The sequence below is a fragment of the Mastomys coucha genome, unplaced genomic scaffold, assembly GCF_008632895.1.
Source record: "Mastomys coucha isolate ucsf_1 unplaced genomic scaffold, UCSF_Mcou_1 pScaffold15, whole genome shotgun sequence".
Classification (NCBI taxonomy): Eukaryota; Metazoa; Chordata; class Mammalia; order Rodentia; family Muridae; genus Mastomys; species Mastomys coucha.
Genome location: NW_022196897.1, coordinates 139,814,333 through 139,869,630, shown reverse-complemented (window position 1 = coordinate 139,869,630; position 55,298 = coordinate 139,814,333). Strand labels below are relative to the sequence as shown.

The 55,298-nt window shown below is 45.5% G+C and overlaps 2 protein-coding genes across 2 annotated transcripts; both read right to left on the bottom strand.

Moving 5' to 3' along the window:
- Positions 1-6,069: 6,069 nt before the first annotated feature.
- Positions 6,070-12,044, bottom strand: Bpifa2 (BPI fold containing family A member 2). The gene is made up of 7 exons (XM_031373723.1): positions 11,924-12,044; positions 11,257-11,398; positions 10,584-10,691; positions 9,400-9,552; positions 7,249-7,330; positions 6,548-6,611; positions 6,070-6,107 (listed from the first exon to the last, which is right to left on the bottom strand). Exons 1-7 carry the CDS (start codon positions 12,042-12,044, stop codon positions 6,070-6,072), a joined length of 708 nt encoding a protein of 235 aa, XP_031229583.1.
- An 8,641-nt stretch (positions 12,045-20,685) lies between these two features.
- Positions 20,686-45,971, bottom strand: LOC116092468. Its single transcript, XM_031373722.1, has 11 exons — positions 45,933-45,971; positions 37,868-37,967; positions 35,916-36,139; positions 34,372-34,658; positions 33,697-33,801; positions 31,552-31,692; positions 30,370-30,433; positions 29,920-29,980; positions 28,487-28,578; positions 27,509-27,551; positions 20,686-21,110 (listed from the first exon to the last, which is right to left on the bottom strand). The coding sequence occupies exons 2-11, from the start codon at positions 37,950-37,952 to the stop codon at positions 21,097-21,099; spliced, it is 1,116 nt and encodes a 371-aa protein (XP_031229582.1). The 5' UTR covers positions 37,953-37,967; positions 45,933-45,971; the 3' UTR covers positions 20,686-21,096.
- Positions 45,972-55,298: the final 9,327 nt, after the last annotated feature.

Here is a 55,298-nt window from a genome sequence, read left to right as displayed (position 1 = left end):
TCCTCTCTACCCCATGGGATAAACAAGGGTACCCTCTGTTGAAAACAGTTTTACTCCTGGCTGTTCTCGGGGGTGCTATGTTTTTTGTTTTTGCTTTTGTTTTTTGTTTTTTGTTTTTTGTTTTTTATGTGTATGAGTACACTGTAGCTGTACAGATGGCCATGAGCCATCATGTGTGGCTGCTGTTGAACTGAGGACTTCTGCTGGCCCTGCTCACTCTGCCCGCTTGCTTTGGAATAATTCACTGTAGCTGTCTTCAGACACACCAGAAGAGGGCGTCCGATCTCGTTACGGGTGGGTGTGAGCCACCATGTGGTTGCTGGGATCTGAACTTAGGACCTTCTGAAGAGCAGTCAGTGCTCTTACCCGCTGAGCCATCTCACCAGCCCTGTTTTTTGTTTTTTCGAGACAGGGTTTCTCTGTTTAGCCCTGGCTGTCCTGGAACTCACTCTGTAGACCAGGCTGGCCTCGAACTCAGAAATCCGCCTGCCTCTGCCTCCCAAGTGCTGGGATTAAAGGTGTGCGCCACCACTGCCCAGCTAGATTTGGTTTTATCATAGAATATCTTGGTTTCCTCATTTGTGGTGGTTGAAAGTTTTGCTAGGTATACCAGTCTAGGCCGACATCTGTAGTCTCTTGGGGTCTGCAAGACCTCTGTCCAGGCCCTTACTGCTCTTAGAGTCTCTGTTGAGAAGTAATTCTGTTGACGTGTAATTCTGATAGGTCTACCTTTATACCCCTGACAGTATTAATGATATTCTGTTATGCTTGTAGTCTAGCACATCTTCTGAGAGGCTCCACCTAGCAGTTTACGGAAACAGATGCTAATACTCAAACCCTAGCATTGGAGAAAGCTTGGAGACTCTTACAGGAGAATTGGGGGGAAGGATTGAAGGCCCTGAAGGGCATAGAAACCCCTCAGGAAGACCAACAGAGTCAACTAACCTGGATCATTGCTGGATCTCAGATACTGAGCCACCAACTGAAGAGCATCCATGGGCCGTACATATGAAACAGATATGCTGGTCAGTCAGTGCTCCTGTGGGTCCCCCAACAATTGCAGTGCAGACTGTCTCTAAAGCTATTGCCTGTCTGTGGACTCTGTTCCTCAACAGGGCTGCCTCATCTAGCCTCAGTGGGAGAGGATGCGCTTAACCCTACAGAGACCTGATGCACCAGGGTAAAGGTGGATACCAGGGGCCCCCTACCCCTCAGAGGAAAAAGGGAGGGAGGATTATAGGGAGGGATTCTGTGAGAGGATACTGGGAGTGGGGACAGTCATTGGGGATATAAAATGAATGAATGAATGAATGAATGAGAAAAAGACAGGAGACAGGACAGTTGTTCTCTGCTGTAATTTTATTCCCACAAGGTTCAAAGCCACAAGTCTGAGTAGCAAATGAAGGGCTGCTGAGACCTCCATCAAATCTCTACTAATTGAAGAGAGTTTCCAAAAGGGCTGAGGACTGATCTAGGCAATGAACTCAGAGGGATCCTAAGACTTTGGCAGGGACACTGCTCCCTGTACTGTGCAGGATGAGGAGATCCAGCTACAGATCTCTGGCCTGTGACCCTAGAGACTTCACTGCCAGACAGATCTGCTCATCCCTTGCTGTATGATGCTGGACTGCTCCCAAGATTTGTCTCAGTCTCCCACCTGTCTGCAGTGAGAATTTTGGTTTCTTTAAAAACTCAGTTATGTTATGTGAATACATTTTTGCTTTAATCCCAGGTGTGGGATATGGGGCTGCTTCAGATTGTCCATAGTCACTAACTATGATTTGTCTTGTGCTCTAGGAAGGGTATGATTTTTGCCAGCTACAAATTATGGGGATTCTTGAGAAGGTATAAATGCCAAAGCCCTGAGAAGACCAGTAGTGGCTGGTCCCATGGAACTGACCCCAATGATGCTGGTTACTGCTGCTGTGTGGGCTGCTTTTGCTATTTGCTGTGTGATAAGAGAAAAGAGATGGGATAATATAGAGATGAAGATCGGGATGACTAAAAAGGACTCCATCTTATGCTAGGTATCCATCTTGGTATACACTAGTCTTGTGTCTCTGACTTCAGTCCTTTGGGAAATAAGTTTTCAGCAACCCTGACTCAGTGACCCCCCCCACCCAAAAATGTATACCTGTGACCATCTACTTATTAGGATAAGACTATCTGGGTTTTGGTTTCTGTAACCTGCTTGTGCAGACGTTCATGGACTATTTCGAGGTCTCCTTGACTAACTAATCTTGGCAGACAGAACAGCTCTGGCTTGCTTGTACAGATCCTCAAGGTCTTCTTATAGTTTCCACCTTCAAATATCATTCCCTCACACACACACACACCTTTCACAGGACAATCTCCTTAGCCTCAGAGATTGTTGTCCTACTAACAATAATCAATAAATCCTTTAATTGCAATTGAAGTGAGTCTATGGTCTTTTCCCAGGGAGTCACAACTCCATGATAATAAACCCTAATGGCAAATGGCAGGTCTGGACTGCTGGTTGCTGGTTAGAGATATCCTGACAATGATGATTGTACTTGGCCCTAGGAACTTGATACCCCTAATCAGCAGGAATTAACCTAAAGAGATCTATACCCCCTTTCTCTTCTAACCTTCCTTCCCTCCTGCCTAGTGTTGGGATAGGGGTTAGTGTGGAATAGGGGTTGGAGAGGTGGAAGATAGGAGAATGCAATAAAGAAGCACAAAATGGCATACTTACAGCTGCCAAATTGGTACCCTCTGTTTACTGGGAATTTTCACAAATGCTTGTTGAGTCTTATAGGATCCTTCAGGTAGAGGAGCCCTCATTAGCCTGAGCATTCCTGACAGTGGCCACACTCTCTACCACAGGCAGGGCTCCACCTAGGTGCTGCTGTGTTTTAAGTGTGAAATGCCCCCATAAGGGTTCATTTGTTTCAACTTTTGTTCGCAGGCTATTGGTACTGGTTTTGAAGGCTAGACTCTTAAGAAGATAAAGCCTTATAGGAGAAAATGGGTCACTGAGAGTGGGCAGTGAGGTTTTATAACCTGACCCTGCTTCTACTCACACTTGGATTCTCGACTCTTGATGCTATGCTACCAGCTGGCCTCTGGCTCCTACCTGCAATGCTTTCCTTGCTGTCGTCGCTGAACGTTTACCCTGGAACTGTAATCCGGACTAATCTCTTTAGGAAATGGTTTCTAGCCAGTTATTTATTACAGCCCTGAGCAAAGTTCTAAAATGTGTGTCTGCAGGTCTTCTTGGAAGATATCCCACATTGCTAGCATCTTGGATTATCAAGTGTCACTTGGATGTTGCCTACGTAGATTTATACACCATCCACACAGGGACCCACCCCCTTACTTCATGAAACTGCATGTATCTTCCTGCTCGGATAATTGCTCAGGAATTTCACAATGCAGCTGGCTAAAAGTAGCAGGCCACAAACATGACATAGCCTAAGTGGTATTCTGACTTGATATTTTCTCTGACAATGACTGACTTCTTGCTCATTTCCCCATAGGTTCCTTCTCATGCCCTCTCAAACTCCACATGTTCAGGTTTTCCTGTCTGCCTCTGTGTGAACATTTGGATTTTCACAATTCCCATCGTGTATTAAACTATTCTTCAAAAGCGGTGACACTTCTCTAGCCCACAGCTTCAGACTCTTCTATGCGTCTCTTATAAATCAGTTCCAAAGCCCTAAAGACAGGTCAAACTTGCTAGGGCAATAAACCTCAACTCTGATACTAATTATCTGTATTGAGTGTTTTCTTGTCACTGTGACCAAACACTTAACAGAAAAAAAAATTAATGCAGGAAAAGTTTGCTTTGGTTCTGTTTTTAGGAGATATAGGTCTATTGGTGGGGAGAGCATGAATGCTCGAGAGGCATAGTCTGTGGTAGCCGATAGCATGCCTGGGTCATGTTGTGACAGATGGCAAAAATTGGAACCAAAGAGCATCCTGTCTCAAAACCTCCAACTCAGTGTTACCAGACGGAGGCTCCACATTCAAACCTTTGAGCCCATGGAAGGCTTTGCAGATTCAAACCATAAAACCCTTCTAGGACAACAAGGACTGGGCCAACAGTTACTGTCCCTGAGTTGTAAGCTTCTCCAGATAGAGGCTTCCTGAGAGAGGTGAACTGTCCCAAAGAAATTTCCTAACACCCTTCATAGCCAATATGGAAAGTGAAACAGTCACATGTCTGGGAAACATAGAGACCTTCATGCTAATCAATCAATGCAGAGCATCATAGTTCCTTAATTTTGGCTTGTGTCTAAGACTGAGCTCATGCTTGGGAGTCTCCTGGCGCTGAAGCTCAGGGATAACATTGTTAATGGTATAAACCACAATTACATAAATGTTAGATGAGGGCCAGTTTAGTCCTGGCTCTGATCCCTGCTCACCACATGACCTGAGTGAATCTCTTTACCTCTGTGAACCTCAGTGTCTTCCCCTTGGCATCAGGATGTGAAGTACTAAGAAGACCTCTGCAGTTGCAGCCTCCATGACAAGGGTGAAATCAGGGACCCCCGGGTATCACCGGGATCACTGGTGTTCCCGGGGAGACGAATCTGGAGGCAATATCCAGAAACTAAGTAGCAATGGAAGGGCTAAGAGAAAGTGGAGAGCATAAGGTCTTGAGATGCCCCTTAGGGAGAGGCAGGCAAGAAAAGCCATAGCCACCTAACCCCTTCTGTCTTCCTGGGTCTCGTCAGTCAGGATGGCGCCAATATACACTTGTGTGTGTATAGCTGGCTGGATCGTGTTCTGCCACATTCACGCAGTGGCTATGTGCCCACTCTCTCAATGTTTCTGTAACTCTTTACATTTCTTTTTAAGCTGTGAGGTATCCCCTAAGTTCCTTCCAGCTATGACTTCAGCCACTCATTTGAAATCTCACCAGGTACATACCCCACACCCCACCAACAACTCTTATTGCAAGGACTGAGGCAAGCGATATGCCAGGGTGCAGTTAGGATTTTAATCTTGGAATGGTGGTAACAGGTGTGGAGACTACTCAGGGAGGAAGGGGATTTGGGAGGGTCCAATGGGTGGCCTCAGGTAGACTCTGTGTGAATGATAGAAGCATTTTCTAGAAAGAAATGCCACCAGAAGTAAGATGAAACCACTGGAGAGTAACCTAGAATGTAAACAAAGAGAGTATCAGGATATTGGCTGTCTAGGCAGCAGAGAGAGTAAGCTTTCACTGGGCATTAATTCGATCCATGGTAGCCTAGCCTCACTGTGTTCACTCAGTCCTACTGTGCCCAGCATGACTGGGGACATCTAGAGAGGAGATGCAGACTTGCGGTCTTGTTCTTGCCTCTTGTCCTGGCCACTTCTCATCCCTTGCTCTGGCGCAAAGACACATGGAAAAAGATTAAGTAGAGACCATGCCCAAGCCAGGGTGAGGATTCAACCCATGGTCAATGGTCTATGCACAAGTTAGGACTCAGTCAAAAACTCCTGATTCATTCAGTCACACAGATCCTAGCTCACGCTGGATCCATGTTGCTGGCTCTACATTCAGGGTGTCCTCAAACTCAGACTTCAGCCTGGAGTCAAGATCAGGTCTCTACTTCTTTAGTCTTGTGACAGAAACAAAATAAGGCTTGCCCTGGCTTCCTGACAGGCTGCTGTGCACAGAGCCACAGAGCATGGAGCCTACTTGTGTTTGATGAGAACCACTGCCGGAGACTCATTTAATTGAGCTATATTTTGTAATAACAGTTACAAAACTATTGGGGAAGGATTGAGAGGTTTCGACTTATTGGAGAAGGTGTCACTGGGGATGAGCTTTAAGATTTCAAAAGGCCACACCATTGCTAGTTAGCTCACTCTGCCTGGTGACTGTGCATCAGTATGAAAGCTCTTAACTGCTACTCCAGTGCCATGCCTGCCTGCCTAATGCCATGCTTCTCACCATGTTGGTCATTGGCCCTAACCCTCTGGAATTGTGAGTCTTAAATGTTTTCTTTCACAATTTCTCTTGGCCATATTGTTTTCTAATGAAAATAGAAGAAAGGTAGCTAAGACACTGCCCATACCAGCAGGGGTGCCACGCCATCTTCCTGTCCTTCCTCTTCAGACGGAAAGTGGTAATGGTCCTGACAGTAGATTAGCTGAAGGAACCAAGTCAAGATTAGCCTCAGTCTTTGTCATGGCAAATTGAACAGAAACCCACTGAACTCGTTTCTTCCCTCCAGCCCATCACTCTGTCACCTGTGTGACCTCAATCAAGTACATCACTATTCATTTGTGCCCCACTGTGCAAACTCTTGTGAGGACCTAACGAGGTAGTGGAAGACCCAGAAGGTCTGTGTAAAGGAACATATCCATAGAAGGACCACTTCCAGAGCCTGACACCATTGGTGTCTGATTCCTGTTGTCCCAAAACTCTGAGCATGAGAAGATAAGGCTCAAATGAAGCATCTAGTGAAAAGAGGAGGAGCCAAAGGCCCGCCTTGGTCAGGATCCAAAGTCCCTGTATCCCTGCATGGGGCACTCCTACAGCTCCTGCCTTGGCCCATAGAAAACATTCCATCCCCAGGCTATGACTTACAGAGGAGACCCTGAATAACATTTGCATTCAGGACGCTGAGGATGTACTGGAGCGCTGGACATAGCTGAGAGACAAAAAGAAGGTGGGAGGAGGAAAGAGGGGAAGAAGGAAAACAGATGAGACTTTGCTGGGAACACATTGCCCAAAAAAATGGAGGGACTCATTTCCAGGATCCAAGAACAGTTAACTTTGCAATCTGGGACTAGGGAATTGCAGCAATCTGAATCAGAACTGTCCCAGGCTACTAAGAACCCACCATCTCAGGATATCAGAAGTTCAAGATCCAACAATCTACTATCCAGAACCCCAACACCCCCAGACTCCTAAACACCTTGAACTCTTGAGTCCTGGAACTTTAAGATCCTCAGAAGGCTGAAGCTTTTGGGGAGGCACGAATCCTAGTTTCCTGCAGGTTCTCATTCACAGGTGCTTAAATATCGATGTCTAAATAAGAACGTATTGATCGCAAGAAAACCTTAGCTTAAAGGAAGATATGCTGTGTGTATGTGGTAAACAGCTCAAGGCAAGACCTGTGACTTCTACCTCTGCAGCCCAGCTACTGAGGAGGAGGAGTGCAGAGACCCTTCAAAGAAAAATCTGCTCCTCCCAGAAAAATGTGTCCCAAGAACCCAGCCACACCTACAGATACCTCTGCTTCCCATACCAGGCCTAGTTCTAGATGCCAAGAGCTGGGGACTTACGATGTTTTGCAGGAGAAGTGACACTGCATTTGTAAGGAGGGCAGACACACGATCCAGAAGACTGTTGATGAGGCCAAATCGTCTGGAAAAGAAGGAACTTATAAAGCTTGGCCAAGAGTTACCTACAACTTTGCTCTGTGGTCTCATTTCAGTTTGTCAGGCTGACCATCCCTGGGCATCCGAGCATCTCATGCCTAAGTAGTTGCCTCCTTGGTGTCTGAGTGCTCATCAGAGCCCTGACAGGGCACTATTCACTCAGACTCTATTTACAGAGCACCAGGCTGAGCCTTGGGACACTAGGCAGCTTTTAACCTCCTTCATAAACAGATTTCACTGAAGTCGCCTCCTCCCACCTTCAACTTTCATCCAGTTGTTATCTCCTGGGGAGCCCACTCTGAGTATGCACTGAAGGGAGGGGTTTTTTTCCTTATGCTCCACAAAGTATGATGGTCTGTGTAGAGCTCCTCATTGTTCTTGAACTTATGGACAGACCAAATACTTTTCTGCATGCCTTTTCCTCATGATATGCTCCAGAGAGCCTATATGTTTTCATCAAATGACTCTCCAGAGCTTAGAACAATGTCTGCCTAGCACAGAGCAGATTTTTGGTTACAAGAATGGATGACGGGGCCAAGTAGATAACTCAGTCCACAAAATATTCACCTTGCGAGCATAAGGAGCTGAGTTCCCTTTCTAGTGTCCATATTTTTAAAAAGAAAGAAACGACAGCTGATAGCAAATACATGTAATCTAGCCCTGGAGAGACAGAAATGTGTAGATTCCTGGGACTAACTGGTCAACCAGCTTAACCGACTTGGTGAGCTCCAGGCCACTGACACACATGTGTGTGAATTCACACACAAATACACTCCACCCACCCAAAATAAGTAAGGAAAGGTCCCATTAAATGTATGGTGATAACTTGTATGGTGTCACCGCCGTTGAACCTAGTCCTCAGGAGACAGAGCAGGTAGATTTCTGAGGTCAAAGCCAGCCAGAGCTGTACAATGAGACAATGCCTTAAAATATGTATGTACACAAAAGACAACAGAGACTAGTACTTGAAGGTTAAGGGTATGTCCTTATAAGAAAAAAGAGACGTAATCTAACCAAGACCCTGAAAGATGAAAATATGAAAAGAGTTGGAGTACATATTTTGCATAGTCAGAACATCTGTGCAAAGGTACTGTAGTAGGAAAAACCTTATATGAAGCACAAAACAAAACCCAATGAATCTAAATGCAAAGGCACATTATGAGAGCCTTCTTGGACATGTGTATTCAGAAGCAGTGGAGCAGCATGAGTTTCCTGGGGCTCCTGGGCAAACTGAAGTCCTGTCACTGATTTAAGATCAGATCTTTGGTAGAGGAGGGTGAGTGGTCCTGGGGCACAGCTATCAAGGCTGAAAACAGAGGCCAAATCTCCATGTCTGACCAAGGATCTTCAACCCCAGCCCTTGACTCGCAGGTCACATTTTCTCTCCCAGACACTGGGGAGTATCATCTCTTCTCACTCCTGCCTGAGCCAAAACTGCTTTATTAAGCATGCAAATAAAGGCACAGATTTTGAGGGTCAATGGGGATCCATGATGGAAAAAGACAGGGGCAGGATGTCAGGATCTCACTGCAGAACTTTTTTAGAGGGTAATTACTTCAGGACAATCAGAGCCTATGCTAGCATCTAATTTTCCAACCATGTCCCACCTTTAGGTGGATGTAATGTGAACATCTCCAGAGGAATGAGGCACATTGACCCAGCGGAAAGACACCATAGCTAAAGACATGATTGTGACTAGAGAGGTCCATCCTCCTGCTTCAGCAATGGAAAGGAACCATCCTCAGAGGATCGTGAATTATAGTTCTTGAGCCCTCAAGATGTTCTGGGCTCTTTGCTAAACATACATGTTTTGTCGTATCTTTATCCCAGTACAGTAAGGATCTCCGCTGTTCGAGTGCACAGATGGGGAAGCCGGAGTCTCAAAAGGATGGGACTGCACAGTAACAGAGTCGAAAATGTCGACGCAGTCGATTCTTGAGGCTCGTCTGATTGTGCGTTCTACCATACTGCTTCCCAGGTTTAAGAATAGGATTAAATTCAGAGGTCCTAAAGCCTACCTGAGAACCCAGCTCTGCTGGGATGAATAGGCCTTACCTGCCCAACAAGGAAATGGAGATTTTATCTGTGTTACTGGAGCATTTTCCTATGGCCACCTCGGGAAGGCCAGACATGGCATTGTTTTTAACAGTGACTGAATTTATGAGGTCCAAGGAAACAGCAAAGTCGACCGTATTGCCAAAGCCAGGCCTGCAGAAAACAAGGGTCACGCTGGACACAGGTCTAGAAGCCTTTGCAGGTTGCCCTGGTTTTCAGCTATCTGTGTGGACCTAATCCAGTGTGTCTATGGGTGCAATGTTATAAATGGGTGACGTGTTCAATGCCAACATTGTAACAGTAGTGTTAACATGTTACATTTTCTCTACAAAATTTACACATTTATATTAGACTTCCTTGGGCTATGCATTATTTAGTACATGCAAGATTTTTGCTTGACACAGAGACTAATTACAACAATTGCTAACATTTTGCAACATAATTGTAACATAATATAAACTACCTATGGGCGTTCACTTATAATTATTGTACCTGGTTTAATCCATTTAATCATGAAAACAGTACTAGGAACAAATCATACTCCAGATCCTGGCCATACAGAGGTTAAGTGACTACCCCATGATCTTACAGTTCATACCTTTATAATAAGTGCATCAAATAAAAACATTCCCGGCCCCTCAATGGTGACTATTTGAGGCCAGGTTCACACATATACTAGGAAAATGTTCTCTCTGAAGTATCCCCGCTATCTCTAGAAACTCTTTTGCATGGATTCTTGAACATTTTTCTAGGTCTCTCATTTGAAATTTTAAAAACTTCAAATTTCTGTTTTACTTATCCAAAAAGTCTAGCCCAAATCAATGATTTCCAGGTTCTGTGAGAGATCTTATCTCAAAAATTAATGTGGCACACCACCACATTGAGTCAGCTTGCTGATGTTGACCTCTGAACTCCTCAAAGACATGGGAGTACATACATGAAGCTGTGTACACACGAGTGCACACATGTAACACACACACAAAGGTAGATTACATAGTTCTTTCAAAATAGAATTAACATGGTCAACCTTCATTAGAATAGTTTAAAAGTTGGAATTTTTAGAGTCTCCTCTTTAATAGATTAGGAAACTAGAGCCAGAAGTCACATAGTAGCTGGGAATTAAATGCTTACTCAAATTGGCCATGTTGCACTGCACCCTCAAAATCCAAGTGACATATACTCACAGAACCACGGTGATGTCCAGAGCCAGAGGCAGCTTCAGGTCGACATCTTTGCCATTGGAAGATAGACCAGCTTGAATATCCAGGACTCTGAATTTGTTGACTCTCAACCTGCCCAAAACACACACACGTACCCTCTTGTCCTGCCTCTTTGCTGCATTTGCACCTCTCCTCATGACCCTCTTGTCCCCCTGCATCCTGTGCAGAAATGTGAGCCTCCACACTCTCAGGCACAGTGCACTCAGGGAGGGAAACAATAGGCAGCCAAGATAGAAGCTGAATCCAGGACTGTGTGACTCAGAACTCCATGAAGCCAGTGCTTGGGACTGGAGGCTGTGAATTCTAGCTTTCTGTTCCTCAAGAAACTTAGATTTTTACTATATTTGAAGAAGAAATGTGTTTTTCGTGAGAAAGCCTTTAGGTACCAAGATGCAGATGGAGATGAGAGCAACAGAGTGTTCAACTTGAGCCTTAAATCACTGACTGTGAAAACCTGGAGGTGTGAACTGTCCACACTGGACAGGGCCCTATAGCCCTGCCTCAAACTTACTCAAGCTCTAATGAGCCTTGCCTCAGAACTCCTCAGCTCTGTGGGGAAATAAGAGGTTTATCCATCTTTTGTCACTATTGAATAGTCAGGTAGTCCCTTTTCTGGAAGCAAAGAGCATCAACTCACAATAAACCACCCCAAGATGTAAAGCTTTTTGAATTGCCAAGGTCCGCTCTGTTCAACGTTTCTAGAATGTTGTCCTTGGCTGATGGCCAATTTGTGGCTTGCTGAAGTGACCCCACATCCAGATTCAAGTTCTGCGTGACATCTGTCAAAAAGAGTCATCAGTCAGTGCCCCGAACCACTAGGGAGTGAGCTCCCATGGTCCTGGTTTCTGAGACGTCAGTTTCCCTGTGCTGTGTCATTCAGACCCTGCAGTAATTCAATCAGGGCAGGATTGCCAGTCTTCTTTGTATAGATGAGGAAGCTGAGCCTCCTAAGATTAGGAAAAGTGTCTACACAGCTGGGTCCATGCATACACTGGGATAGGGGGAATGCTTGTCAACGGCTACCATAATTTAAAATGTAAACCTCCTAAATTTTTGGAATCTCACTTTTAAGAATTTATTCTGTGCCAAATACATATTGGCAAGTCTCTATTAGGATAATATCCCAGCACTGTCTTTTTTCTAAATGAATGAGAGCAATGCAGGAATTGAATAGCAGCACATTTCTCAGTGAACCACCCATAAAAGACAGTCCCACCCTCTCCCAGCATCCTCTGCAAGTGCAGGCATGTTGCTTCTCAGATTCTCCTGGGACCAGCTAGCTGAAGGGACCTATATTAACTCACCTCCAGAGGCAAGAGGCAGAACATTCAAATCATTCACAGCTTTGCCAAGTTCACCAAGAAGTGACTCTGAGGTCCCAATGAGCAGGCCACACAAGACAACAAGGCTCCCAAGTTGGAACATCTTTGGTTCTGACAAATGGAGAGTCATAGCAGGAAGAAGAAACAAAAACCTACAGTTAGTGCCTGCCGCTCTCACGTTTACCTTCCAGCAAGACAGATACTCTTCTCTTCGCAATAGGAAAGAAATGGAGCCAGTGGATATGCCCACCCTCAGGAGTGGATAAAGTAAGGCCAAATCTGCAGTGGAATTTTATTCAGCCACATGGAAAACTGAAACCATGGCATTTCAGGAAATGGATGAAACTGGAAGTCATTGTGCTTAGCAATTCAGAGAGGCAAAGTACCCTATTTTCTGTCACCTGCAAATGAGATTCAAATCTGTGTGTATCCATAACATAATATATACATGTACATATACATATGCAACACATTCCCCATCTTACCTGCTCACTTTCCTAAGTTATAATTCTGTTTAGGTATGTTTCAGTGAAACGTCACATCCTCTATGAAGCCAGGTTCAGACCCCTCCCCAGAGACCAGTTCTAGGTTCCCCACTGTCTCCACCAAGTTAGGCAACACAGTCCTTAGGGAAGTAGCTATGTCCTCTGTCACTGTTGAGCCTAGACTCCAGTAGGAAGCCTTCCTCTACACACTAAGACAAGTCATTGATGAATAAAATCTGAATCACAAACTGAGTCCACGTGAGTCTAGGTTGTTGTTAGTCTGACTCATCTATGTCTTCAACTTTGTTAGAGTCAAAACTTTCCCAACACAAACAGCGCCTTCCCTCTGCCTCTTGCCCCAAGCCTTCTGAGGACTCTTGGATGGGAACTCACTACTCACGCTTTGGAGAAGGATGCACACAAGATCCTTGCTTCTCTGCACAATCTGCTCGGGTTCTGGGGTAACCGTGGCCTTATATTGTGGTCCCAGGATGAGAATCAAGCCCCATTTCCGGGATGTTCTAAAGAGACTCCAAAGAAAATACCTAAGGTTAGCCAAGATATTCCAACTCAAAGGTCACCTAGGATGCTTGGGTGACAGTAGTGGACCTTGTGCCAAGTCCCAGGCCCTATGTTGTCAAACCTGAGGATGCCAACAAGGGATCAGTTCGGTATTGTCTGGAAAGAAGACGAAGAATAAATCGATGGAAGAATGTTCCATTTGGGATGGCTCATAGTATTTGCCTAGGCAAGCCCAGTCATCTTTTGAGAATGCATAGAAAAGCCAACAGCTTCTGGTTGTCCAATTGTGGCTCTCGGGTCTCTTGGACCACCCTTGCTATGCACCTGACCTGTGTCCAAGAGCTGTAACCACCTCTGCTGGGCAGAGCCAGTCTCCGTGAGGGGCCAATAATGACACCCTCACTCTTTCAGTGACTCCAAGCATCTGCATTTTAAACCAGCCTTCTAGATGATTTTGTTGAATTCCACCCCAGGGCTATTATTTCTCAGAATAGAAAATTCCAGCAACCCAAAAAATAAAAGGAGGGGGAAGTGGGTTCATGGCCACTGTGCTGCAGAGGGTTAGTCATGGAGCCAGCAGGCCTGGGAGAATAATTCACATCTGTCCTACCCTGACATTGGTGGTGATTGTAGTATGCCTCTGTGAGCCATATGCTGCCAGTAGATTAAAAGTAGATGATGTGTGAGTTCACAAGCCAGGATGGCTGTGGTCTGAAGGGATGAATCCAGTTCCCTGGTTTCAGAATAAACCCTAGAAGCTAGGGGAAATTATAATCTGAGGTGAAAACTCAGAGACTCTATCTAGGGTGGGGTATTGCTGGATTCAGGTCTCCAAATGATTCCATGTTCTTAATACTGGCTTCATTCTCTGATGAACTTTACCAGATAAAGTAACTGAAAACATTTCAGTGGAGAGAGAAGGGTGCATGGAGTCCCAACTCCTAAGTGGGTATAGAGGTAATACACTGCCATCAGTGAGGGCTAAAGCAACACTCTGACGTAGACTCCATCTTCTAGGTAAAATGCATGTCAGCAAGATATGTCAGCCCAACAGGCCCTTGCTCCCCCAGCATAAGGACCCATGTCTGTTCTTCAGAGTCCAAGTAAAACGGGAAGGAGGGAACAACACCAGATCGTCATCCTCTGACCTCAACATGTGCACTGTCGTATGTGCTCCTGCATTCACACATGAACATCCCACACGTACACATAAAAACAAAAAACTGATAATTCTTACATCAAATAGATTGTGGCCTCTGAACAAAGTTGATGTGTTGTCTCCTCAGGATATTGGGGACAGAAGCAGCAGGACTATGGGTCTCACAAGTGACCTCCATCTCACGTTTTACTGAGCTCACCCTACTGTGACTTTAGGAGCCCCGACTCTACCTCGAACACTGTGGCTCATGCGCACAGCTCTTCGCAGTGTGGACTGCAGAGGCATAAACCCCTATAAACAGCAATGGCCACTGTTTTTTTATTTACCATCAGGAGCTGCCCTGCTCCATTTTGTTCTGTTTCCCAGTGCCCTGACAGGAGGTTCAGAGAGGAAGGGGCTTTGCTGTAATGAGAAGGCAGGGCCTGTTCTCCAGCTGAGCATGAGAACAGCTGTTTTAGCAAATGGCCTCCTGGGGGGCTGCAGTGAGCAGTTCTTGTCCTTCCTGGCCATGGGAGTAGGGTTGGGGATGGGGGGGGTGTTGGGGAGCAGGCATAAAGTTGAAGACATTTGCCTGCTGTCTGCCCTTCAGGTTAGATACACCTCTTTAATAAGCCTGTTGGTTGTCGGAATGCTCATTTGAGAGCCTCATTTTTAAGTGGAAGAAGTGAGTTTCTGAGAGGCCCGCAGCTGTTAAGGTCGCATGAGGGTAGAAACCCAATTCTTGGTTCCTTCCATCTATATCAGGTTGTGGGTAGCCAGCAGGACAGGAATGTCCCTAGGCTTGTATATCGTGTCTTCCACAGGGCCCATTGTTTGAACTAGTCACCAAGCCCTAGGCCCATGAAAAGCCAGAACAACACAGAAACAGGTGGGAGCTGAGCCTTGGGCTGGGGGACAGCACAGAGCTGGGCCACTGCTGTTTAGCGAGCCTTTAGGGCCTAGCCTTGTTGTTTTCATCCCAAATGTGGCCCTGCTCTTGTCCCCTCCTCACAGAGCCCCTCCCCCATCCCCATCCCCTTCTCAGAGAGGATGGGTTCCCCCTGGATACCTCCCCACCCATTGAATCTACAGGATTAGGGGCATCCTCCCCCACTGAGGCCAGACTATGCAGCCCTGTTGGGGATTGGATACCACAGTCAGGCTACAGCTTCTTGGGGGACCAACACAGAGACCGAGCTGCGCATCTGCTTCATATGTGCCAGGAGCTTCAGACGAGCCTGTGCATGCTCTTTGGTTGGTGGCTCAGTCTCTGAGAGCTCCCACAGGGCTCCTAGTTGACTCTGTTGGTCTTCCTGTGGGCTTTCTATCCCCTTCAGGGTTTTCAATCCTTCCCACAACTCTTCCATAAGAGTCCCTGACCTCTATCCAATGTTTGTCTGTGGGTATCTGTTTCTGTTTCAGTCAGTTGCTGGGTGGACCTCTCAGAAGTCAGTTATGCTAGGCTCCTGTCTGTAAGCATAATAGAGTATCATTAATAGTGTCAGGAATTGATGCTTGCTTGTGGGATGGGTCTCAAGTTGGGTCAGTTATTGGTTGCCCATTCCTTCAGTCTCTGCCCCATCTTTGTTAGGGCCTGTCCTTAACATGAGGTGACCAAAGCAGAGGATGTTATGACCTTGTAATTCTGTGAGCTAAGGCAGTCAAGTCTACTATGGCCTTGCCATGGCTGGCTTCTGTATGCAGAGACCCTCTTTCTGGCTGCCTACCACCATGTTCCACAAATCAATGAGAATCCTGTTTCCAGCTATGGGTCACAGAGCCAAGGACTGTTGTAAATTCTTGTTAAGAAGGGGTTTTCACACTCCAGGAACACAGACTGGGGATGCTGGAGTTAGAGTGGTAACACCAGCCTGTTGCTGGTGTCTATCCCCAGCTGCCTCAGCTGCTACGTGGGTATCTGCTCTTGTACCTGCATCTCTTTAGTATAAAGGGCAGGCAAGTGTTTAAAGCACCGTCAGGGTGGTGAGGGACTTGCAAGGTGATGCTCCGAGCCTGTCAATGGGACCTGGAAGATCTGACGTCAAATCCTCACTCTTTCCACTGCTGGCTACGAGACCTGGGATGGGGTTATCTCTTCCTCTGTGGAGTGAGACTGGGAACGGCAGCTTACCTCCTCGCTATCCCTGTGTAGATAACACAGGTGGGAAACTTACATGAGCGCTCTCACACTGGGCAGGCTGTACTGTGGACACTCCTGACAGTGTCTGCCATCACTTTACACAGCAAACATGTTGGGGAGAGGTTAGGCTGCCAGGGGTCATCCCAGGTCTGTGCTGACTGCTTCCAGTCACCTTGGAATGAGCATCCATCAAGTGTACAGGAAGTCTCCTCTAATGGAAAATACTTGACTGTTGGGGACAAAAGGCTGGTGCCATATGGGCCGTGGGATAAAATTCTCATTGAAAATCTCCAGTGAGGCATTAAGGATTAGCTGTCCCAGGGTAGGACTTCCTACATCCAATATGACTGCTAATCCCAGTTATGGCAGCTTCCTGTTCTCACTAACCCCAGCACTTAAGCAATGAGCTGGTACTCATTCCCGGTCACCACTCAGATCCCTGTTTGGAGAAAGCTACTGGGACCAGAGAGGCCAAATGGTGAGGCTGGGGTCACTCAGGAACCAGGTCAGGCTGAAGGTTAGAGGCTCTGCTCCCCAGATTTCCCTCACTCATAAAGACAGAACAGCCAGTCCCCAGACCTCCTCGCAGGACAACCCAATCAGCTGGTAACACCACTCACCAATGCATCTTCGGTTTGCACTTCTGCAAGTTCTGAATTGCTGAGCTATAACCAGCTGCAATGTTTATACTCTTTAAGAAAGAATGGAAGGAGAGAGACAGAGACAGAGACAGAGACAGAGAGAAAGAGAACTCATCCACTTTACCCCAGTTCTCACAGTTGAAACACCAGCAGGGAAGTTTTTGCATATAAAAAAAAGTAAAAAGAAAAAATGTTGAAGCACCTGCCATTTTATCACAACTAAAAGTAGCAATTAGTGAAACTGTACAACCTTAGCTGTTGAAGATTTTTTTTATTTTGCTTTCAACAATGTTGACACACACACAATTTGTAACCTAAAACAATGCCTCTTGGGTCTCAAGAGATGGCTTCCTAGTAAAGAGCCTTTACATCTATTCAGAAGGCCAAAAGGCCCACAATGCAGCTTACAATTTCCTGTAACTTCCTGTCCCGGGGGCTTCAAAGCCCTCCTCTCACCTCATCAGGGACCTGCACATATGTAATGCACATAAAGCCATGCAAGCAAAGACACTAACATAAAATAAATAAATCTTAAAAGCAAAACATTGCTCGGAGCCCTGTCAATCCGCATTACACAGAGCCCCTCTGGCCTTGGCCTGGAAGATGGGACCTAAGCAAGGGTCTTCCCCACTCTCGACTGGGATTTGCGGTGTCTTGTTCAGTGGAATGTTCCCTGAGCATTTGCTGAAAGCTCTCAAAGAAACCTGAAATTGGACCTGGAGAGAGTTCTTGGTGGGACTGGCTCCTCTGAGCTGCTGGATGACTAAGAGTCTTGCTATTACCACCTTTGTCACTAGAGCTGGCCCCTGAAGTATAACGGATAACAAGTATTTGAGGGAGGAGAGAAGCATGAGAGAAAAGGAAAAGTGGAGGGACCACAGAGACAGTAGGGGTGATGTAGAGTGGGAAGGGAAGAACTAGGGCAAGGGAGTGAGGGGGAAAGGAGAGTGAAGAAAGAAACAGAGAAGAGAATGAAAGGGAAGAAGAGGAAGAAGGGATGGAGCAAGAGACAATGGTGGGGTGTCCTGAGAGTGCAGGTGCTAAAGGCTGGGCCCAGGATCCCTATGCTCTCCATGTCTTCCATGGATCCTGCCTATTTATTACCCTTGGCTGATAGCTTAGCTGCTCCCACAGAGAGGACTGGGTTGGTGGCCCTAGCAGTGGCCAGTTGGTTGAACTCCTCTGTGCTCTTGGCAGACTCTGTAACCTGTCCTTTGTCCTGCATCAGCTTCCAGGTCCTTCCTGGGGCAGTGGCCCTGCCTTTACACATCCATCTGTCCCCTCCTCCGTTCTTTCATGCCCAAGTGTTTTGCCCTGGAACCTCCGATCCTGTTGATAACTATCCGTTAGCTTCTACTTGATAAATGAGTGTTGTGTTGGAGTCGGTGATGAAGAATCTAAGTTCTCGTCCCAGTCATGGGGGCCTTCCTGGACGTCCACAAGGTCCAGTAATCAGCCATCTCATCACTGAAGGGAAGCCCCCTAGCCTCTCTAGCGTCATGTATGTGTTCATGGAAGAAGATCTGAGTGGTGGGGAAGGGTCATGGTGTAGAAGTAAACATCCAGACAGAAAGACAAGTGCCGTGTGGTCTTGCATACAGGTAAAGTCTGAAAATGATAACACTTAAATACATAGAGGATAACATGGTAGTCACCAGGGCAGTGAAGAAAATGATGCTATCAAGGCAGAGAGGGGAGTGGGAATCAGAAATGGAGATTAGGAGACAAAGTCCCAGGTCTGTGAGATAAGTGTGTCTAGGTGTGTAATGTACCACAAAGACAGGTTGTCACTCCAGGTGAGAGTTGTATAGGGCTCGGGTCTTCTCACTCATAGCACTGGAGAAACCAGATATTTTAAACATGTCAGCTTTTCTCTTCAACAGAAGAAATTTATACCCGTGCCAGCTCAGAAAGCTGGATGTGGATGTAGTTTATAACCTGGTGATTCTTGCTATCTGTAGGACTAGACCTCACTAAAATCTCCAGACTATCATGTTTATGCTAGACTCTTCCCAGACTCCTGAGCATTGTTCGTCAGTCAATGGAACCCATTGTTATGAAAGGGAGTCCATGGACTAAATTATGCTGGACCCTTCTAGTATTCTACTTTTCCTGGCTCTTTATCCTGAACACTATTTCTCAGTCAATAGAACCATTCTTGTGGAAGAGGGCACATTTACTTTGCAAAGGCATTTTAATGTAGTCATGCCTTAAGCTTTATTGTGATAATTTTCATAAGAAAACTTTTTTCCCAAACTTGTTAGGCTTAAATATGTCAAAAAATAAACTGCTTGTGATCAAACTTTAGAAGTTGGAACCAACACCAGATAGCTAAGGCATGTTGAACCATATTTCCTTCTTGCCTCATATGGGCTGCTCCTCTGCCACCCATGACACTTGCAGGGATCCCCACAGAGAGTCATGCTACCTGAGTACATTTTAGCTGTCTCATATATACAATATATGTGATATAATATATTTGTTTTTCAAGACATAGCTGGTTGAAGGAATATGGGCTGGTCTCTCTCTTCTGCCAGCCTCTGACTTCTTCAGGCTGAGGACCCTCCGGCTGCCCTCTATATGCAGCCTGGGGCTGGCTTCTGCTGGGTCCCAGTAAACACCATACTGAGTAAAAGTGATGAAAGAAAGCTATGGAATAAGCACATGAGCTGACTGGATGATGGGGAGCTGGTGATGAGACCCAGAACCCAGCGAGCATCCATCTTCCACCCCACCTCCAGTGAACCATTATTCTCCACCCCAAGTCTCTGTTTTAGCTACAGACAGCACATGTCCATCCTCAGGCAGGGCATGGAGGAGGGAATGCATTAGATCTCTACAGTGACAGCCTCCAGGAAATGACCTCTTACTCTTTTCCGCATCAGTTCCTCCTGGCACCAGAGCGAGGCCTGAGGATGTCACATGTCACAATTGCAAATCCTCGCTGTCCTTTAGAGCACCTCTTATGTAACCACCTCACTTTCTGCTATACACACACACACAGACACACATACACACACAGGCCCTGCTCTGCTTTCTACTTCTCTCTCATTTCCCACTACAACTTATACAGAATGAACTGAAATGCATTTGTCAACTGCATTTCTCAGGCTCCTTGGGTTACTTATACAGAAGATACAACCCCAAATGGCTTAAGGAACAAAGAGGGTCCTTGAAACATCCTAGATTCCAGGCACTCAAAGGAAATCTTCAGGATCGTATTTACTCTGCGACTGGGCTCTGATTTCTTCTGCACTGGCTTCAAGGAGACTTTAACAAATGGAAGGCAGAGACAACTGCCAGGACCTTAGTAATCTCAGTAGTTAGAAGACATTTCTTCCCTAGCATCCCTCTGAGCCTTCTAGAACTCATCCCCACCAGCCCTGTAAGGGTCACATGCTAAATTCTAAAGTAAACATCCTATCCAGGGTGAGGAAAACCTGTGGTTCAATATGAAGATATTATTCCTTCAGGGAAAGCTGTGACAGAGGGCAGGGGATGGATGAATAGCAAAGAGTATGGCCAGGGGTAAACTAGCCAAGGTGTGGGTATCTCCATCCACTGCCTCCCTCTGCGTTGTTGCCCATGGAAGACCCACTGAAGGCCTGTCTGCAGGACTGATTACAGGAACCACACAGGTGAAAACATGGTGGGCCCAAAACAAGCATTTTGCTTTTGTACTATCGGTCTCTCCCCATCTTGGAGTCTCTGCCCAAAGCGGTAACAAGCATTGAGGTGGTTTGAATGGGTGGCCGAGGCTGAGCGGGAGTTCAGCTGAAAACGAGGGATGGAGATAGGAGGAAACAAGAGGGCGGGGGATGAGCCCAAGGTGACATTTATTGTTCCTGAATAGAGAGACACTTAGCCAATTTCTGCTCCATTCTTATAAGCAGTGACATAGGGGAGGGGACTTGCTTTATTTAACTTTCTGTTCACAGCATGACACTTCACTAATGCTGCACAAGACACCTGTGATAGAGCCACCTAAGCAAAGGCCTGTCAAGTGCGACCTGCAGGCAGAATGTATGTCATGGTAGAGACGTTCCCAGGATCCTTCCCGGGCAGATCCTTGGCTGCTGCAGGTCTTGCCCTCCACTTGAGCCTTCATGGCTGGTCTTTGGAGACTTTGGGGGCTACATCAAGGCTTATTCCACTTGTCCCTTCTTCTTCCTTGCACAGTTGTCTGGCTTTAGAAGTCTTCCTCAGACCAGCAGGGTGTCTCAACTTGCTTAAGAAGAGGGAGCTGACAAAAGAAGGTTGAGAAAACAAATGCTGTTGCCTGCTTACCAAGCATGGTTCTGTTATCCTCAAAAGAGCCTAGGCTTTGGCAGCTCTGTGGGGGTGGAGAGACTAGGGTTAGGGTTAGGGTTAGTCTTAGATTGTCCCTTCTGCGCAGGGACATCAGGATATGGTCTCTGGGCTGCCTTGGGGCTTTTTCCCCAGAGCAGAGCCAGAAAACCAGAGAGGATTCCCCACTTTATACACCAAACCAATGAGGCACAGGTGGAGAGAGAAACTGAGGCCAAAGCAGCATGGGACATTTTACAAGGACACAACCCTCACACCTCCCCCAGCTTCTGTGTGGGACAGTGGACCATGCCATGCCAGGTTGGATGGGTTCAGAATTCCTGGAACCCAGGCACCCACCTGAGATGGTAGGCAGTTCCCTACTCCCTACTAGAGTCCTGGCCTGGAACACGTGACCACACTTCCCACATAAACAAATGTGGCCTGTGGTCACATAAGCCCAGAACAGAGTTCTCCATGCTAATAAGGTATCTGGAGGCCCTAAGAGTTTAGCCAATAAGCTTCCCTTCCCGGGCATTCCTTCCTACAAAAAGTATTTAATCTCTGGTACACCCTGAGAAGATGGTATGCACCCATTTTCCACAATGATCAATCAATAAACAGTTTGGAACTGAGGACTGTCTTTTTCATCAAGGACCACCACGGGGAGCGTGGAGAAGACCTTCACTTACAGAACCACGCTGCCGAAGCCTCTCACAGAAGGCCCCTCTGCGCTCCCAGACAACCACTGCCAAGCTAAGGACTATTCACAAATGAGCTAAGCTGGAGTTACCCTCACCCTCACCCCAGGCTCCTCATTGTGGCCTGCTAAGACACACACACACACACACACACACACACACACACACACACACACACACCCTTCATTCCAGACTCCATGCACTTTCTAGAGGCAACTGGATGCCTGGGAGCTTGGGAACCCCAGCTTTAGCTTTTTCCTACCCCATGAGCGGTGTATAGGTGTTTCACTTGTGCCCAGCACCTGACAGCTACAGGAGCAGCATAAGGTAAACACAGTCTAATGTCTCAGTTTCCTGATTTATCAACTAAGAAGAGTAACAGCTATGTGCTGGGGTAGCTCTAAGAACACTGAGTAAAATGATTCATGGCTGAGGCAGACCTGAGTCTAAAGGAGCAATGTTGGAGGTACCGCAATACCTGGCCTCAAACTGTATGGCAGAGCCACAGCAACAAAACATTACAATACTAACACAAAACAGACCTGTAGATCAACGGACAGAGAAACAAATCCACACTGCTGCAACTGCCTCATTTCTGATGAGACATTATTTAAGAATAAAATAAAACCTCTTCAACAAACGATGCCACATAAACTAGGATCACGTATGGACGAATGGAACTAGATCCATATCTCTCACCCTGCTCCAAAATCTGTCCAAAGTGGATCAAAGATCTAAATGTAAGAAATGAAACTCTGAAACTGCCAGAGGAGGATAAAGGCGCAGACCAGGGCCCTGCAAAAACCATTGCAATAGCTCAGGCTGTAGCAAACGAGTGAAAACTGACAAATGAGATCCCACGAAGTTGCAAGGTTTCTGAAAAACAAGGGAAGCAATTGCCAGCCTGAGGAGACAGCCTACAGAATGGGAGAGAATGGTTGGCAGGGGTTTAACATCTAGAATGCATAAGAACTCAAACACCAAAGAAACAACACCCAATCAATACCGGAGCAGATGTCGGGAGCAGAGTCTTCAAAAGAAAAGATACAAAGGGCCAAGAAATACCAAGAAAGCAAGTTATACTACTTCACACTGATATCACACCCCATCCCTTTCAGAAAAGTGCCGTCAAGAAAAATTACAACAAATGACGACAAGGATAGAGGAACCCTTATTCACGGCTGGTGAAATGAACTGTGGGAAGCGGTGTCGTATCTTCAAGAGACTAAAAATAGAGCTGCCATGTGGCTCCTGAATGTACACCTGATAAAGAAAAATGAACAAACAAAATGTAAGGCATGTACACAACAGAATCTATTAACCTTAGAGGCTAACTATCCATTTGTTTACTACGGGTACCCAGGCTGGCTCCACAGTGTGGTGAACAGTGTAGCCATGAATGTGACTGTGCAGTAGCTGTCTTGCTGACAGTCTCCTTTGAGTATATCTAGGCATGGAATACTGAAAGTCTACCTTCAGTATTTTGTTTTAATTAAGACAGAGTTTTTCTGTGTAGCCCTGGCTGTCCTAGAACCTATGCTATAGACCAAGGTGGCCTCAAACTCAGAGATCCACCTGCCTCTGCCTCCAAAGTGTTGGGATTGAAGGCGTGTGCCACCATGCCTCACCCTACCTTCAGTTTTTTGAGGACCTTCCATACTGATTTCCACAGTGGTCAGTGGCTGCACCAGTGTGTGTGTGTGTGTGTGTGTGTGTGTGTGTGTGTGTGTGTGTGTGTGTGTGTTTGTGTGTGTGTGTGTGTGTATGACAGAGAAAGAGACAGACAGAGAGACACACACACATACAGAGAGAAAGAGTTTTCCTTTGGTACTCTCTCCACACTGATGTTCCACAGTGGTTATTCCAGTGTGTGTTTGTGTGTGTGTGTGTGTGTGTGTGTGTGTGTGTGTGTGCATCCTTTTGGTACATTGTCATTTGTTTTCTTGATCACAGCCATCTGACTGGGGTGTGTTGCAGTCTTGGTGTGATTTTGATTTGCATATTTTTCTGACAGCTAACCATCTTCCTCCAAATATATATTGTCCATTTGTGCTTCTTTTTCCTCCATATTAAACAAAATAAACCTCATTTAAACACCAAGAGACTTGAATTAAGGGGAAAAATATCTAGGACCCATTTTTCAAAGAGTACTTTACCCTACTTAAAGAAACACTGTCCCACATGTAACTGCAGTGTACAACAAAATCTGTAATATTGTCCTTTTATAATACTAAGTGAAACACATTAAAATTCTCCAGTCAGAGTATACATGGCTTATTATGCTGTTGGGTCGAGCCAACTGTCATTTCTAACTGAGAACATGTTTTTGGTCTTTGGCAACATTCTGGAGTGAGGTGGTAGGTGCCTGTGTTAGGTCCTTGCGCTTGTCAGAGCCTCTCAATCACTGCTGGCCCTCTCCGCATCCTCCTCCCTCCCTTCCAACTGAGCAGGTGCAACTGTCTCACAACCTGGCTGCTCATCAAACTAGAAATGAATCGGCCTTATTGACAATCCCTGTCATTCAGGGTAGCTTCCATCAGTTCACTAGATGGCATGTGCCTCTCAATTTTCTACTGTCCCACAGAACCACCCTACTCCACGCCATGCAACTAACATTGTCACTCCTCTTAGTCGGGTGTAGGTGTCCCTCAGCAGCCACACAATTAAAAGGGAACAGATCCACCCTATAGAACTCATCTGTATCTCTCCATTGGAGAACTTGTTCAACAATTTTGCTCACTAAGTGATGGAAAGATTTGGGGGAGAGGGACTGATGAATTTGTTTAGCTCTTTCGGCATGGCCAACAGTACTCCTTTGTTAGAGGCACAGCGGACAAAGATCCTCTCCCCATCCTGTCTGCTGTCACTACACTCTGGTGATCTTTCCCTTTGCTGTGCAAACACTTTCAAATGTCCTGTTAGCCCTTGAAAATTATTCTTAATATCGTGTTAACCTGTTAGAAGTTTTTAATCTGTTTTAATCATATTAAATCCATGTATATGTTTAAAAGTAGAAAGGAGCTAGTGCTGGGTGAAGGAGAGGATGGTGGGTGGCGGCGGGTGGGGATGAGGCAGCATCAATGTGGTCAAAGCACCTGAATGGGGATGCCGTTAGAAAGCCTCCGCTTTTTACAATCAATGTACACTAATTTTTTTTAATGACCTGGTTGGTGAGAGTAAAAATGAATGAATTATTCCTGTTATTGTCCTCAGTGGAGAGACTGAGGCATCGTGGGGTTAAATATTCTATTCTGCCAAAAGAACTGGGATTAGAAACTAGGAATTTTGACTCCAGCCCACAGATTTGGTCATAATCCAAGAAACATGTGTTAGCAGTCTCGTGGCTTCCCCCTAGTGGCCAGGCTGGTACCTTGCCTTGGCCACACTACAGTCGGTGTTGGGGGCTGGGGAGGAGAAGGCAGCTGAAGTGCATGTGGTGTCCGCCCTGCTCATTCAAGGCCTGTCTATGAGGAACAGGAGTGAGATGCGTGTTCTCCCAGCCCCTAGGCTCCCCATCCGAGCCTCTGGGGCCACCCCTTTCCTCCTCTGTGACTGCCCTTTCTGATTCTGCTTCAGACCTTCTCTTTCCTTGTGGGTTAGACCATCTGGTCATAGAGACAGTTGGCTCCACCGTCCAAGTTCTGAACTTAAATTTGTCCTCCATTTTTTTCATGGCCACTCAATGAGGCAGGTACTTTCCTTATGCTCAGGCTTCAACGGTAATAGAACCGTAGGCCCGGCACGCCTGCTCACGACTGCTCGTCACAAAGTTCTTGGGACTCTTTATACTCTGAAGCCAGGACTTTGACTTCCTGGACTTCAAAAAGTGTTTCGATAATATTAATTGTCAACTCAACGGGCTTTACGGCCATCCAGAAAACTAGCCTCTAGTCATGCCTGTCGGGGGTTGTCTTGATTGTTAACTGAGGTTAGAGGACTCCTCCTACTATGGGCAGCACCATAGCCTGGGCTGCATAAGGAGGCTAGCTGAGCACCAGCATGAGTTTATCACCCTGCTTCTTGACAGAGAATGTAATATGACCTTGAGTTAGATTTCGACATGTATTGTCTGGGCCTTCTACCTACTCCTAGGGAGACACTGCAGTGAACCTTTGAATAGAGAAAACGGCTTGTGAGCATGTTTCTCACACAAGAAAGGAATGTCGGGTGCAGAGGCACAGCTATCGAGGTTCAGAGTTAAGGGCTTCGTGTAGCACCTCCTCTGGCATCTGTTTAAAACATGAGGCCCACCTCTTCGTTGACACACCTTACTGGAATGCCATTTGTCTTGATGGATCTAGCCTCGGCTTCAGATGATCCCAAGAGTTGTCAAGACTGTAAGTCATGCTTACTGTCTGAAAAGGAAGGCCAGTCACTGTTGTATCCCTTCTCAAGCACATCCCTTTGCTTAGTTCTTTCAGACGGGCCTACCTGAAGCAGCTCCATGCTAACACACAGGCCCGTGGATGCTTTCCTGTGGTCAGCTTCTGTGAGTGAAAGCCCAAGGTCTAGAAAAGGGGCTGGTAGGGGGTGGTTATGGACAATCACTGGAGATAAGATTAAGGTCAGAGCCTGCCTGGTCCTCTTAATATCCTACAGGAAATGGGGATGGAAATTCTTCTGGCATCTGATCTTGTTTCCCCCTCCACCTAAAACTCTTAGTTAGTTAAAAGCCTTCTCAGCACATAGGAAAAGACCAGAGAGAGGGAGAACGGGACTCGTAGAAGGGCCACAGGAAGTTGGTGGCTGTGATTAATACTGATGACAATCCAGAGCCACCTCTGGGTCTGTTAAGGAAGTAGTTTATAAGTTGCATTAATGGAGATGTGAAGACCCACCCTGAATGGGTTCCACATCATTCCACAAGCTGGGATCCAGGATTTATTCAGGAGAAAGTAAGAGAAACATGAGCGTTCGCCTGTGCTTCCTGATCACAGACAGAATGTGGCCTCATGCTCTCGTTGTCATGCCTTCTCTGCCCCAACGAATTGTACCCTCAAACCAAAATAAACCCTCCCTTCATTCCATTGCTTATTGCCAGGAATTTGGTCATAGCATTAAGAAAAGTAACTGAGACACTGGCTGAACTGGAATTTAAGCCCATCCCTAATTCCCAGCTTAGGGATGGCTGTTCAGCAGAGTAGGCTGTCACAGGAACTCCAGCCTAGCACTTCCCACCATGGAAGAAACTTCTTCAGGAATCCCTCAATAACAAGAATTGCTGTGGATAGGAAAGTGTCGGAGTGTCACTGTAATCATAATTGCTATGGTAACCTACCTGTAAATTTGGTCAATGAGGAAGATATCCTACAGTCATAGAAACCTTAATAACTGAAGTATAAAATAACTCAGAAACCTCTCTAAGGCACCAGCCACCTAGAACTGGACAACACCAAGAAGTCCTCTTTAGCTTTGATCAGTGAATTGTCTTAGAGACCTGCTTAGACATAACCTCTCTAGAACAGACTATCTCAGGAACCCCAACTATAGAGTTGACTGTCCCGAAAACCAGCATCAAGAACGTTTCTCAGGCATAGGTTCTGTGGCTCAGGGTTTCATATTCATTTTCAGTACCCTTCCCAAAGGACATTCAACACCGAAGAGAGAGGAACGATTATGGGATTCTGGGATTGATATGAGAAAGAGAACTTACTTTTAATCAGCCAGTTGATGAAAGAACCCGGGAAGCTTTTGTTCTGGAAAAACAAAACAAAACCAGAAAACTCACAGTAAGTGTGTCAGGCTCTGTGTCTCCTGCAAACCTGATACCAACTTTGCAAATGAGAATAACAGACAAGGAAAGGAGGAGACTTGGAGATGGGAATGGCTTTGCCCAGGTCAGACACAGAACTTTCACAACTCTCTTCCAAAACTCTGAACTTGAGACTCTGTCCTCAGACGGCTGAGGGCTAAGAGGCTGGAGAGACATTGTCCTTGGACAGGTGAGGGCTGAGAAGCAGTGGACTGCTGATCCTGAGATTCTACTTTGTGGTAGAATCCAGGAACTGCCCTCAAGTTCCTGGCCATACCACAGCCTGGAAAGATTTAGGGTTGGGAGAATATAGGCAAGGCTACCAGAACCACTGCCCCAGCACCCTGAAGACTCCATGTATGAACCTGCCAAGCAATAAACTTGATTGGTTGTTTAAATCATTTTAAATCAAGGGCAAATCAGAGAAAGCCAATATTTCTTTGAGTTCCTACTCTGACCCACATATGCCAGGCACTTTCTCACCTAATCGTTAGTTCATAGTCATGGTTCTGGGCATCATCTCATCAAGTACACATTACTTAACGGACCAGTAAGACATTGTAAAACTTGCCAGTTAAACCATGCTATCCCTTTGAACAGAAGATACCAACTCTGGGTATGCTATGATACAGGAAAACATCTATGCTGGAAGAGACAGGTGGTGGAAACCGTGTGTGGCTGTGAAAATCACCCCCACCTGAAAGACGAGAAAACTAGGGTTCAGAAGTGAGGGTGTGGTGCTCAAGGCTGCATGATCATTCAAAATCAAAGCTAAGGTTGGCGCTCTTGATAGCACAGACTGGGCACATCCCAGTCAAGGAGGCCTCACATGGGGACACCTGACTTCTCTGAGGAAGAGGGGGAATGGGCTCTTCATACCTTAAAGTTCATGCTGTAAGTACGTTCATACAGAATGGGTTGTGCGGCATCGAGCAAGTTGCTGTTCCCCGACACCCCAAATGAGGTGATATCTGATGGAGAGAAGGAGACAGGTGGCAATGGAAAGGTCAGAGAAGACACAAATCATTCAACTGATGGAAACAGGGGCTCATAAAACTCACTCGTCCATTCCTGTCACAAGCAGGCATGTCTAAAAGAGAGATTATTCCCCATTTGTTGAGTGTGTACTGAAGGCACAGAATCCCACCATCATCCAGGACAGGGTGGTGGGTGTTTGCACCCTGGCAATAGCAATCCGCCTCTTCTACAAGCAGACCTATGTATTTCCAGACCCAGCAGTATCCTTCTCTCCCTCTCCCTGTGCCTTCCACTCTTCTTTCCATTCATCTGCCCTTTTTCTTTCCCCCTTTCTTCTTCCCCTTCATTTAGCCTTCTCAGTAGCTTATTTTTTCCATTCACTTGGTCACAGTCCATCTCACCTCCCTTTGTCTTCACACACATCTGCTGACAGACCCTACTTTCCATTCCTCACATATCCATCGATGATATATCACACATGCGCACTGCAACACCATTGCTCTTTGATCGTTAGTCCTTCCTTCCATCTCTCCTCAAATTCTTTTATTTGTGTTTTCCTTCCATTTCCATTTGCCTGTCTTTTATATCCTTCCACCACTCCTTCTGCCTTCTACCATCACCCTCAACCCCACACTCCTGTCCTCCTAAATGTCCGTCACTCTTCTGCTATCTCTCTACCATTTTCTCTCATTCCACATTTCTGCTTTCCCACTCACTCATGCCCACCATTTCCCTTCTTTCCCTTTCCACTTCACGCACCAGCAGATTTTATTTGGGGGGTGGAGGTCTACCATATACCCAATCTGGACTGCCAGATAAGTGGGAGGGGCAGCAAATGCAACCAAGTCCCCTAAGAAGCTCTAGGCTACTAGGGTAGACAATCCAGAAGTAGACATTTCCACATAATACAGTGAATATTAAATGGGTGCGCCCAAGGCTGCAGGAGTCCTGAGGAGGGGACTCTTCTCAGAAAGAGCCCTAAAGGCTTTAAGATGGACCAACCATGGTGATTGCACTAGAAGATGAAGGAGTATTTCAGGCATAGAAAGCTGGAGTAGGAAGTCCTACAGAACTCAGCCACTGTGTCCCCAGACATTGTGGGGTATATGGAGGTGGCTTAGGTCACTCCACTAGAGGAGGATGAGAACACTGGGAAATTAGCTTCTGGAAAGACCTTGACGACATGCCCTGAAGTCTCCACTTGATCCCCCAGGATACTGGAGATCTGAGATGTAACTCAGAAAGCTCTCTCTAGCAGCTGTGTAGGAGTAGGTATAGTTGCTACTGTAGCAGTAGACACACGAGAGCAGTGTGCAGGCAACAGCTCTACTTACTTTTGAGAATAGCCAAGTGTTGGTTGATGATGTAGAACCAGAATCGGACCACTGGGCACAACTGCAAAACAGAGGATTGGAGGCCTTGCTAAGAGGGTACTTACATATACCTCACCAGTATAGACATGCTGAATCCTTTGTAATCTAAGACATTTTGACAGACAAGTCTCCCACGTAAGATGGAGGAAGTCTATCACAAACATGTCACCATCTCCCTCTTGCCCAGACTAAGCTACCTGCTGCACAATGGCCCCTCTACCACTGTCTTTTTCTCTGTCCCTTCTTCAGAAACAGGAGCCTTGACAAAGGACAGGAGAGTGAATGCATAGCTCAGTAGTAAAGCTGTCCCATTTGACTGCCTCTGCTCACATGGGCTGCTCCCCCATGCCACTAGATACAGCGCTCTCTCCACAGCTCATGTTCATGCCAGGACCACATTGTCAGACTTACTATGTTGGGCAAGGAGATGTTCAAGGACCATTTTAACATTGATTCCATCATTTTGGAGAATGCACTGAGGAAAGGAAATGGAAACATTGGAAATGATCGTTACCACTCAGGGCTTTGAAACTCTCTGCTATACAATCTTAGTAGTGGTTAGGTCTCTGTTGTTAAATCAGTGCCTCTCAACCTGTAGGCTGTGATGCCTTTGGGAGTTGAATGACCCTTTCACAAGGATCATATATCAAATATCCTGCACATAAGATATTGACATTACAATTAATAATAATAGCAAAATTACAGTTCTGAAGTACCAATGAAAATAATTCTATGTGTGTGGGTCACCACAACATGGTCACTGCATTGGGAGGGTTGAGAACCACTGTGTTAAATTACGCAAGTATGCATTTTCAGACATCCCCAGTGAACCTAGCTTAGACCGCTAATGTCTTTTTAATATGTCTTTTACTTATTCTTTTTTAATCCATCCCTGAATCTATCCATGCCCATCCATCCATCTAACCATGAATGTGTGCACTCAACATATCTTTTATCCATCCATTCATCCATTACCCATCCATCCATGAATGTGTCCACTCACGTATCTTCTATCCATCCATCCATCTATCCATTCATGAATGTGGGCACTCACATGCCTTCTGTCCATCCATCCATCTGTCCATCCATCCACCCATTTCTCATCCAATCAGCTTTCCATTCATTCTCCTTCATTTTCGCTCACATATCTTACATGGTCTTGTTTCCAGTGTGTCTCCAGAAACAACAGTGTCTATTGGCTCAATGTGTGCTGGATAAATGATGATAAATATGAGGCAACTTCTGCCCTTAAGAGCTCACACAGATACCTTGGGAGACAGCAGCCCCACAGGAAAAGCAATGTGGCAGAGTTCCTACCCAGCATCTCTCCATGAGAGCTTGGAAACAGGGACACCCGAGTTCTCCACAGGGTGCTGCCAGGGAGGCCTGTACTTCCAGCCCAAAGGTGTCTCCTTCTGCTTGGTATTCTAAGCTCCTTGAGACAGAGACTTGAGTGGAAGCAGGGCATTAAAACACTAGTAGCATAGTTTTCTGGCATCTTGGTCAGATTCCATGGAGCCTGATAACTACGTCATGCATAGCACCATCCCATGTGCCCTGTGTGGTGCCCAGATCCCCTGGGTTTGGACCTACCCTGTATTCACTTGGATCCCAGTGAATACTGCCCGGCAGCTCTTCACAGTAAATGAGATTTGACCAGGTTCCTTCTGTTCCAAATGCAAGGGGATCTCCATGTCCACATCTACTGTGGCGCCACTGAGAAATGAGAGCACCCTGGTCGCACGGGAGAGAGCTGTTAGAGGCTGAATGCATGTCTGGGAATACTCTAAAAGGTTTCACTGGAACTTGCAAACAGGTGTGGACACTTATGGGAGAGGGGTAACTGATACACATACTTTTAAAAAAAGATTCCTGATTAGCCTATATATACTTTAATTTACTTTTTATTATATGTATATGTAAAGTCAATGAAATAATCTATTGGAATAAATGCTTAGTCATAGCTCAAGACTCATTTAAAATGAGTCTAGTGAAAGGCTGCCTCTTTCCATGTCTGCCTAGAACTCTGCCAAACTCATGCACATCTCCAGTACTAGTATCTCCTCCTGAACTTACATACATACCCACATCCACTCATGTCAAGTGTGTGTGTGTGTGTGTGTGTGTGTGTGTGTGTGTGTGTGTGTGTGTGATGTGTGATGGTGTATATATGTTATGGTGTATATGTGGGGGAAAGAAAGAGATAGTATGTATGTGATGGTATATGCATACATGTGTTGTATATGTGATTGTGTGTAATTGTGAGTTTGTGGTGGTGTTTATATGATGATGGTGATATGTTCATGTATGAGAAATGGTATGTATGTGATAGCATGTGCATGTATGATTGTATTGTGAAATGTGTAATTGTGTCGACCAATGAGCTTCAGGGATCTACCTCTCTGTGTCCTCACCAACACTGGGGTGACAGGCACAGATCATGAACCATATCATGAATACAGGGTAGGTCCAAACCCAGGGGATCTGGGCACCACACAGGGCACATGGGATGGTGCTATGTGTGAAGTAGTTATCAGGCCCCATGGAATCTTCATGTCCTCAAGCTTGTGCCACAGATACGTTTCCAAATGAGCTCTCTCCCCATCCTCATGTGTCATCTGACTGAAGTTCTATCAACTGTTTGGTAAGATGGCAGTAATAATGGCCCCTCCCCTAGAAGCCTACAGTGTGGATTGAAAAGAGCACTCAAGGAAACTGCTGCCCAGAACCTGGACTGGGTGAAGTACACAAGAATATTACAAGCATTTTATCACCATCACCAGATTTCTGTAAGATAATTTGGCAGTGTTTATCAAATTATAGGGTGGTGATGTAACATGCAGTAATTGAATGCCTGCCTGGGACAACTGAAGTTCTGGGTTCAACACCCAGCACAGTAAGTAAGCAAGCAAGTAATAAGCTATAAATTGTGCTCATGAGGCTTTCCAATAATTAGAGAATTAACAGATTTATTATCTGTACCAATCACAGAGTTATTTAAAAGAGTGACCTGGTAAACAATACTGGTGTCTGTCCACAGGATAGCTCACAAGGACCATGGTGCATATGTGGCATGGAGCAATTATTGCTTTACAGAATGGTTGTGGGAAAAGATCTCCAAAGAAGTCAACTGAGAGCTTAAAGGCCAATGTCGCTCAGGAGGTTTTCTTTTGTGTTTTAATTTCCTCCCCACATTTGTTTCAACACAGCTTCAGACTATGGCAGAAAAGCAAAAAGGCTGACTTCTATTCCTGTCCCTCCATTGCTGCTATTCTAAGAAACTGTATCAAGATCTTGGGAAGATGCTAAGATGTCTGTTGAAAGAAAGAACACCACCCACTACCAATAAAACCACTTGCTCTCCCGAGGCATTCCCTCCGTTCCCTTCTCCCACTGCAGTTAGCTACTTTGCATCACTGTGGCCAAATGTCCAACAGAAACAGCTTAAGGCAGAAAGTGGGTGTTTTGGTCTCAGTGTTTCAGAGATACCACAGTTCATCTGCTGGGGAAGGCAGACCAATGGGATCCCATGGTGGGATGCATCTGCTCTTGTCATGGCAGAGCAAGAAACTGAGGCACCTGGAGCTCAAGGACCTTCTAAGGCTGCTTCTAGTGACATATGTCAGCCAGGCAGGCTCTACCACCCAGAGGCTCCACCCAAAATAATGGCAGAGTTAAATGCATGAGCCTACAGAGGACAGTCCAGATGCAAACCATAACATTCCCCATTTTGCTCACCCTGTGAAGTTGATAGCCAACTTGGTCTGAAACTTAATTTCAAGATCGGATGAGGCTAAGACCTTCCATGACAGCTGCACAATGTCGAAACGTGAGACGTTGAGCCTGCACAAGAAAAGTGAGGTGAAGTAGAAAAGCCAATTTCCAGGTCTCCTTAGCCCCCTACTCAGGCTGCAGTGGCTTTCCTTCCCTCCCTCCATCTCATCCCTGTTCCTTCTATCCTTGTTGTTTATTCTGAGACCCATTTCTGTAAATCCCAGATCGGGAAAGCATCAGCCGGTAACTGATGTTTGTATTTGATTACAATGGTAAGAGAAAACACAGATGCCATATTGAAAACCTCAGCTGACAACTGTGGGATTAGCTTGGAACAAAGGGGTTCTTTGACTCACTGGGGGACAGACAATAACTAAGGGATAAGTGGTCAGGGCATCTGTGATATGCTTTCCTGGTATGACTTACCATATAGCTGGGCTCAGACAAACCTTCATAAACCCAAAGGATAGACTGTGTTAGAGAAACAACACTAGGCAGTGACTGACTTTGGAAGAGGAGGTGGTGACCTCATTCTAAACTTTCTAAAGAACAAGTCAGACTAATGTCTTTCAGGTACCTGGAACCTTCTCTGATGAATGTTTTAAGGAGTTGTCTTAATGCTAAAAAAGTCAAACTCACCGGCTGTCGAGTTTCCCAGAATTCATGGTCTTCAGAACATCATTCATGCCAGAGAGACTCCCATGGCCACAAAGGCCACCCAGGGACCCTTTGCAGACCAGGCCTTCCACAGCATTGGTCCCTGCTGCCTCCAGGAAATCATTTTTGATACTAAATGATACTCTGCCACCCAGGAGTAGCATTTGTAGCTTTTCCCTTTCTGTGACTAGATTTGGGTTGTTGAGAATAACAGTACCCAACAGCCCTTCCTGGGCCAGCATGTCTTGGTTGAGGACAGGTGTTGGCAACTATTGGTTAAGGAGGTTGCTTAGTTCTCTTTAGAGTGCCTTCATATGGACTGTGATGAACTAATAGAAGCAGCCCCATCATCCACTGGAGTTCCCGTGCGGACAGTACATTCAGATAGTACTTTCTCAGTGAGACCAGGGTGGTCAGAGAAACACCAAGCCTTGATCCAAGATGTTAGGTTACAGCTGTCTCTAGACAGAGCTCATAAGAGTGCACACTGGACCTCACAACACTTACACATTCAGTCTCCTCCTCCCTCAGGTGGGAGCCTTCCACATGCCCTGATATCTAGACCAAGGACAATCATAAGAATTATAACTTCATTTTTATCAATGTTTTCCAGACACTGGCACCTAGACAAGCAAGGCTAGGTCATGTGACATGGAGCCTACCAAATCCACCCCTGAAAATCTGTAAGGCAGAAAATACCTTTGTCTGATAGGTGTGAAGGAAATGCCCTCTCTCCCTTCAAGGCTCCATTATGGCTGCTTATTGGCCAAAATTATTAACTCTTTCCAACATGTTCTCCCACATCAGGGCCTTTTCATGGCTGCCTATGGCGATGAGCCTGTAACTCTCCTTATAAAACTCATCCAAAGGTAGATTCCTGGCAGCATCTTTTAATGAGCCTGTTTTAATTTCTAACATAAGGATGACCTTGCCTCGCACTTGACATAACCATTATGTAACTGACATTCAGAGGAATCAGAGACAAAAGATACTCTAAGCCTAAACTAATCATGACTGTGTAGAGTGGTCATTAGTCTAAATCGGTCATGGCCATTGGCTAAACTAAATCCGGGTTCCTGTTCCAGACTGACTAAGCCCCCAGATAACCCAGCCTCAAACTGACCATCCATTGACTTTCCTTCAAAACTTTTATATGACCTAAAGCCACAGTGGACATTTACTGATCCTGATCAAATCTTCCAGAAGATTGACCCAGCGCCATCTTGACCACAGCAACCAGAATGACCTGTTATCAGTCCAATCATTTGTTAAAACTGTTCATATTGATCCACATCACCAGATGACCCAGTCCAAGGCTGACTATTTGTTGACCTTGCTTCAGATCGACCTGGGCCACCAGGTGACACAGCCCCATACTGACCAGAAGCACCACTTCAGACCCGGAAGCACGTCCTAAATGTAAAGCTCATGACACCCACCAGCAAAGGGGCTAGACTGCCTTGAGCACCCGTGGTCATAGTGGCCAGGCTGTTTATACTCTTTTGACCCAGCTGCCCGAAGGATACTTGGCTGATAATGCCACTTGTGTCCAAGTCTCCTGGGATCTTCATCTCAGGTTGATCAAGCTCACCCACAATGTCTGGATTGATCTCAGGTATCTTTACAGGTGAAGACATGGTCTTAGAAACTGGGATATTTCCACTGGCATCTCCCAGATTAATGTATTCACCTCCATTATCATTCAGCAATCCTGTATCCAATCCTGTATCACCACTTCCACTTTTGAGGCCTGCTGAGACAAAGACGTATGGCTGAGGCCTGGGGCACAAGCTCCCATCAGGGACAGAAAAATAGGTGTTCCATGCAGGGCTAGCAGTGGCCAAACCCTGGAGCCAGGTTCCTTGCAAAAGAAAAACCAAGGTTCAGGCTTGCACATGAGCCTAGGAGGCAGTGAAAGGGCAGATATGTGCAAAACACACTGGGTCAGCTATGACGGAACAGAGGTGTATAAAGAGAAGACAAATGAGCAGTGGTACTCTGACAAACAGAATAAAGCCTCAAAGAGGGAGCAGCCGCTTTGGTTGTTCACAGCTTCCCAGATCTTAGTTTACTTACACGCTCGCGCACACACACACACACACACACACACACACACACACACTATTTATTCTTTTACTTCAGTGCTGGTGATAAAGCCCAAGGCTTTGTAAAAGCTAGGCAACTACGCTTTTCTAGTACGGAGCTACATCCCCTTCTACCTCTAGACCTTGGATTTCACACCCAAAAGGGGACTTCTGAACTTTGAGACATGTAGGATAGCTCTTCTTCCCCTTTATCAATATTTTCCTTTTGACAGATGAAGTACCTGTTCCCGATATCAGAATTACACCTAAGGCACTTTCCAGGAATGTTATTTCAAATGAAGACTCTTCAGAGATAAATGTGGGCCAGGCTGTAGACTAGGAGGGTAGGAGTTATCTACAAAGGGTTGGTCATCGCACCAGAAGCTGGACACTCCCCAAGCAGATGCTTAAGCTCTTACCTGGGTTCTTAGGCACTTTGGGACTGCTTTTGCTAAAAAAAAAAAAAAAAAAAAAAAAAAAAAAAAAAAAAAGCACAAATTCTTCACTTAGCCCACAGGATAGAAACCTGGCCTTGGGGCTTTGACTTCAGACTCCTGTTTGCTGCCTCCTGGACATGTCAATCATCCATCCACCTAACTTAGCTCTTTCCCCTGCAAGGCTGAAAGCTCAAGGGTAGGCCACTGCTCTAAACCTGCAGACATCTTGGATTCCAGGAAGAGCAAGCCTTAGAAGACAGACCCTTGCAGATGAGGACAGCTGTCTATGAGTAGGGGCACACCGCATAGCAGAAGTGATGCCTTGTGAGAGAACCAGACGAATCTCCTCAAATGATGACACCAATAACAACTTCAGAACATCCTTCGGAACCAAGGTGGAGAACCAAGTATACCACACCTTGACTCTGAGTCCTCATCAAGCAGGTCTTGCTCCTCATCCCAGGTCTTGCTGGATTGAACTGATAATTCCAGAGTCCTAAAGATGGGCTTGGGGGCTCCAGGTTCAGTTAAAGTTCCTTTCTCTGCTTTGCTCACCATTGTTCTCTACTTTAATGGGCACATTGTGGCAGGTGCCTGAGCCTGCAATACTGGGGCTGCCAGAGCTTAAGTTTTTGCTCTTTAGGGCAAACGTTCATGAGACTGAGACCCTTAGAATTGAAGGCTAGAAGGATCTACCTGGGAATTGGTTCTAAAAATGGAAGTTTTTGTTGAGATGATCAATAATGGAAAGAAGGTAGTTTACTAAATCTAGATGCCTAGATGTGCCCCAGAAGGAACAAGGTGTCTCTGGGGGAGGGCACAGTGCCTCCAAAGGCACCCAGAGATACTGGCAAATTATCTGCATTATTCTGGTGAGCCAGATACACTAAGAGGTGTCAGTTTGTCTCTTTTGGAGTTTCCTTGGATAGAACTCCCAAGAAAGACGGAATAGCTCACCTGATTCATGAATGGAATCTTCCAATAGAGCTCCACTTCTGCTAAGCAGACAGCCAAGGAAGAGGAATAACCACAAGAGTCTCATGTTCACTGCCAGCACCTGTGGAGACAACGGCTGGTGGGTGGAGTAACAGTAACCTGTGAACCCCGAGTCCTGGGGTCTTATGCAAAACTCACAGTCATTCTCTATGTGGTTTAGCCAAGCCTCAGTTTCCCCACCTGTAAAAGCAGATGCTTCTTACTTTCTTTATATGAAAGATCCTGACATTGGATGTGGTGGGGAGAGCCCTCGAGGCAGTGAGTTCCTTTGCTTACGTCGTTAAAGCTGGAATGTTGTGGGTTTTTTTTTTTTTCATCAAGTTTGTCGTTTGACAGTTAAAATGGTAAGTTCTTTTTTAAAACAGAATTCAGGGAAGAAATAAAGTATGGGGATGTAAAATGATTTGCCTAAGACCACACTGCTGGCGACAGAGAAAAATCCAAAGCCAGGCAAGCTGAGCCCAGACCCTAACTATGTTATAACAGGGGAGCTGGCAGAAGTGATTGGTCACCAAAGCTACCCTATACTGAGGACCTAGTTTATGTGCTAAGTGCCTTTTATTCACTACTTAGCAGAATTAAATCCTTCTAACAACCCTAAGATGAAATGGAAACAAAATGTTATTGCAAGGGTCCTCGGTGGCTAACAGTAGAGCTAGAACACAGAGATGTTATTGTGTGAATTCACTCTTAGCTATTTGGGCCAGAGGTTGAGGGGTGGTGGAGTAGGTTTTCAGAGCTTTTCAGAGATGGTCACATGGTAGTCTTCTTCTCATGTGTGTGCTTACAGCATCTCTGCTGCTCCTCCCACCAAGAGGTAGGGGCTATGTTTCCTACCCCTAAATCTATATGGGTGAGGGTTGGTGATCGCCCCAAAAAATAGAACACACATAAGTGACTTTGTGACCTAGAGTCTCTGCTGTCAAAAGGATGTGGCTTCTCTTCTACTTTTTCTTTTCCCTCTCCCTCCCTGCTTGCCTTTCATACTCCTCATAGTGAGGAAGTGTAGGCCATGATGGAATTAAGTGTTCGTGTACTTAAGAGATGTCAAGCCACCCTCATGAAAGAGGAGAGCATTAGGACATGGCTTAATGCAATAGTTCAAAGGTATCACCCTTCTGTTGCTGGATGGGGAATGGAGCCATGTTACTCTTCAGCTGCCCTTTCAGAAGACCAGGAGAAGATTCCGTGCTATTGCAAAATGGAGTTGCCTGTCAAAGGGTCATGTCCTTTTGACAAGGTTGGTTTGACCACTCTTGTGTCTGAAGCCTCTGAAGTAAGGTCTAGCTTACAGCACTGAGAACAAGAGCAGGGACTGAGACTCTTGGATTTAATATGCTGGCAACTTGTTCAAAAAGTTTAAAATCACTTAAATATACTTTATAATGACATGTGTCTTACATGCATCTGTCCTGGGATTGCCGGCTTGACAATTAAGCCTAGGTTGTGAGGGACTGAGCCAGATGGAGGAGAAGGCAGCCTCTGTGCACCTGAAGGTTGTGAAAAGAAAGAGGGCAGGAGGAGAAGGATGGGCATGGAACAATGGGGTTAGGCGTGCATCTGATACTAGCCTGAAAGTCCTAAACCTGTGGCCTTGGTCAGGATGATGGCAAATGGGAGAAGTTGGGCTGTGGAGCTCCTAGGGCCCGAAATGCCAAGAAGGCTGATGTTTGAGGACATCACAAACAGCCATTACCCTTTCTCACAGACTGGGCAAGGAGGTACATCAGAGCAAGACCACAGCAAGGAGGACATATTTGGTGTTCTGATGTCCCCTGCAGCAGGCGCTTAGAAACAACTATGGCTAAAAAGCCTTCATCACTCACTTGGGCCCTTGACTTACTTTGGATTTAAGAGGAAAGGCTCAGGGAATTGTCTACCTGCCAACTAAGAGCAATTGTCCATAATAATATGGTTATACCCTGGAGCAAAATTTATCTTATGAGAGCCAGCGAGATTACTTCAAGTGTTGGCAAGATTAAAGACTTCTTTGACCAAGTCACCTGTAAGAACCTGTAAGCTGAGACAATGATCAGCTAGACCACATCTTGAGCAGGACTTCTCAATTGCTCATACCTTTTGCCTCATCCCCCATGTCCTAGTTAGCTTTAATTGTTAACTTGACTCAATCTAAAATCATCTGGGGGAAAATTCTCAACTGAGTAATTGTCTTTATCAGGTTAGCCTGTGGACACGTCTATCAAAACAAGTCCTCTTGATTATCAACTGATGCCGGAGGCCTGGCCCACTCTGGGTGGCACCATTCCTAGTCATATGGTCCTAGGCTATACAGAGGTTAATGATTGTGACAGCAAGCAATGTGTCTCCATGGGTTCTGCTTTGAGTTCCTGCTTAAGTTCCTGCCTGGACGTCTATCAATGATGTATTGTGAGCTGTTGGTGTAAGCCAAATCAATCCGCTTAAGGTTCTTTTGATCAGTATTTTTAGCACAGAAAAAAAAAATTGAAACTAGATCACCTCAGTTCTTCTTCTACTTAAACCTAAAGCTGATGGCATCCCACCAAAGATGCCTTGGAAGTCACTGCTCCCCTTCATCTGTTCTTCCCAGTAAGCATGCAATGACTACATCTCTCCTACTTTCCACCAGTCCTTATGTCTTTACTTGGTGTGCACATGACCAAGCCTAGCTCCTGTGGCTTCTGTATCCCAAGATTTTGTCTCATAACTGTGGTTACAAACTTTGGTGAGCCAAATCAGGAGAAAGGACATCTTTGGGATTTCCACCAGCCCCAAGTGAACCCCCAGTGGGAAGACTCTTTAGACGTTCATATCCTCATTCCTCTGTTTAAACTGCAGTCTCACTTCAGGACCCCAAACCCAGATTGTCCCATGGAGTTTCTGGAGTCAGTTTTTTGTGGGGGAGTTTTATCTTTTCACTTCTGTTGCTGCTTTCTACCATTGTCCAGTGGGTCAGAGAAACAAGTGCTCAGACTCTAACAGTCTTGGAGCCAGACCCTGGGTAAATTCTTCTGGCTCTGTGTACCTCAGCTCTTGCTTCCCCTTCCCCTTGTCATTTTTGAAAGTCTGGAGAAATGACTCTTAGGTTAAGAGCACATCCTTCTCTTGAAAATCTAGGTTCAGGTCCCAGTGTCCACATCAGGCCACTCACAACTAACTGCCTGTAGCTCCAGCTTCGGGGTATGTAACATCCTTTCCTTTCCTAGTTTCTGAGGACATCGCATGCACAAATACACACAGTGAGATACACCCATACATACAATTGAAAATAAAAATAAAATCCTTATTGTTTTTGAGGCTTCAGCATTTTTATGAATGAACTTGAATTCTTTCATTTGTCTGATAAGAAGATGGTTTCTTTGTTGGGGGTGGGGGCTCTTCTGAACCATTAGTATTCTTTTGAACTATTTGGGTACCTCCTGGTATGTAAGGAAAGCCTGAATTCTGTAACTTGTGATGGAGCTGGCAGGGAAGGGGGGTTAAGTACATAGAAAAACAAGGGTATTTGGTAGATCTCTATTGTGGTTTGAGTGACTGTAACCATCCAGGCGAAGACATTCTGGAGAGACACTCCTGTCTCAAAAATCTGACTAGCAGAGTATTGAAACTATGAACTCCAATGAATTGGGAATCCCCCCCACCAAAAAAAAGACATACCTGGAGAGAAAAAAAAGTGCCACCAGAGAAGAAACTTGTCTCTTATAAAAGAGATTCCACACAGTCCTAACAACTCACCTTCAAGACGAGACTGAAGCCAGACAGTGATGGGTCGACAGGACCACGCCTTGACCAGGACTGCTTGGATGGACATATCTTTGACCCCTATGCAAATTTCTATCTCACTTTAGACCCCAAACATGGACTAGAGGTGTGGATGATCCCTGGATCCCTTTGTTCCTCTTCCAAGTGTGGTTTCATTAAATAATCTCCTTTTCCTGCTTTCCAATGTTAATTTAACTCTCTTAACTGTTCTATTAAGAACAGGGGGCCGGAGCCGGGCGTTGGTGGCGCACGCCTTTAATCCCAGCACTTGGGAGGCTGAGGCAGGCGGATTTCTGAGTTCAAGGCCAGCCTGGTCTACAGAGTGAGTTCCAGGACAGCCAGGGCTATACAGAGAAACCCTGTCTCGAAAAAAACCAAAAAAAAAAAAAAAAAAAAGAACAGGGGCTTTGGGACACAAGTTGTGAGCCCGAGACTGTTAGCATAACCTCAGACAATTCTAAGTCTGTACCATCTTACTGGCCCCAGTGAGAGTTCTAGCTGACTAATCTTTATGAGTCTATGCAGATTTATCTAAGGCTACATGATAACTTGATACAATGCTTGTGTGCCATCCTGTGTACTAATCTAATAGCTGTGCCACTGATAATTGGATTGGCAGAGGCTGAAAATAATCTGATGGCTGCAGCAATAATCCCTGAAGGGACCAGTGCTTCTTCCAGCCCACTCTGGCGATGATAGGTGTTCTGGGTTAATTTATACTGCTGTAAACAGCATAAGGGTGGAAGGATTTGTTTGTCTGACTGCTCCATCCAGAGTCCATTACTATATGGGAGCCACCATAGAAACTTGAGGTACCACTTCTGTAGCCAAGAGAATAGAGAGTAAACGAGTGGGCTGGTACGTGCAGCCTGTTTAGCACTCAGCTTGTTTTCTCTCCTCTTATGTAGTTTAGGGCCAAGCCCACGGAATGGTGGCACCTACATTCAGAATGGGTGTTCTCACTGCAATTTACAGTCCCTGTAGACCTGCCCATAGGCCCACGTGATCTAGATATTTCCTCAACAGACATCACTCTCAGGTGATTCTAGGATGTGGCAAGCTGACATTGAAAGCAAACATCAGAGTAGGTGATTAGGGTCTTAGGGGGTATCAGTGGTGTAGAGGTCCAGGACATGCCTCGTATCTCATAAAAATCACCTCGGGAGAACCTATCCCATTGCTGTAGGGGGAAGTGCTCAAAGTAAGGTCTGGCTCCCTAATTGGTTCTTGATTTGGTCAATGAGGGAGGCTGGGAGCCAGAGACAGGTGGGACTTCTAGGTACCAGGGGGGGAAGAGATGTAGGGAAAGAGAAGGGGCTTTTGCTGCCATGCATTGGAATGAGAAGAAAGCAGCAGTCGTGTAAACCCTCAGGGCAGCTAGGGCCTGCAGCCTCCACCTTGGGCCTGGATGAAGGAGGCTGGCAGGAGCTAGCTGACACAGGCTAGCTGATAAGTTTAGGGCAGGAGATTCTGTGCCCAGCAATTGTGCTAGTAGGCAAATTCTAAAGTAATAAAGCTTCCTGAGTCTCTTTATCCGGGAAACAAACATGGGTAGAAGAGAGAAGAAGCCAGGCTGGGAGATTATTGACATTGATCCTGGGCTAAGCCTGATGGAGCCGAGGGAACTGGGGGGCGGGGGGGCAGAGCGTAGTCACCAATCCCAGAGCCAAGGTGGCAGCCCATCTGGAGCTAAGCCAGGAGGGACTGGGAGTGTAATTGCAGCTCCCAGGAAAATACAGTAGCATGTTTTTAAAATTACACGCAGGAAGTCCAGCAGTTCAGCAGGTGTGCACATAAGGGTTGGTCACCCATGCTCCACATAATTGGAGTTTCCTGAGCCATGTAAGAGGAGCTAGCTGATCCTTTTGTGACACTCTGGGAAGGACTTTCCATTATGCAGCAGTGATCCCAAACATTCCCCCAGTATCCATTCTTGGTAAGCCACCAAGATGAGCATCTAACCCAGAAGAACATGATGGAAAACTTTACCTCCTTCTAGAATTCTTTAACTAAGTAACTAATAACTAAGTAGAAAACATATGGCTGCTTGATTTTTGCACACTTTCAACATATCGTATAATAAAATTGCTATTCTTGTCATGCCTGATTAAAACATGTATGTATGAAGTAATAAATATTTGGGGAATGGTTTTAGGTCTTCCTCAACAGGTTAATATACAGGGGCTGTTGCCTCTGCATCATTTCTGTTCATTTCTATCTTCTGTGCTGATTCTGCCTATTGCTCAAGGTCCTTCTTTATTTTAACCAGGGCCTCACTGCCTTTCAAGAATTTCTCTATTAGCTTGGGGCTAAAGAATAAAGAATAAAACTAGTTATTTTAAAGCCAAGTTTTCGTTGGCTGCTAAGGGGCTTACAAAGGGGCCTGTGCAGACAGGTGGCCTTACTGTGTCCCATTCCTTCATAAATACCATCTGGATTCATCTCAACTTTGTAATATACTTGAGGCTGGTAACAACTGTGCTTTCATAAAGTACCCATGTGTAGAGAAATGGTTTCTAAGATTGCTTTTCTCTAGGTCTTCCCTAAGACTAAGACCATTGAGGTAAATACTAGTTAGCAGGAATGAAGAGAGGTTCAGTGGTAAAAGCACTGAGGGCCATGGTTCAGTTCCCAGCACCAATGTGGTGGCTTCCAACCATCTATAGCTCCAGTTCCAGGGGATCTAAGGCCTCTAGCTGGCCTCTGTGGGCACTGTACATATGTGGTGCATATAAACACACAGAGTCAAACACCCATACACATAAAATAAAAATTTTTAAATCTAACATATTCAGAAACTATGAAGAATTAAGGTGTACACTAGTGAGAAAAATAAAATATGTAATAAACATTTTTTCTGAATTCAATAGCTATAGAAAGTATTTCAAAATAAATTTAAGTTTTCTAAGGTCAAGATTCAATGCACTGGTGAAAATTGAATGGAGCTGAATTATCTGTGTCTAAAGTTACAAGGCATTCTCAAGAGTATTATTTTGCTCTTAGTGACATTTGAAAACAATTGACTTGAAGGACAAAGGTTTATGCCTTATCAAAATGATTGTAGTTTTTCTGACCTTTTCAATTTTGAAACTACTCAGGAAATCAAGACTTAGCAGAGCCAAGGGTCACTTAAGAGTCTGTTTATGTTAATATTTCATATTATTCATATTCATTATGTTAACATCCACCTTATAAGCAATTACTCAGAAATTTTTAATATAGCCAGTAGCATATGCATACATTGCTAAAGGAAGGAAGAAAGGAAGGAAGGAAGGAGAGAAGGATGGAAGAAAGGAAGAAAGGAAGGAAGAAAAGAAGGAGGGAGGGAAGAAGGAAGGAAGAAGAAAGGATGGAAAGAAGGATGGAAGAAGGAAGGAAGGAGTAGAAAGAGGGAGAAAGGAGACAGTCACTCATGGTTCCTTGGCCAGTTGTACCACGCCATCATGATTTTCAGTACCACATCTCATTAGCTCAAAGCCATATGCTTTTTTTTTCCCCTTATTTTACTCTAAAGTAGGATTGTAATTCACAAATGGATGCATAGATAGGAGGATGGCTGTTATGCAATTGATGACATTTCAGTCCCCTCTGAAGGATCCTGAAGATGAAGTAGTTGGAAAGAATCACTCTTAAAAATTGGACAGATAAATGGAGTTAATCCAGCTATTGTTGTTAAAGACCCAACTTAGTAATTTCCCTATCAACAGCTCTTGGCTCATGAACTCAGCTGTCTCCATCCACTGCTGAAGCCTGAGCTCAGTTCTGCAAATGACTTTGCGCATCTGGTACTTGTGTTGAAGTAGCAAGAAGCATTCCTGTTCCCACCAGCCCCACTGAACGATGACAGTGAGGAGGATGCTATTTAAGTGCCAGTCCCTGAGCTGGCTCCTGGCTCACATCAGGTTTTGTCCCCTCCTTTCCAGGAGTACACTGTCTTCAGTTCAACAATGCTAGTCTGGCATTTTTACAGTTACAGAATCATTACTTTTGACTGTCAGAGAAAGAAACCTGATCCCAACAATATTAGGGGGCAACAATTTCAGGGCAACATACATATATGTGTCCTGGAAACGTCTGCATAGAGATGAGCTAGATGGCACAAGAGTCCTGAGCTCATCTGGTTTTATCTCCCTCAAATATTGGTGTCTGCTGTTTTGACAGGCATGATATTCAAAAGTGAGGTGACCTGAAGGGTCAGTGACGAGGCAGGATGGACCCCAGAACACAAGTCCCTCCTCACCTAGACACTTTCCTTGCTTTGGGAGTGGGGATACAGGGACCTTACCTGGGTTACAGCTCTAGCCACTTAGGACATATGGGTCTCTTGCACCTGCCTCCAAAGTGAAGGCAGAGAGAAGAACACTTAAATAGTAGGTAGCCCAGTCCATAGGACTGGTCAGGAACAGGGGGCTGGGCCAATGTACTAGAGACCTGAGCAGGCTGTTGGAAGATGGGCCACTTCCGCTAATACAGAACAGAGGTGAGGCGGGCAGGGCTGTGCCCTGGGGACTTGAGGAAAATGAGATCATGCATATCAGTGACTTGGGCAGGAATGTGACTTCCTGAAATTGAAAATATCCAGGCTGGCTTAAATGCATCTGTGTGTCCATAGGGGGGTCAATTCCTGTGTGTCTGTGTGTGTGATTGGGGGTGAGAGTGGCTGTGTCTCTGCTCTGTTTGAATGTCTGCAAAGCATCAAGAAGAGTGTTAGGTTGGCCAGACTCCCCGGAGTACCCTAACCATCCATCGCAATCTGTTCCAGGTACCACATAAGCTCTCGGGAGTCCCTATGCTGGGAGAGAGTTTCTGGCAATGGAGAAAACTGTCCCCTCCTGTAAAGATCTAGCTATTCCTGAGAGAGATCCTGAGATTGCCTCAGAATTCTGCTCACACAACCCTGAGAGGATGCATGAACTCTCAAACAGCCTGCGCTGTTATGTCTTTCTTTCTCTTTTGGGTGTGCTGGGGACAGACCTGGATGTCAGAGGGACATGCCGTTGCTTCTGTGAGAAAGCGAGAGGCTATGACAGCTCCTTCTAGTCTTGTGAGGACTCCAGGGACCTAAGAATGTTCCCATTGTGGGGTATTCACCAGAGGAGACTGCTTGGATGTGGGATTAAGCCAATAGAAAGTCTATGTTAGCGGGCCAGTGACTACACCGGGTGCTGGGGATCCCAGAGTAGCCTAAGTCTTTCCCAGGGTGAACTTTTAGGCACCAAACCAATGTTCTGAGTTGGGATACTTCAGTTAACAAGAACAGTTAGCCAGAAGCAGAACTACAGAAGCCAAAAAGCAAGGTTAGTCCATTTAGAGACTTTGCCAGAACTGTGGACTTTGACGGATTCGCTCTTTGTTTTAGTTACGGCGGATGGTGTTGTCTATATGCGGAGAGTTACAGGCTGAATGCCTCTTCCATCATGGAAGGAATAACATCCTTCAGTTGTGCTGAGGCCTCAGGGCCTACTAAGGTCTGAGCCCTGTGACAGTCCTAGGATGGGTGGAACCAGTCACAAGGTATTCCACGGGGTGTATGACCAGGCATAGCTGGCTAGACGAGGCTGGCAGACTTCTGTGTGTCCATGGGCCTATCTCACCACTTATTGTGCAAGAGGAAGAAAAACATCTCCACCAGAGAGGGTGGCACCAGGCCTCAGGTCCTGGACATCACGAGTCTTGCTTAGTTGAGGCTGAAAATGGTCAGAGCTGAGGAGGCAGGCCCTGCTGCATGAGGCCTCCTGAGAGGCACACACTGGAGCACTGCCTGAGCTTTGTGGCTATGGCAGTCTCTACCTGAATTTTCATCACACCTTTGTCAAGCAGAAGACACACACATGCACACACACACATGGTGGGTAGTATTAGGATATACATAGAGAGACAACTCAGGGGAAAGATGACTATTAGCAATCCAAGGAGAGTGGGCTTGAAGTGAGTCAACCCAAGTCTTGAGCGCCGACTTCTGCTTCCAGAAGAAGAGGAAAATGCCACCAGACCATGACTCTTGCTTCTGACAACCCTGGCAGACCAACTCCTCTTGGAACCAAAATCCAAACAAGGACCAGAACATTATCAATCTTCCCTATCCCGAGCCTTGAATAATTCTCACTTAAGCCCCTCCCAGCCTATCACCATCCCTAAGGATAACTGCTGCTCAGACATCTCATACCATAGGTCCATTTCTCTTGCTCTGTTGTGTTCCCTGGGTGAAAGGGTACAGCATGTGCCCTTTGGTGTAGTTTCTTTCATTCCACTTTGTTTTTGTAAGATTCATCCATATTGTGTATTATACAGCCATGGTTTCTTCATTTTCCTTGTCATATAATATTCCATTGTAGTTATCAAGTCTGCTATGGATGCACCCAGTACTTCCCATTGGTCCCATGTGTGCACAGTGCACTTGGCTCATGAGTTGTGAGTAACCAATTTAGTAGAATCTGCAGTTTTCCAAAGGTATGCCATCTTATACTAAAGTTTTGGTGGCCAGCCCTGAGCAGTTCTTATTTGTAGGGCCTGATGCTTACCTGTTTACACTATTATCTCAAATGTAGTGAACTTTAATCGTTTCGGAGGACTGTAGACAAAGGCATCACAGGACCACAACTTCCAGGTTGGCTTACATTTACAAATGTGTCCAATGGAGCCTGGACACTCTAATAGCTCCATCATCACCAACATCCAATTGAAAACAGGTGGGCGCATCCTTTGAAGTCAGAAAGATGGCGGCTCTCCTGTCTCCCTGAAACTGCTTTGCTCCCTACGGATTTCCAGTCCTAGTAATGTCCATTCATCCACAAAGGCTTGTTGCTGGGCAAGCTCACTCCTTGTTCCTCTTTTATTCACTTTTCAGTTCATTTCATCACAGTTTGATGAGTGATACAGGCATGGTGCAGGAGACACTGGTGAACTAAACTGACTTAAAAACTCCTATTTCCATAAAGCTGGCATTCTGACTTAATTATAAACAAAATAAATATATGCCACATGAGTCTGGTGCTAAGTGGAGAGAAGATAATACAGAGGCTTGAAAGAGTTGGGGGGAGGGAGAGATATTTGAGTTTACAGAAGTCAAAGAAGCCATCACTTAGAAAGTAACAACAAAAGAGTAACATAAGTCTATGTGGAGGAAGGATAAGTAATCCAGGCATGTGCAAAGGTCCTGGGGTGGGAAATGCCCCTTCTGTGTTAGAGGATGAACAATGAGGAGGAAGAGGTCAGACAAGCAAGGACTTTCCTGTACCAAAAATACATGTCTTATCAGGTAGAGATCTGGGAGAGAGAGAAATTACAGGTATACATACACATGCATATACATATAAAAGTACACACAAATACACATGACACATGTATGTTTGTATGAATGAATGCATATATGTTTGTATGTATGTATGTATGTATTATGTATTATATAAATGCCTCTTGAGCCAAGCATGAGGACACTCCTGAAACCTACCACCCTGGAGGCAACAGGAGAACTGGGAATCTGAAGCCATCTTGAGTTACAAAGGAAGACCCTAGGAAGGAAAGAATCAAAGAAGGAGGGGGCAAGGAAGAAATTGAGGGAGGGATCACAAATCTCGATTAAATTTTTCTTAATCTCCTTTTTCCTTAATATATTCAATATCTAAAAAATTCTTTGGGCCAGTGTGAGGGCTCAGTGGGTAAGGATTCTTGCCACCAAGCCTTGCTCTGTGAGTTCAATCCCCAGAACCCACATAGTAGAAGAAGAGACCCAGTTCTGTATGGTGTTCTCTGACACCTAACGTGAGTACTGTGGCACACGGGCTTCTTCTATACACACATACCCGCCCCACACACAAAATAAATAAAATCTGAAAGTGTAAAAAAAACCACAATCTTTCAGATTATTATCATTAGAAGCACATATAATTCATTAATACAATTTTAATAGTACTTAATCACAAAGGAATTGGAAAGAGCTCTCTCCCCATTCATTTCTTTTTGTCTGGCAGACAAAGTGGGACTTCAGTGCCCATCAGAGGCCTAACACTGTCATTGTTAGTGATATAAATGTTTTCCAAAAAAATGTCTTTCTATGCAGAATGTTGCCAAGTGAGAGCCACAAGTGTTTCTCTGAGCAAAGTTGCTCAACACTGTGGCTGTTCCGGGATGCACATGATAAGCTGTTATCGGAATCTGTCTCTCAAACACAGATCAACAGCAGCCATACTCACAATGCTCCTCTTTGTTTGAAAGCACACTGGAAGGCACTTGGCTGACCTTCTTAGCTACTGCGGCTCACTCCCCATCCTTTGTTCAGAGTCTGAAGGCCAGTGTTCCCAGCCATGTGCTTGCATATGGATAAGAGACTAGGATAGATCTGCCTTCCATGAAGAAGGAGAAGGGATGTTTGTGGGAGGGAAGGTAGGAATGGAGGAGCCAGACTTGAAAGTGGGGGTCTTGGGAAGGAACACTGGAGTATTCAGACACTGGAAATAGTTTCCCTTAATTCTCTCTGTGAGGAACCTACAAAGAGTGTCATGCATCCATCCCTGCTTGCCCTGACTTCGCTTCTGTCCTAGGTGATACATCATCCTAACCTCAAGCATCCTAGCAAAGAAAAGGGTTCATTTGGCTTACAATTCGAGATTACAGTTCATCATTGAGGGGAAGCCAAGGGAAGAATTTTCAACAGTCAGTCACATTACAACTGCAGTCAAGAGCAGAGCGAAATAATGCACCCGTGTCGCCCACTTGTTTGTGAGCTAGCTAGTGTCATCCTACATAGTTCTCCCCGGGGCAGGAGGTGGTGGGAAGGCCTGCGAAGGGAATAGTGCCACTCATCATGGGCTGTGTCTTCCTACACCAGCTAACGCCACGACAATCCCCCAATGACATGCCCATGGGGCAATCTGATAAAGGCAGTTACTCAAGGCAATCACTTATCAGGAGATTCTAAGTTCTGGCAGGCTGACATTAAAAACTAACCATCATGCTACTCCAACCCCCTATGGGGTCTATGGCATAACGTGGAAGAAATTTAATTTTCCATGGGTACTGATTCCCCTACTTATTGTTATCAGTGTTGACTGACTTGATTAAGCGTCAGTCCCTCATCTGTAAAATGGAGACAAAAGCAAGGAAATATGCCTTTAGACATCCGTGCAACACAAGTGTGCACACACACCCATATGGAAAGGATAAAGAATACTTCTAAGTGATAGTACACCATGGACACTGAGGCAGGATGATCAAGGTCAGCCTGGGCTACTTAGTGAGATCCTATCTAAAAGAAATGAACTAAGGTCTTGACTCTTCGCTGCTACCCTGACACACCTCATCTTCTGCTGAGGAGGCATCATCCCCATCCTCACGCATTAGGGACCAAGAGGGCCTCCAAGGGAAGAGTGTCCAGACCACAGTACAAACATCCCCATTGCCATCTGGTTTTCCATCACTCCAAGGAAGATTGTTCTGGGGACCACTGATGTGACAAGAACTGCTGGTTTCTGGCGTCACCCACCTCCTAGGGACCCTGTTCAGATTGACACATCTACATTTCTTCCCTAGTGCTTGTGCCTAGAAGTAAAGGAAGGTACTTGGAAGTCAGGGCAATTGTTTCCAGTCTCAGCTTTGTTCCTGGTATTCAGGAGCTGGGGCGGGAGAGGTGAGGTACAACTTGCCTCTCTGAGCCATGATTTCTTCCCTGTAAAATGCCCACTGCTGCTCTGGGATGAACATCAAGCCTGCCTCTGGGGTCAGGAGGCTTGACTGGCATCCAGCACCATATAGCCATGAAAAGTTATGGCTTTTTCATAGCTCAGTTTCTTCTTTGTGACATGGGAGTTCTCATCTCTCGCTGGGAGTGGTCAGATGACATCATGCTTTGTACTGGTTTTCCAGACCAAGAGTGTCCCTCAAGAAGCAGAGACACAACCTATATCACTCCTTCTTATGAACTTGGGGAATTAATACTCAATCAGGACTGATTCTTTGGCTCAGGAGGGGAGAGAATCATTCAGGAACACGGGCACATGGCTAGAATCCATGAAAAAGATACTACCAGGATACTACCAACAAAGTGGGTTGAGTGGTTCCCTCAGAAGGAATGAGTGACAAAGGACAATGGAATTCCCGGGGACCAGGAGGGTGGCAGTGTTGGCATGAACCGCAGGCAGCATGGGACAACAGGATTTGGATGGGACAGGGGGAGAAGTGTCAGCTCAAAGCTTAGGGCAAGACTCCTTAGAACTATCCCTGTCACTCTCTGGGGGCACTGCCAGGCTGCTGGCTGACAGGGAGTTGTCACAGTCAGCCCATACATGGGGGCAGGGAATAGACTCATTTGGTTTGAAGCAGGGAGGATTCTTGGAGCATCTTCATAAGCCAGCCAGTCACATCCAGCTGGTCTCACAGCTGGGCATCAAATATTTGGATTCTAAACCATCTCTGTCACCTGTTTTGACGTGTGCCCTCACTGACCCCCAAGCCTCCATTTCTCCAACTACACCTAGGAATCGGTGGAGAAAGACAATGTTTGTGTTTCCCTGTCCCTCTGCATCCAAACAACATGAACACTCATTAAGTCAGCTTTCCAGTCCCCACCCTGGAGCCAGGGATATCAAAGAGATCCCTGAGAATCTGCCTTCTGCCATCTGCTGCTTTCACAGCCAATAAGGAACTCCTGGATCACACCCCTGGCCTCTGGAGTCTCACACTCCCATGTCTAAATATAAAATTTAGAACTAAAAATCAGAGGGGGTGTCACATGTCTTAAGTTTCCTACCAGGCACCTCACTCTATGTCACAGACTTTTCAGGTGGGCTGCGACTTGCGACCACAAACTGAGACTCCATTCCAGAATCATGTGAAAGATAGTAAAGTGTCTCGCTGTGGTGGGAAAAGTTGGCAGCTGGCTGCCTTCATTTCCTTTTTCTTTTTCTTTTCTTTTCAAGTTACATACTTTCAATATACAATGGCATAGAATAGACTTCTCCCAGCCAAAGGGGAGGAACAGAAAGATAGTGAGTAAAGAATGGACAAAGCGAGACCAAAACACAGCAGGACCAAACATCAAATCCTGCAGCTACATGTCCTACATTTAGGACTCACGATAGAATCCTCTGAGCTCAGCAGCCTGGAGAAGGCCCGCCATCCGCTTCTTCCACTGCAGCATGCACAGCTTCTCTCTTGGGTTGGTGCTGCTCCATGCCTGCAGCTTTACTTAGTGAGCATCCCGCATTAACAATATCTCCAGTGTCTTAAAGTCTCTACTGAAACTTCACCTTCACAGCCTCACAAAACGACCTCTCCTAGTAGCTGTAGCAGAGGTCCTTGTGCACACTCGAGAAACAAGAGAAGTTAAACGCGCAGGCTTACCTCTTCAAACAAAGGAGTTATTAACTTTTCTTTTTTACACCCAAGATGCTGGGAATAGATGTAGTGTATGACCCGAAGGTCTTTTGCTCTCTATAGATCCAGGTTTCACCCATACCCCGCAAACTACTGTGCTTATTTATCCCAGACTCCCCACACCCACATCCCCAGATCTTGAGCATCGATTCTCAGCCCATAAAATCCATTCTTATAAGAGAGATCACCTGTACTTTACAACACTCTGAGTAGCTTGTATGCTATCTTAGCATGAAGACATTCCTGACCCCCATAGGGTATTAAGTTTACCTCAGTCATTCTCCCTACCTAGAACCTTATTTGGGGCATTATTATTGAGTCAACAGAACCCATCTTTATCAAAGAAGGCATATGTACTTTATAAAGAGTTTCAATGGAAACATCTCTTATGCTTTGTTATACACAAGAGTTAATTATCATCAGGAACCTTTTTATCCAAAACTGTTCAGTGATTAAATATGGCTGAAAGAAACCACCTCGTGTCAGACTTTAGATGTTTGGACCAGGCCAGAACACTAAGTCTTGCTGAATCAGATCTCCCTCATGTCTCTTGCAGATTGTTTCTCTGTCAGCCATAGCTTTTGCAGGGACACCCACATACACGTAGGGAATACAATCTAGCCAAACATTACCTGGCCCCGATTGCTTTCTGGAACCTCTATAACTCCCTCATTCTTGCATTTTTCAGGCTCTGACCCTAACATCTCTGGTAACAATTGACAACATGCCAACTAGAAGAAAGACACCTTTCAGGTGTGAGACTTATTACAGCAAGTCAACCCCAGATACAGAGGAAAAGTTAATCAGCCCATGAAGCTGTTGTAATCACTTTATTCCCGGCACCGTTTCCTATCTTTCAGCTTCAGCTGCCATTGGCTACCTTCTATCTTATTCAGTAGACCAGAAAACATGAGTGTTTGGATTCTCCTGGCCCCGAAGCCTGACCCTTCGTAAGTTCCCCATGACTAGTACAGTTTTCCCCTTCTTTTTTTTCTCACTGAAGAGACTCCTGTTTGTGTCCTTTTCAAGCATCATTTTCGTGTCAACAGTCATCTGTGTGACTAGCCTTGCTTTTCTGGGCTCTTCGGAGCTACCTGTGCTCTTTTTTAGCCATTTGAGTGACAGCCACTTGGGTGACAGGCCTTGTCAGTAAATCTGGAGTTCTGTTGGCTATCTGCTGTGCCATAGGAAAGCAGGGAATGATTGGATGTAAGGAATGTGGAGAAATGAGATTTGAGATTTCTGTTGCAATTTGCGCAACCATGAAAAACATAAAGTCTATACTACTTGGGAACCCCTTGGGGGACCACCAACTGTACAGTCTACTATAAGTGTATTATAGCTTATCCAAGAGTGCATGTTTGTTTACTATGATTGTTTTCTTGTGTCACTTTTGTATGTAAAATAACATTGATCCATACTTACTCTGCCCTGAAAATAAGGTGGTTTCAAAACTTTGTGATTCTGGCTTGATGGTTTTGTTTTGTTTTGTTTTGTTTTGTTTTTTGTTTTTTTTCTGCATTGATAAAATTATTATTATTGGCAGCCTTGATTCAATACCCCTAGTGAACATGGATGTCTGGGGGTGATTTTTGACTGTATTAATACAGTCACTATTGCTCCTTGGAGGTTTTTTCTTCTTTTGGAGAGGTGCCGAGCTGAAATGCAGGCATTTAAGAGTCAACTGTAGAATTGGGGTTGGGAGGAAAAACACTGCTTACACAAGGTTATGCAAAATGTAGGTGTTGAGATGACAGCTTGGAATGGCTTGGAAAGTTGTTGCCATCCCTGGATGAGCCACTACCCACAGCCTCCACCGAAGCAACATGAAGCCAGAGGTTTGGAGGACGAGAGAGCTGTACTCAGCATTAGGCCTAGGACACTAGAGAGCAGACTGTATGGCTCACAAAAGTGCACTCTGCCTTTCCCAAAGGTGAAGACGTGTCTCTGGGGTTCTGTGGGGAGATGAGTAGAAGATTCCCATGTGTGGTGACGTTCCTCTCCTTCAGGATGGTCTTTGAAGGACTTGTAGGGTGGAGGCTAGTTCCATCTTTCTCTTTGGAATTCCCCTTCCAGTCCAGCCTCCTGAGCTCCTTTGGATCAAGTTGTACAACTCTCAGCTCCTCCAGCACCATGCCTGCCTAGATGCTGCCATGCTTCCTGCTATGATGATACTGAACTGAACCTCTGAAGCCGTAAGCCAGCCCCAATTAAATGTTCTCCTTTAGAAGAGTTGCCTTGGTCTCTCTCTCTCTCTCTCTCTCTCTCTCTCTCTCTCTCT

Bases quoted from the DNA above. Each gene is read 5' to 3' on its own strand.
- Bpifa2 (XM_031373723.1), bottom strand. From the start codon at position 12,044: ATGTTCCAACTTGGGAGCCTTGTTGTCTTGTGTGGCCTGCTCATTGGG. The intron at 10,692-11,256 runs GTGAGTTGATGC...TGTTTTGGGCAG, and splicing joins ACATCTTGGGGTGGTTTATT to GTTGAGAGTCAACAAATTCA. The intron at 6,612-7,248 runs GTAAGTCCCCAG...TTTGTCTCTCAG, and splicing joins CACTTCTCCTGCAAAACATC to CTATGTCCAGCGCTCCAGTA.
- LOC116092468 (XM_031373722.1), bottom strand. From the start codon at position 37,952: ATGAGACTCTTGTGGTTATTCCTCTTCCTTGGCTGTCTGCTTAGCAGA. The intron at 34,659-35,915 runs GTATCCTTCGGG...CTTAACCAATAG, and splicing joins CAAGTGGCATTATCAGCCAA to TTGCCAACACCTGTCCTCAA. The intron at 29,981-30,369 runs GTAAGTCTGACA...TCTGTTTTGCAG, and splicing joins ACATCTCCTTGCCCAACATA to TTGTGCCCAGTGGTCCGATT.